Consider the following 72,089-nt stretch of genomic DNA (forward strand, 5'->3'; position numbering starts at 1 on the left):
TCAAGACTTCAGAAAGGCTTGCCAAGATGTATGCTTGGGCCTTTTCATTTGCCCATATCCTACGCCAAGATGTAGTTCATAGTAAGTGGGTGAAAGGTATATGTTAATATATCCTACGGCCTCCTCCATTAGTCTGAACTATGAGATTCCTATGTTGCGCCTACTGGTTAGCTTTAAACGGCCTTTGCTAGTCATTTAGCGACGGCTATCCCTATGGAAGGTTGTAACATAGGATTCGAAACAACCCAGGCTTTAGTAAAATGAATAGGGTCTTATAGTTTCGTCTTGGATATTGTCTTCTATTTTGGAGGCAAGTTCATACCGTTCCATAAGATCTGAAAATGGCGGGTCACACTTATAAGAATTACTAAGTTGTTAGTAAAGATCTTGATCGAAAACGATAACTAAACGACTATAGGAATAAGAGTTATTCCGGAGAAAGTGTTTGGTCAAAATTGTAAATTGAAATTATTGTTTTTACCAAAAATTCTTATAGCTTTTTAGTGTTTGGTCAAAATTGTTTGTTTTAGTGAAGGAGTATCTGACTGCCCCACGGTAGCACATATTCTTACTCACTAAAATATCATTGTAAATAAATAATGGTTATGGGTACATTATTACTTTTTGCTAAAACTTAATTTTTAGATATTAGTTACAATTTACTAATTAGAATTTGTTTGAATTTTATCAGCATGTCGAATTCTTATGTAATACTCGCTTTCGATGTACATAACATTAAAATCAAATCAACAAACAAATTACTAGCAGATGATTATACCAAAAGAGTTTTTACAGAGGATTGTTCTCTATCTCCTAACTCATCTGAAATTATGAATTATGTAGATGAGGTTGTTGAATTCGATCAATAAGATAAATATGATTTACTTGTCATCGAAGCATATTTAGTGGAAAACGATAAAATCTAGATAATTGATTCAGGTACCGCTAAACACGTATGTACTATCTCATAGGAAACAAGTTCCTAGAGACAGTTGACAGAAGGTGAAACAATCTTTAGGGTAAGGATCAGGGAGATTGTTTCAACCAGAGCAGTGAGAGATATGAAGTTATTTATAGAAGATAATACATTTATTTGAAAAATGTATATTATATTCCTTCTATGAAAAGGAATCTAATATCTGTCTCTTGTTTGCTAGAACAAAATCTTAAAGTTTATTTTAAAAATGATGAAGTATTCATCAAAATGGGAAATAAATAGATTTACTCTGCAAAATTAGAAAATAACTTGTACATGTTAAAACCAACTAAGGTCAAAGCTATTTTGAACATAGAGATGTTTAAAACTGTTGGGACTCATAAGAAGAGGAAGATTTCTCCAAATTCCTATGTTTGGCACTTGAGACTGGGTCACATAAATCTCAACAGGATTGAGAGATTGGTTAAGAACGGTCATCTAAATAAGTTGGAAGACAGTTCTTTACCACCTTGTGAGTCATGTCTCAAGGGTAAAATAACAAAAAGATCTTTTTCAGAAAAAGGTCTTCGAGCCAAAGAACCCCTAGAGCTGATTCACTCAGACCTTTGTGTTCCTTTAAATGTTAGAGCAAGAGGAGGGTATGAATATTTCATCAGTTTTATAGATGATTATTCCAGATATGGGTATATTTACCTAATGCACCAAAAGTCTTAAACTTTTGAAAAATTCAAAGAGTATAAGGATGAGGTTAAAACCCAATTAAGTAAAAAGATTAAAACACCTCGATAGGATCGAGGTAGTGAGTATATGGGCATAGAATTCCAGAACTATTTGCTAGAACATGGAATTCAATCTCAACTCACAGCCCCTAACCTTAACAGAACGATGTGACAGAAAGGAGAAATAAAACATTGTTGGACATGGTTCATTCCATGATGAGTTACGCTCAGTTACCAAATTCTTTTTGGGGACACACAGTTAGGACTGCAGTGTATATTTTGAACATAGTTCTCTAAAAAAGCATATCTGAAACACCTTACGAGCTCTGGATGGGACGTAAAGGAAATTTACATCACTTTAGGATTTGGGTTGTCTAGCACATGTGTTGGTGCAAAATCCTAAAAAGTAGGAACACCGTTCAAAAGTATGCCTATTTGTAGGCTATCCAAAAGAAACAAAAAGTGATCTCTTTTATGATCCTCAAGAAGATAAATTATTTGTATCAACAAATGCAACTATCTTAGAGGAAGATTATATAAATAACCATCAACCTCGCAGTAAGCTAGTAATAGAGAAAATGTCCAGAGAAACGACAAATGAATTAACAAGAGTTGTTGATCGAGCAGGTCCTTCAACAAGAGTTATTGATAGAGCAGGTCCATCAACAAGAGTTGTTGATGAAACTGATACTCCACATCCTTCTCAAGAGTTGAGAATGCCTTGTCGTAGTGGGAGGGTTGTGCAACAGCCTGATCGGTACATGGGTTTAACTGAAACTCAAGTCATCATACCAGATGATGGTTTAGAGGATCCATTGTCTTTTAATCAAGCAATGAACGATGTGGACAAAGACCAATGCATTAAAGCCATGGACCTTGAAATGGAATCTATGTATTTCAATTATGTCTAGGATCTTGTAGATCAACTAAAAGGGGTAAAACCCATCGGTTGCAAATGGATCTACAAGAAAAAACGAGACCAAGCTGTTAAGGTACAAACCTTCAAAACTAGACTTGTAGCAAAAGGGTTTACCTAAAGAGAGGGGTTAGATTTTGAAGAAACCTTCTCTCCAGTTGCCATGATAAAGTCTATTAGAATACTCTTGTCCATAGCCACATTTTATGATTATGAAGTATGGCATATGGATGTCAAGACAGCTTTTCTAAATGACTATCTTGAAAAGAGTATCTATATGTCTCAACCAAAAGGATTTATACAGTAGGGTCAAGAGCAAAAGGTTTGCAAGCTTAATCGATCCATTTATGGATTAAAACAAGCTTCTAGATCCTGGAATATGAGATTTGATGCTGCGATCAAATCTTATGACTTTGAACAAAATTTTGACGAAGTATACAAGAAAATCGTCAACAAAATTGTCGCTTTTCTGGTGTTGTATGTTGATGATATTCTACTAATTGGGAATGAGGTAGAATATCTAGCCGACATTAAGAGATGGCTGGCTTCACAATTCCAAATGGAAGATTTGGGAGAAGCACAGTATATTCTTGGAATCCAAATAGTTCGGAATCGCAAGAACAGAACATTGGCATTATCTCAAGCATCTTATATAGACAAGACGTTGTCTAGGTATAAAATGCAAAATTCCAAAAAAGGGTCTTTACCTTTTAGGCATGGAATTTACTTGTCTAAGAAACAAAGTCCTAAGACACATCAAGAGGTTGAGGAAATGAATCGAATTCCATATGCATCTGCAGTTGGGAGTCTGATGTATGCAATGTTGTGTACTCGTCCCGACATATGCTATGCCGTAGGAATTGTCAGTAGATTTCAGTCCAATCCTGGTCATGACCATTGGACTGCTGTTAGAAACATTATCAAGTATCTTCGGAGAGCGAGAAATTATATGCTTGTGTATGGTCCTAAGGATCTGATCCTTATTGGATACACTGATTCTGACTTTCAGACTAATATTGATTCGAGGAATCAACTTCGAGGTCAATATTCATTATAAACGGAGGAGCAATTGTGTGGAGAAGCATCAAGCAGAGTTGTATTGTGAACTCCACAATGGAAGCTGAGTATGTAGCTGCAAGTGAAGCAGCAAAAGAAGCAATATGGCTCAGAAAGTTCCTGATAGATCTGGAAGTAGTTCCTAATGTGCACCTGCCTGTCACTCTCTATTGTGACAACAATGGAGCAGTTGAAAATTCAAAGGAACCACTAAGCCATAAAAGTGGAAAGCATATCGAACAGAAGTACCATCTCATCAGGGAGATTGTACACAGAGGAGACGCTATCGTCACTCAGATTGCTTCCCAAGAAAACTTAGCTTATCCTTTTACGAAGGCCCTCTCGGCTAAAGTGTTTGAGAGACACCTAGTAGGACTAGGTCTACGAGTTTTGTATCACTAGGGCAAGTGGGAGAATTTGTGGGTATTGTAATGCCCTAGTTTATTGTATTTGTACATTTTATTCTCTCCATGTAAACTCAACAATGTATATATTTTTATATATTGGTCTACTGGAGTTTTAGTTCAAGTGGGAGCATTGTTGGGTTTTATGTCCTAAAAACTCGCAGTTTGTAAAATAATAAACATCTTCTATAATCAATATACTTGTTATTAATTTTATTAAATGTACGAAAGTCTAAATCCAATAAACTAAGACCTATGACTATTGTATGAGTACTTGAACTTTATGTGGAGACATAAAAGTGGATGAGGTTCAAGTAAATAGTCAAAATGATCTATGGTACATGAATAAGGTTGGGTACCTTACTCTGGTAATAGCATTAGATGCGGCCTATTCTATAGTTGTTAGAAAGAGTTGTAAAGTGCTACATACGATGTGATCCTAATTCGTACATGTTATGACATGAGAAGGGGGCGTCCTATGCAATGAGTTTGCATAAGATCAGAACCAAGAAATAAGTCAATCTTACTTTATAATGCTGTTTACTATTTAAGACTGACTATTTCACCTAAATGACATAAGTAACTCAATCTTAGTCCTGAACTAACTATGAACTCCTGTTTATTCGGGATTGCCCTTAGATTTGCATAATTGAGGGTTGGCTGAAATGCGCCGACTCAATAAGACTCCTATTTCAGGGGTAAGACCGAATAGATATCTGGGGACATAAGGTGCAAGACGGAGTTCACACCTACCCGATTTAGGGATATGAGAAATGTTGTTCTCTCAAGAACTGAATTCAGGTCTTGAACAAGGGGCCCCACCCTCTCACTGGGTTGAGAGAGTTTGGTTTAGTGATTGGATCACAAACTAGTTGTTCATTAGAGGATCAATAGGGACTTGAGGAATAAAACGTAATCTCGGGGGTAAAATAGATATTGACCCAACCGTTATTACGAACAACCTGTGAAGGGTCGACTTGCTGATTATGGTTAAATCATGTGGACATAATATATCTACAGTGAGGGAAGTGCAACTATGGGCTTTAGTGGAGTGACCCATTAGTTAACGAATGGGGATTAATTTGGTCTAATTAGTTTAGCCAATTAATCTTGGATCGTTGGAGTCCATGATCCTGTAAGTCCACGAAGTCCCCTTATTAGCTTATAATGGACTAGCCTAGAATAGTGTGATAAGTTAATTTGAATCATTCAAATTAGAATAAGGGAATTAGTAATTACATGGATATAATTACATGTTTAATTTGAGAATTAAACGGAATAAGAGAATTTAATATATTAAATATGATTTAAATATATAAAGATGGATAGTGTTAAATTAATAAATATTGAATTAAATTAATTAATGTTTTTATTAATAATTAATTTATAAAATTAAAATTAAAATTTTCATTTTTAAAATCAAAATGATTTTATAAAATTGATTTTGATTTTATCATAAAAATTGGAAAAGTGAAACCAAAAACACAAAAATGGAAAAAGTTGTTTTCCATTTTCCATTTCCATAGTTGCTTACACTATGAAGCATTTTCTTTGCCTTGTCTTCTCCAAGCATGAGCTGCAACTCATGCAAGTCTCTCCTTTGCATGTTGATCTGCAATATAATGAAGAGATTGGAGTGAAAATCGGGCATGCAATCTATAGAGAATTTTAGAGAAAATTCGGTTTGAAGAAAGAGTTCTTCAACTAGATTTCTACAGTGAGCATTTCTCCTTCATCCCTTGATTAAAGCTTGTTTTGAGTCCCACAACTCAATCTAGAGTAGCTAACGAATAGTGGGGAAGATCTTGAGGTGGTCTGCAACAAGATTTGGAGAAGATAGCAGCTAGAGAAGGAGCTTTGAAGAAGTTCTACAAGAGGTATGTCTTGAAACTTACTTGTTTACAGCAAGAGCATGCTTTATATTTTGCCAAAATTAGTGAATTTAAGTGCTTAGATGATTCTTATGCTTCCGCTGTTGTTGATACAATCCTGCAGTTGCAATGCTACTATACAGTAGTCATTGTACAGGTGCAAAATTCATCGATCCTTCTCCAATTTTGGCCTCGTTTTCTCTAGAAATCCATTAGAAAACTCACGACAACTCAAGACATTCAAATTAAAGACTCTATTGCAAATTATGCTAAATAAAAAAGGGCTCTTAAAAACCAATTTTGTAAAATAAAGCTATAAAAACTATGATCCAATCCCTAAAAAATCCAATAATTGCAAACAAAAAAAAAATATTCCATTCATCACATGTATCAATTTACATAATGCAACCAACCATAGATCTGTAAATGCATTCTTGAGAATTAAAAATTAAAAAAAAATTGAGACCAAAACCTGGCTCTAATACCAATTGAAGGAACAGTGAAGTTCCAATACGGAAGTGAGGATCGACCTAATTTTTTATTTTCATAGAATGAAAAAGTTACATAACAAAAATGAATAATCCAAAAAAATTACAGCATGCATGGAAGAAGGAGAAAATGAAATTAGGGTTTAGAAATCAAGAAATTTACCTTTGAAGAACCGTTCTTCACAAATTTCCTCCTCTTCGATCACGAACAATCATGATCCAAGATGGCCACCACCACAAAAGTTTCCTCTGTATTCTCCTTAGAATAGAGTGAGAATATCAGGAGTGTGTGGGTTTTGAAAATTTTAGAAAGAGGGATTGAAAATTTTTTTAGAGAGAAATTTCTCAGGGGAAAACAAAATCACACCTTCTTCCTCCTCTATGAAGAAGAAAACAATAAAGATGATTATGCCCATCAATACATGTTTGTCTAACGAGAAAGAAAAGAGGGTAGAGAGTTATAACTCCCCCAAAATTAAATTCAAAATTAGATTTTTAATTTTTAACAAATATAATAAAAATTAATCATTATATTTATATGATAACTAACTTATCATATAATATATATATTAAACCATATGTTACATCGTATGTAACACATAGCCTATAGTTTTCATATTGTATAAAATACAATAGAACCTATAGTTTTTATTTCTCTCATACGTGCATAGTATTTAATACAAACCACATTTATACTAAATTTAATTATATGAATCTCATCCATATAATTAATTTGAATTATATTCAAATATTTATTTCCTCTCAAATAAACTTTATATTATAATGTATCCAATAAATTAAATATCATCTATAATTAAGTTAAATTAATTATATCACATATAATTAATTCCCTCAATTAATTTGAACAATTCAAATTAATCCAAAATTAATTCTCAATAATTCTTGTTGAGCTACAGAGGGAACCTTATAGACCTATAGATTGAAGCTCCAATGGTTCTTGAATAATTAATTAAACTCCTTTAATTAAATTACTCAACATCTATTTGTTGGATTTTATGTTCTAAAACTCGTAGTTTGTAATATCATATTCTTGTTCAATAAAGTTGTTATTGAAAATCTTTAGTAAATTTAAAATCTATATTCATGAATCCAATAAACTAAGGTTCCGATGCTATTAAGTTTAAGTTTGAACTTTATGTAGTGACATAAATGTGGATCAAGTTCAAAGATATAGCCAAAATGGTCTATAGTATATGAATAAGGTTGGGCACCTTATTTTGGGGACACTATGGATGCGGCCCATTTTGTAGTTAGTACAAAAGATGTGATCCTAAACCGTTCATGTGGAGACATGAAAATGGGGGCATCCTATGTAAAGAGTTTACATAAGACTGAACCATGAAATAGTCACTTTTTACGTTCTAAATGTCGTTTAATGTATAAAACTGACTATTTCGTTAATTGATGACCTAGGTAACTTAATCTTAATCCTGAGCTAACTATGAATTTCTGTTCACTCGAAATTATCCTTAGATCTACATAGGTGAGGGCAGCTCATTATCGCTAGCCCAATAAGCCTCCCATTTCAGGGGTAAGATCAGGTGGATAGCTGAGAACATAGGGTGCAAGATGGAATTCGTTCCTACCCGTTATAGGGATAGTAGATAGGTTGTTCCCTTTAGTACTAAATCCAGGTCTTGAACAAAGGGCCCCACCCTCTCCTTAGCCAGAGAGAGGTTCAGCTAATAGTTTGGACCTTAAACCAATTATTCATTAGAGGATCAATGGAAATTAAGGAATAAGATGTAGTCTCGGGGGTAAAACGATTTTTGTGACCCAGCCGAGATTACGAACAACCTGTGAAGGATTAACTTACTAATTATGGTTATATCATATGGACACAAATATATCTATAGTGAGGGGAGTGCAACTACAGGACTATAGTGGAATGACCCGTGAGTTAACAAATGTTGATTAGTTTCATCTAAAGAGTTTAGCCAAGTAATCTCGGATCGTTGGAGCCCATAAGCTATAGGTCCATTAGGTTCCCCTACTAGCTCATATGGAATAAACTTAGAACAGTATGATAAAATAATTTGAATTGTTCGAATTAGGTGAAGAGAGAGAAACCGACCAGTATATGTGATATAGTGGTCGATTTTTTTTTTCAATTTAGAGATACAACTTTAATATTTAAATATGATTTAAATATCAAGAATATGAATACGTTCATATTCGGAAGCTTGAAAATAATGGAAATGGTAAAAGATGTAAAAAGTCAAAGAGTTGACTTTTGACTTTAAAAAGTCAAACTTTGACCGACCTTATATTCAAATGTGATTTAAATTTCGAGAAAATAAATGCAAATTCATGCTTGGAAGGTCAAAATTAGTCAACATGGAAAAATTATAAAAAGTCAAAATGTTGACTTTGACAAAATGACTATTTTGACCTTTGACTAAAGTTAGTGGGAAAATCCAAACTTTTGTTGGATAATTCCACTAATAAAATAGTGGGCTAAGTGTTGGCTTATAGTGGAGACATTAAGTCCACTATAGGTGTTGGGTTTTTATGAATTGGTTTCATGCAATTTTTGTATGGCTCTTTTCTATAAATATGGGCTTTCAATTTGGATTAAAACTTTTGACATTTTGCAAAAATTAGTTTTAAAAAATTGGGCTGAAAAAAAATCCAAACCCAACCCAAAATTCATTCTTCTATTTTCATCTATTTCTCTTTCTCAGGTTCTTCATCCATCGGGTCCCACAACACGGTTCTGAGTCTAGAGGATAGTAGTTCAGCTCTAGTGGTTATCTGATTCGTGTTCGAGCGGAGATAGAAGAGTTTCGGGAGCTTCAAAGGTAAGATTTCAAAAAAAAATCCTAATTAATTGATTTAGGGTTGTATGTTTAATTTATGCAATTAGAGTAAAATTGTTCCTCATTTCCACTGCACATGCCTATTTTTCCATCACCATTAACTGTTGGTCACTCCACTAAAGACCGATAGTTACACTCTTCGCACTACAAATATATTTCTGTGTCGATTGGATTTAACCAGTCAACAATGCAATGACCCTTCACAAAATGCTCGCAAGTATAGCTGGACCAAAATTACCATTTTGCCCCTATAGTTACATCTAACTTCTTAAGTACCACTAATCCCTCTAATGAATAATAAGTCATAGTCCAACTATGACCAAACCCTTATGGGGCCAAGAAAGGGTGTGGTGCCACATTCTTCAAGCCCCAGAATCAGCCCTTAAGAGAGCAATTTAATTATTTATCCTGGCATTAAGAAAGTAGTAAATTTTGTCTTATGTAACTGTATTCCTAACTTCCCAATCAGATGAATCCCCAAAATGATAGGTATATTGAGTCGATGAACTAGCCACTCTCACCCATGCAAATCAAAGTAATGCTTTCATAGACAAGAGTTCACAACTTATAGGATTAAGGTCATGTCACCTATGGTCATCCTGGTGAAATGTAAGTCTCTATTATTTACGGTGTTATATAATGAGACTATTTATTTCATGGTCCGGTCTTATACAAACCCTTTCGTATAGAACATTCCTGCTCACATGTATCTACATGAATAATTAGGATCATATCATTTGTAGAACTTAACAACAATTATAACATCTACAAAGTAGGTTGTATTCGTAGTGTCACTAGGATAAGGTACCCAACCTTATCCATCTACTATAGACCGTTCAAATTATCAATTGAACACAATTCACCTGTATGTCTCTACATACATATTTAAGCTATAGAAGATAACCTTGGATGTTTATTTATTGGTTTTGTGGGTTATGCTACTAAATGTCGAATAAAATGTCCATCCATAATTATTGAACTGAAAAAAGAAATCTTTATTCTAATTATATTTTCATTTTTAAAAGGTAAATTCGAATTGAATTGTAAGAAAATTCATGGGGATCTGTTAAGATATAATTATATGTTTACATATTCTAAAACCTATTTACAATTGTTTTCTAACAGGAAATAAAACAAGGTTTTAACATAGGTCATGATATACATTTCTTTGTGTAAAATTTTGAGAAGTTGAATGTCTTGCCTGTTGTATGTGGGTATACAACTTTACATTCTAAAAAAAATTAATTAACTATATATATCTGAATCAAAAATACATTTACAGTCATGAACAGCGGAACAAGATTATTCCAAATCACAATCATGAATGAACAATACATTTACAGTCGACTTCAAACAAGCGGTTATACAAATAATTAAAGAAATTACAGCATGTAAAACTCAAATGCACAAAGGAAAAAGTTGTACGAATAATCGCAGATGCGTCTTCACGCTCCCTTGCGCACGACGGCTCGAACAACAACAACCTCGAGCGCTCGATCTACACGACTGCAACACAGCAATGAACACTGCACGAACACTTCGCGCTCGACCTCAACGATCACCTTGGCCACTAACTCCTCCGCAACAGCGCAAACGGCCTCCAGAAAACCTCAACGGTGTCGAGTTGAGTCTAACATCACCAACAAGACTACCTTGGTATTCTTGGTGTGAGAATCCAGAGGGTGGGCTATGTTCGGACTTGGTATGAGGCAGACGAAAGAGGAAACATTGATCACGTACACGACTGGACAAGTGGGAGATGGTGGAGACCTATCATATAGGTTGATGTCCATTCGTTTAGATAAAGCTAAGCGATCGTCTAGCAAAAGCTATGTGATCGTTTAGCTCGGTCTGTCGCCTACAAACACTACATGATCATTTACTTAGGGCAAGCGATCGTCTAGCAAAACTATGCGATCGTTTAGTAAATATTGTACGATCGTTTAGCTCGCCCAGCCGTCATTTAGTAAATCCGTATTTACTTGACGACTACGTGAGTTTCTTTTATGCGAGAGAGAAAACTCAAAAAGAAAAAATTTACGAAAACTTTTCAGTGTTTGTAAATCATCTTTTCAAAATAGGAAAACCACTTTCCTTTTAAACTGGTGGTTACCATGAATCCAATAACCACCCACTAATTTGATTATTTAAAGAAAAAGAATTAATTATCTAATAATTAATATTATTATAAATATAAATGATAACCAACTTATCATACTCTATTTATAACCTATAGTTTTAATATTTCATCTCATGAAACATATAAATCATAGTTCTTTTTCTATTCCATGGTATTTAATGTAAATCTCATTTACATCAATCCTCCACTAGATATATCTCATACATCGTACCGATTATATTATATATAACCAAAAAACCTCTTATCAATTTAAACATTTCAAATCAACACCAAGAACTGATCCTCAACTGAATCCATTGAGCTACCAAGGGGACCTCATGGATCTGTAGCTCGAACCTCCAACGGTACGTGATTAACTTATTAAACTCTTTAGTCACGGGATCCATCATCCGTTAACTGCCAGGCATTCCACTAAAGACCGACAGCTGAACTCTCCTTACCACAGATATATTATGTGTCCATCTTAACCAATCAGCAGTGCGACAACCCTTCACAGATCGCTCGTAAGTACAGCTAGGCCAATAACCGTTATGCCCCTATAATTACATTTGTCTCATTAAGTACCATTGATCCCTCTAATGAACATAAGTCATAGTTCTACTATGACTGAGTCTTCTCTCCAAAGAGAAGTTGTGGCCACTATGTAAACCCTAGAATCAGCCTTTAAGAGAGCAATCTCTCAACTTATCCTTACTTCGAGAAAGGAGTGAATTCCATCTTGTGGATTGAGTTCCCAGCTCCCAGATCAGACAAGTCCCAAAAAGGTAGGTGTATTGAGTTGGCAATCTAGCCAATTTCACCCATACTAATCAAAGAATCGCCCTCAAAGGTAGGAGTTCTCAAAACACTCAGGATTGAGGTCATGTCACCTATGGTCGTTTAGGTGAGATGTAAGCCTCTAATATCAACAGCATTATATACATAGTCTAGTCATCTCGTGGTCCAGGTCTTATACAAACTCTTTGTATAGGACACCCCTGCTTGCACGTCTCCACATGAATGGGCAGGATCTACCATTTGTAATAGTTTACAGCACTTGCAAACCTCTACAAAGCGGACCGTATCCGTAGTGTCACCAGGATCACGTATCCCACCTTAATCCTTATACTAGAGACCTATTTATTTTATCACTTAAGGCATGATCCACTTGTATATCACGTATACATGCTTAAGTTCACACAAGATAACCAAGGAGCTTTGTTTATTGGATATGAGTAAATGCCAGAATTAAATAACAATTATTTTATTCATTAAACAATGTGCATCTTTACAAAACAACGAGACTCCGGAAGAATTTGGACACCAATCCCAACAATCTTTCACTTGTCCTAATGACTCATGAGACTAATGTACAATATACAATAAACTAGGGCGTACCCCAATATCATCTCCCACTTGCCCTAGACAAGATGTTGCATGTCCTGTAGACCTAGACTTTCCAGGTGACTCTCGAACACGTTAGTCGTGAAGGCTTTTGTAAAGGGATCAGTAATGTTGTGCTCAGATGCGATCTTCATGACTATCACATCACCGTGATGCACAATCTCCCTGATCAGGTGATATTTCTGTTCTATGTGCTTACCCCGACGATGACTCTGAGGCTCCTTCGAATTTGCTATAGCCCTGTTATTATCACCATACAGTGTGATAGGCAAATCCATATTTAGAACAACTTCCAAATCTGAAAGGCACTTTCTCAGCTAAACAGCCTCCTTAGCTGCTTCACAAGCCGCTACGTATTCAGCTTCTATAGTGGAGTCCGCGCTGCATCCTTACTTGATGCTTCGCCGACTACAACCCCTTCATTCAGAGTAAACATTGACCCCGATGTCGATTTGCGAGAATCTCTATCAGTCTGAAATTCAGTGTCCGTGTATCCTATAAGGATTAGATCCTTATCTCCATACACAAGCATGTAGTTCCTCGTTCTCCGAAGATACTTGAGGATCGTCTTGACCACCATCCAATGATCAAATCCTGGATTGGACTGATACCGACTGACAATCCCTACTGCATAGCAAATGTCGGGTTGAGTATACACATTGCATACATCAAGCTTCCTACAGCAGAAGCATAGGGAATCTGTCTTGTCTTCTCAACCTCTTGAGGTGTCTAGGACGTTGATCCTTAGACAAAACGATTCCATGCCTGAAAGGTAACAAACCTCTCTTGGAATCCTGCATTCTATACCTGATCAATATTTGATCAATGTATGATGCCTGAGACAGGGCTAACCGTTTGTTCTTGCAATCCCAAATGATCTGAATCCCAAAAACATACTATGTCTCACCTAAATCTTTCATTTGGAACTGGGCAGCTAGTCAACTCTTAATGTCAGTCAGATACCCTACATCATTCCCAATGAGTAGGATATCATCCACATACAGTACCAGGAAAGCTATTGAGCTGTTGATGATCTTCTTGTAAACACAAAGCTCATCAACGTTCTGGTCAAAGTCAAATGACTTGACAACAGTGTCAAATATGATGTTCCAAGATCTAAATGCTTGTTTTAGCCCATAAATGGACCTATTAAGCTTGCAAACTCTTTGCTCTTGATCTGGAACTATGAACCCTTCTAGTTGAGTCATATAAATGGTCTCCTCAAGACTACCATTAAGAAAGGCAGTTTGACGTCCATTTGCCATATTTCATAATCATAAAATGTGGCTATGGACAGGAGAATCCTGATAAACTTGAGCATGAAAACAGGTGAGAATCCTGATAGACTCTTTGCCACGAGTCTAGCTTTAAAGGTTTGCACCTTTCCATCTACACCACTCTTTCGCTTAAAGATCCACTTACACCTAATAGGTCTTACCCCATCAGGTGGATCAACAAGCTCCCAAACGTTATTGAAGTACATAGACTCCATTTCCTAGTTCATGCCCTTAACCCATTCATCTTTGTCAAGATCCTCCATTGCTTTCTTAAAAGATAACGGATCCTCGACCCCATCATTCGTAATGACGTTTTGGGCTTCCGTCAAACCCATGTAGTGATTCAGTGAGTTCATAACTTTCCCACTACGTCGAGGGAGTCTCAACTTTTGAGTTGGTTGACTAAACGTTATGCTACTAAATGTCGAATAAAATATCTCAGATTTTATGAAATAAATAAACTGTTTGTACACTACAATTACAAACTATAGGACCAATGAGATTTAGGGCATCAATCCCAACAATATATACATATATACACACATATATATACGTATATTAGGGTTGATAATGGGGCCGAGGTAGGGCAAGGGAAGGTCCCTCGTCCCCGACCTCGTGGGAAAAATTCACTCCCATCTTCGCCCTTGTCCCACCTTTTAAAGGCGAGGGTGGGGCAGGGATTCCTCATCGGAAAAACGGGGTCCTTAAACACACACACACAGATTCCCCAATGGGGAAATGGGGTCCTTAAACACACACACGAAGTCGTCTAATTTTGATACGTCAAATGCGTTGAATGAAAATAGAATAATATTAAATGCATTTTCTTTCTCCAATTGAAAATTAGGAGAAATCTCAAATAATTAATAGAATATAATAAATACATTTTCTCTCTTTAATATAAAAAATGTTTCGTAAATATGGAAATGTATATAAAAAATGTATTTTTTCTCTCCAACTTTTTCTCTCCAGCTGCCCACCATAAGGGGTATTTTTGTCCAAAAATAACATTAAATCCCTTAAATAAACATATCGAATGTTTAGACATTTATGAAAATAAGTTTTCAAAAGGGATCAAATCTATAATAATGTCTAAAATTAAATATAGTGTCCTTTGTTCCTTTTTTTTTTCTTTTTAATTGAGTAATGTATGGAGTGAAGAAATTTCTAAGCTATGATATTCTCTTTGAACATATGTTGTAACTAGTTGACCAATATTTATGTTAGCATGTTGCATTTTATTGAAAATCCAAATTCAATTTTGAACTAAAAAGGGGTATGATGTTCAAATCTCCTACTCTTATACTCATAGATTCGTGTTGAACTAAATAATAATAATAATAATAAACAAATAAACAAAATTTAAATTTTTCTTAATAATTAATTGTTTGATATATGTTTCGATTCTAAAATTATTTTTCCTTGTTTTATCCAGCAACCTAAGATTAGTTAAATCTTAATAATGAACAAAACTGTTATTTCTTATATAAAAAATGTATTATTAACTAGGTTATTAGTTTTTGTTAGTTTGTAAGAAATGTAGTTATTATTACCAATGGATCAATGCATCATATTTATTCATTCGAAGGATTCAAATCTTTACCTTTTAATGGATGCCTCACGGTATTTTTCTTAAACTTTCGACTTTATATGACATTTATATTTATATATTATTTCGTAGTTATTTTAATATCCATTATTATGGAGCTGATCGAGGCCGACCCTAAGCACATTAGAGGTAGCGATCTCTACCAGCCTCATCCTAATTTATAGAAGGTTGTGAGAACCTTAAATGTTCAAGGCTGAGGTCGAGACTCAACTTTATTATGGAAAGTTGAATTGATTGGGATCTAGAGATAGCCCAAGATTGAGGTTGAGGCCAAGGCTGAGGAGCACCACTAGAAACCAAAAATCAATTAGAACCTCAAAAGATAAGGGATAACCAAAAGACAGAGATATGAAGTTTGATTAAAGAAAAGCTACCACCCAAGGTTGACCAACACAAGATGAGACCAAGGTTAACCTTCCAAGGCCAAGGTCAAGTCGACTAACCAAGCTTCAGGCCAACTTCATCTGAGGAGGAATTGTTTTCTTCAAGATATTAAAATTTCATACATGTCCAAGCATTTTTTTTAAGTAAAATGTTTTTTTAGTAGGGCCTACATAGAGGATATGCTTTCGTATTAAACAAAAAGCAGATTTACAGGGCATATGCTTCCCTATCAAACAAAAAGCAGAAATTACAAGAGCATGCTTCCCTATCAAACAAAAAGTTAGAGTTACAGGGAATATGCTTTTCTATTGAACAAGATCTCCAAGGCAAGCATCAAATTAATTTCATTAGATGACTTCAAATCTGACAAAAAACTGGGGGCTTCCAAGGCAAATAAGCTAAATCCAGCCAAAGAATGATAAAAAGAAGCAATGACAGACCACTGGACAAATATATATGGACGGTTGAGGCAGAGCTCAGTTGATGATGACCACCTGATAGCTGAGGCCAATCACCTAATAGCCGAGGCCGGGCACTTGAAAACCAAGGTCGAACACTTAATGGTCAAGGTCGAGCACTTGACAGCCAAGGTTGAGCACTTGATGCCTAGGACTGATCACTTGATGGTCGAGGACGAGCATTTGATGGCTAAGGCTGAGCACTTGACGGTTGAAGCCAAGCCCAAGATGGATAAATCCAAGGAAAAAGCTGACTCATCTTCTTTTAGAAGTAACACACCATGTACTTGAAAGCTCATCCTTGACAAAGAAAAACAAATCATTAGACAGATGTTGGATTGAAACCTATAATGAATATACCGAGGTTGAGGCCAAGGTCAACCTTGGGCAAGCTCCTTCTATTGCTAGCATACGCCCGAAACATTTTCTAGTGATGCAAAGTGACTGCATTCTCTTAATCAGGATCAATATGCCTCTATCAGCCACAATCCAACACATGTTCAAAGGTAACCAGAAAAGCTACACAAACTAACCAAAAGTTACAACCGGAGAAAATTCAAAGTATCAATATTAGAAGAGGTCTTCATAAATTTCAAACAAAAGGCAAGTTAGCTTAAGAACTTTCAACAAAACTTAACTATTAAAAAAAATAATAATAATGTTTTTGGGTCCCAAACATTCTTTTTAGTGAATAGTTATTTGGTGGAAACTGGGGGCTGGCCATCCACGGTTGAAATCAAGGATAACTAAATGAAAGTCACGTCACCTCTCAGAAATCGATTTCATCTTTCTCGAGACAGTGCACTAATCTTACGAAAATCGATTTTCATCTTTCGGATAAGATTATCACCTCACCTCTAAGAAATCGATTTTCATCTTTCTCGAGAATGTCTCAAGCTCTAAGGATGGTCATTTGCTGGCCATATCTGTCACACCCCATCCCAGACTACTCTCCGAGCCTAGAAAAGGACATGACTGCAGCAGTTATCAACCCTTTTGTTGACACTTACTGCCTAATAACTCTTGCGGAAATAACTCTGATACCAGTGTACAAATTCATATACAACGGATGCCTCTTAGGCCAAATTTTATTAAGTTTAGAAACACAACATATTTAGAGTAATTACATTACTAGTTTAACAAGTCCCGATGCCTAAAACCCTAATCCCTATATGAATAACTGTAACATATGTACAATATTTACAGTAACCACCTAACAGACGGGTTACAATATCTTTGTCCTGTAGTGGCAAAGCAGATGCAGAGCTATCTCCTGAGGATTTGACCACTACCTGGGGAAAGGAAAACATTTGAAAATGGGGTGAGCTTGCTAGCCCAGTGAGTGACTTAAGAAAGAAACTTATTCCCATGTAATAGTCTAAATAAAGAGATTAAACAGAAATATAAACTTCTACAGTATCCTTGTACTGCTGTATAAACATTTTCCAAGCATAAAACATATAAAGTTGTTTTATCAGAAAACATTAAAACTGTTCCTTAGTTGAGAATAACCCTGTTGTGGTTAAATTCCAACATCAACTGCTAGTCAAGAGAGAACCCTTTTGCTCAATCTCTGACTTTCACTACCTCCATGCATGTGACCATACTAAGTACCGTCATATCTTAGGTACTTCTACTCAGATACCTTCTCTAAACTTGTCCTTCAGTATCGAGCTGCTCGGATACCTTTTCAACTGTCCTTCGATATCGCGTTTCAAGTAGAACTAGTCATAAATGACTTTTCTCTTTAAAGCATGTAAGGCATAATGCATAAAAAACATGTCTTTAAAGATATTAGCGCATGCTGGGTGTATTTAAATACACATAAATAGTTTTTCAATAAACTTTCATACATGCATGCATTTGAAACATAATTCATGGTTTGCTTGGAAATTACTTTGTAAAACTAGCTGGCATGAGAATAATCTTTCTTTAAAACATGGTTTCTTTAAAACATTGTAAATATTTAGTCAAATATTTTAATCACTCACCTTGATCATTTAGGAACCTTCTCTGGAAGTTCTTTGTTTACCTCGGGCTCCCTTTTGAACCCCTAAAATTCATATTCAAATTAAAGCTCAGATTACTCATAGTTTTAAGCCTTATCTTAAGATACTTCCTTCTACAAACATGCTTTAAAATATCTCAGAATGTTTACCTTAAAATTTGAGCTTAGAACTTCTCGTGGTTTGGCTGGAATCACAAAATCTTCAAGACTAGCCCAAGCTTACCCGATAGCTTGACCCTTCTGCCTTTTTCTCAGTTTCCAGCCTGATCCCTTAGAGCTTCTTCTCTGGCACCCTACCCTAAAAACTAGACTCATGAGCTTCTTCTTTAGAATCACTCCAAATGCACGAGTATACTGGGAGAACTCTTCATCCCAAGTTGATGTTATATCTAGACTTCACTGTCCAACTGCGTCTCCTCATGAAGTTTTATGACCGACGCATAGATTTTCTATCAACACAAAGTTTAATCAGATTTCACACTCTTCTTAATGTCTTTTGAATTATGATCTGAAGAGAAATCCTTGGCCCTATTTATAGGCATCCAAAATCTCTCTAAGTCCAACACCTCCTACTTGGCCGAATGTCCAAGTATCTTTTCCCCACATTATCAACGCAGCCCTCAAATCACCGCAATCTAAGGTGTCTTCCTCTTCATTAGCCAACACAAAATGCTTAAATTTGCATGTCTTCTTGTGCATCCACCTCATTTGCTTAAGGCTTAAGATTTCTTTCCAACAAGCCACATGTTTGGATGACGTCCTTGCATGCGTCTATCCAATCTCTTATGCGGTCATCTAACCATAAATGCGTCCATCAAAATGCCACAACCTTCCTATGTCCGAACACCCTCAATCAGCACATGCGTCCATTCAATCTTTCCTTGCACATCTAATTGACACAACTTAGTCACATATGCTACATGCTCGCAAAGCTCATCTTTGGCCGCATATCCTTTCCTTTCGCATGGCTTACCTTTGCCCTATGCGCTCAACTAGGATAATGACTAACACTCTTTCAACGCATACTATTAGCTTGTCCTATGCGCCCACATGCCTTTAGATGTCCAATACATAGCACATTTCCAATGCATAGCACATCACCAACGCATAATGTTGCCGCATACCATCGCGTAGCACTGCCGCATCCATCTCATCCATCGCATCCATCATGTAGTATCACCGCATGCCATCGCATAGCATCACCGCATCTATCACGTAGCATCACCGCATGCCATCGCGTAGCACTGTCGCATNTAGCATCACCGCATCTATCACGTAGCATCACCGCATGCCATCGCGTAGCACTGTCGCATCCATCGCCGCATGCCTCCATTGCCGCCACATGCCTTTATCGCCGCATGCCTCCATCATCAACCAGCGCGTGCAACTTCAACGCCCAGTGCCCTTGTCCGTACAACTTGAGGCTACCGCATGCATTGTTCTAACCTCTCAAGACATTGGCTGTCGCATGCGTTTCTCTTGACCACACTTTGGCTTCCTTCAACGCCCCAAATAACCTCTAAATGAGCAAGGCCAACGCATGGACAACACTTAGTCAATTTTCTAGCTTCCAACGCATGGGTTATACTTAGCCAAATTTTCTAAGTTTTCCCCAAGAGTCAAGCTTCCAAATTCACACTTTTCTTCTAATTTTTCACCCTTTTCTCTACAATTACACATTAGTTTCTACATCAACCTACTCACCATACTGGTCTCAGTAGGAAACATACTCAAGTAGAGAAATTAGGGTTCAGGGTTCACAATATCTTCCTTCAGAAATCGATTATCATCTTTCTAGACAAAACCTCAAGCTTCAAGGATAACCATTTGCTGGGTACATCATCTCTTAAAATTCGATATTCATCTTTCTCAAGAAGGTGTTTATAATCTTAAGGAAATCAATTTCATCTTTCTAACAAGATTCATATGGGGTTAATCTTGGGTTGGCTTAGGAATAATTGAAACTAGAGGAACCTCAAACCTCTATCCTTTTGACAGGGTGCCATGGGTCATCCCTGGGATAATCTAGGAACACTCTGGAACACTGCCAAGGTAACTCTAAGGCTTAAAGAATCGTCCAAAGAAGTACCCAACATCCATCTTACAGGTTGGATGGGTCAATCTGTGGGCATCTTAAATGGACACCGATGAGAAGCTCGGCCTTGTTGAGAGTTTCCTGACAGGGTCATTGAAGCAACACAAAATAGAAGAAATTATACACCCAAGTCGAGCATAGAATGTTTAACTCATAATAAGTAGTCAAACCTCGAGACCCAACATAAGAGTGGGGTCTAATGTTACGGGTGATTTTAAACTGAAGGGTATAATTGACATTTAGAAACAATAAGGTCAAGAAGAAGGGTGAAACAAGCCAAAAGCGGAAATTGAGGACCAAAATGGGCCAAGGAAAGAAGGGTTGACTTGGGCCTGGCCTAAGCCAACACTCAATCGAAGTTGAGCCTTGCCCAATGCTTATGTATGCCCTGACCCTAGAAAGCGTTTTGGGCCCAAGATATGGTCCAGACAAGATGTTCGATCGAGGTCAAGACCGAACCTAGCAGAACATAAAATCGGACTCGACTCTTACGCCGGTAGGTCATCAAATTATCCTAAGGAGATTCTGAATTCCTAGGGAACAACCTCAGTTAACTTTCCCTATAAGTACACCTTTTATAGCTCCATATGAGGTAACTTAGAAGTTTTCATTTCTTTTATACATCTAGTTCTCTTACCGACTTAGGTATCGAAGTCCTTTTGCTTTGTTTTGTAGGTCATTTCTTCCCTAAATTACAAATTCACAGTTGATGTCCGTGGATGTCAGGTACGTTTACCGTTGGTCAAAATTTGGCATCAACATACATAAACATACAAATTGTTTTCATGTCCTTTACTGTAGAGCAATACATTATTGCATCAATATAACCATCGAGAAAATATAACAACTATCTATTCTAAAAGTTGAATTAAATATAGTTCAACTAGTTAAAGCACTCATGTTAAATCGATGATTGATTCAAAAACTTGAGTTTAATAAATTTTAATTGAGAGATTTGAACATAAGATCTCTGAAATTATATCAAATCACTGACTAGCAACAAAATAATAAATTTTGATAAAATTTAATTATGTTAACACTTTAATCAAATAAATGATACATACACAATAACCTTTCAAAAGTTATCCAAGTAACTCTACTTGAAAGGAAAAAAAGAAACAAATTATTGCAACATGTGATATTCGAGATTGATATACATAGTGCAACATTTCAAATATTTGCAATATGTGATGTTCAAGGATGTGGACAGTTAGATTTGCTTCAACTCGAAAGTTTTTTAGTATTATATATGGGAGTACCTTGTTTACATATAAATTTATTTTTATAAATGTTTATGAACCCTATATTAATATGAGTAGCTCCCACCTTATTTTTAAAATTTGTATTGATGTGACACACAAAGTAAAGGTAGAATGAAAATTTCTCTATGCTACTAAAGGAAAAATTTTCTAGTACTTTTGTAGCCTATGAAATTTTCCAATCCAACTCACAGTACGCCGCCAAGTTAATCAATGTTGTCGTATTCCAACCTCCACAACTTTGTTTTTTATCCCCGAATAAGATCTAGATTTTTTGTTAGACCTTAAGTTTCAAATTGTTATATTTGTACATTTGAATTTTGTTTCTATTTGGTTATTAAATTTAGATTTTAGATTGTTATGAAATAACTCAATCTCAATCCATTGTCTACTTATTAATTTAAAATAATTAAAATTAATTACTTTCAATAAATTTTCAACACTAAAATTAATTTCAAAATTTTCACTTCATAATTATTTTCAAGATTTAAATCCTATTTTGGTCCCTGAACTTTGAATCTTATTTTATTTTGGTCCCTGACCTTTTAAAAGTGTTTGTTTTAGTCCCTAAACTTTTTAAAAAAATGCTTACTTTGGTCTCTGGTGTTAAGATTCTATTAACTTTTTAATAGAACAGTGAGCTGGATTGTATTTGTAGATGACTAGGCTGCCAAATACGTTATCCTCCCTAAAGAAATCTACTGTTTCAATTTTTAATTAGAGAGTAAATCAAACGTCAGTTAGATTTTTATCGTTCACTATTTTGGCTCATTGGATGTTGACATTCTACTTCAATTTCTCAACACGTTATCTCATCCATATATTGAGATGCTTTGTTTCTTCAAGTTTGGGATATTTTTGTGATTCATTAAGGTATTTTTTCTCTCTACCTTCTAATCTTTTTTTTTTTTTTTTTTTTATGATCCCAGTTATGTGATTCATTGAGGTAACATTTTTTTTTAGAGTTTGTTTTCTACGTAGATTGCATTTAGTTGATTCTACCCTATTCACATCTTATTTACTTGGAGATTTCAATTTAGAAAAAAAAAAAAAAAACCAATAGGATTTTTTTATAAAAGAAATCGAATGAAAGACAGTATTTAAAAAAGGAACAAATATGTGAAACTAGAGGGGGAGGAGACATAGAAGAGTTGAGTTTTGAAGGAAAAGAAAAAGAAAGAAATCCATGCTTTTTTTTAAATTTTTTACTTCAATTTAGTTTAAGTTTGTTGATTTTCCAATAGATTTTGGCAAGCTTTCGACTACAATTCTAATAGAGATTCCAATTTACGTTCTGCATGAGACGATTAAATTTTCATTCTACCTGAGCCGATTGCAATTTCATCACCGTCTTCATCTCAGACTTTAATTCGTGCCTGAGTTATTTGCAAGTTTCATCTCTTTCAGTTGTCGTGGTCGTCATCACTTTGTACACCTCAAAATCAACCTCCGAAGTAGAATAGCTCCAAAAAAAGGAGAAGACCGAGGAGCGAAAAGGAGCAATTGACAAGAAAATAAACTCTAGAATTTCTAGTCTAAAGTTGATCAACTTATTTGACATCTTAGTCAAATCATTTAGTGTCTAATCATTCTAAAAATGCAGCCACCTTCACCATTCTATTAAGGAGTTAACAGAATATTAATGACAAGGACCAAAGTAAGCAAATTTTCAAAGTTTAGGGACATTGATAAACCTTATTTTTAATAAATTAACTGAAAGTTAACACTAAAGACGATACCAAAATGAGTATGAATGAGAACTCAAGGGTAAATGTGTTAAATATAAAAAATTTATAAACAAAAAAGGGGGGAAAAACTAAATTTGAAATTCCAAATAAAAATGTAACATTTTAAAATTTAGCGCCAAACTCAAAATTTATGAGTAAAAGTATAGCATCTTGAAACTTATAAACCAAAATAAAACTAGAAAAAAAAAAATCATATTTTTCAAGAAAAAAGAAACCATTTGCAAATAATAATATTGTGATTTAATATACTTTTCTAAACCCAAAATTAATAAATTGAAAATTTTGTATTTTTCATTTATGTTCTCCAAATTCCTAAACCCCGTTTGGTATCTATTTGGTGCTATGTTTTTGTTTTTGAAAATTATACCTATTTTATTCACATTTCTTACAACAACTTTGCATCTTTCTTAAGTATAATGGTTGAATTTTTAGCCAAATTCCAAAAACAAAACAACTTTTTGAAAGCTACTTTTTTTAGTTCTCAAAATTTAGCTTGGTTTTTTAAACTATTGGTGAAAAATAGATAACAAAGGAAGAAATTTGAAGGTGGAACTAGTATCCATAGACTTAATTTTAAATAACAAATGGTTACCAAATAGGGTCGAAGTAACTACATATCGTAAAATTGTGAAACATTTCAACGTTTCAATAAGGACATTGTCATAATAAACATAATACTACCCCACCAATTATAACGAAGAAATATATATATATATATATATATATAAAATTTGATAACTTACTATTGGATACTTGAACAATGAATTTAACAAGATAGAGGCTAATTAAAGTATTTTTATGCAATTAAAATTTTAACAGTCATAATTAATTGATTAATTAGTAGTGAAAATTTTTTATTATGAAAATGAAATTAGTTTGTAGATTTTATAATTTGAATGATGAGTATTTGAGGATGGTGAGTTTTTTTAGATAAATGACAAGGCAGTCAAATGATGATTGAGTTCCTGCTGACTGTGACGTGGACTCTGATGTGGCAGAAAGGTTCTAGATCTATTTTTGAATCCATTTTGGTTTCCTTTTTGTTATTAGGAAATCAATCAGGATGTTACAGTTGTAATATTTGTTATATTGTTTATTCTTTTATAATTGTAAATATACTCAGAGCCCTAGGGCGTAATATTCATTGAAAGAGGTTTTGATAATCGAAAATTAGAAAAAAGAGGAATTCCTCACTCTGCTCACTTTTCGTTGTTTTTCATTCTTAGCTTTATTTCAATCTAGTATCAGAGCCATGGCTCATGCAAGATCTTCACGAAATCAAGCATCGATATTCTTAGTCTAGTGGTGGTAACCTAACCAGACCACCATTGAATCAATTGTTAAACCAGGTAACATCTAATAGATTGGAAAGAATAAAGTTCCTTCTGTGGAAAAATCTTGCTTGGCCCATTCTTAGGAGTTATCAACTCGAAGGACACCTGACCAGGGAGAAATTCTATCCTCTCGGAATCATAAACACAAGTGTTGAAGCAAGTAAAGGACCAACCCTCGCAAAGGAAGGCTCAAGTGCTGATTCGCAAGCTTCAATGGCTGAAGATGTCTCAAATCCAGAGTATTTAAGGTGGGTTGCTGTTGACCAGCTCCTACTTGGCTAGCTTTATAACTCAATGACGCTAGAAATTACCATGCAAGTAATGGGGTATCATTCCTCTAAGGATCTTTAGGATGCTATGCAGCAATTCTTTGGAGTACAGTCAAAGGCTAAAATCGACTATCTGAAAAGATTGCTTCAATACACTCGAAAAGGGTCTCAAAAGATGGAAGACTACCTATCCACGATGAAGAGATACTCGGATGGCTTAGCCTTGGCAGGGAGTCCGGTTTCAATATCAGACCTAATCTCCTAAGTTCTTGTTGGGCTTGATATGCAGAAAGCAGGCAGAACGCAAGATGGATTTGCAAAGTCTTTTCATGCCGAGAGTGAACGATGGCCCTTTACATGACTATCGGATACCCCTCGATGCTTCACACAAACGCTAGGTCGTGTGCAGGATGTACAAGTCGGGTGACATACAATCTCAGCNTGCATCATTAGACAAATCAGTAGTATTCAAAGCTAAGTAGTCTTCATACCTTGATGGTGGGACAATGTTTCTTCTCTGCCTATCTCTAGCTAGGCTGTAACTTCTGTCTCTTATACACATCTAGATGTGTATAAGAGACAGGGCGAGGAGTCTTCAATCGTCTAGGCGATGGAGGTAAAGTAGGGGTCGACTAGACGATAAGGCAGGAGTCGTCTAGAAGATGAGGCTTTATTGAAGGTCGTCTAAACGATGGTCATCTACACGATGAGGCTTGCAGAAGTAAACGATCGTTGGGTAAAAGCTAAACGATTGTTGGGTAAAAGCTAGACGATCGTTTACTAAAGCTAAACGATCATTGGGTCAGGGGGTATACGAAAAAAGGAAGACGATAAGAAAAAGAAGATAAACACGGTAGTTTACGTGGTTCGGCCAAGGGAGGTCTACATCCACGGAGAAGTTGACGGAGTTTTCTTTATTCAAGATTGCTTCAAGATAGTGTAATCACTCAATTACAATTGCTCTCTCTCACATTACAACATTAGTTATGCAGAGTATTTAAAGGCAACTAGGTTTGTAACAAAATCTGTAACCGAATGAAGTTTATTTCACTTCTGTTTAACAATCTCCACCTTGAAATGAACTTCAGCTTCTCTGATCTGACTGTCTCTCTGCTTTAACCTTTGTCTCTCAGCTCAAACCCTATTATATCAAAGCACTTCTGGAGCTTGAGCTGAGTGACTGTTTTTGTCAATATGTCGGAGGCATTTTCTGATGTATGAACATTCAGAACTTCAATTTGTTTAGCTTCCATCTGTTGTCGTATGAAATGATATTTCACATCAATATGTTTTGTTCTGTTATGGTACTGTAGATTCTTTGACAAATGAATTGTACTCTGATTATCACAAAAGATCTTCATTGTATCTTGTTTAATTCTGAAATCACTTAGGAGACCCTTTAGCCATAGGCCTTCCTTCACTGCTTCTGATAATGCTATGAACTCTGCTTCAATAGTAAAAAGAGCTACTACTGATTGTAAGGTAGCCTTTCAGCTTAGGACACATCTTCCAAATAGGAAGATATACCTCGATAATGACCTCTGCTTGTCGAGATCTCTTGCATAATCTAAGTCTACATAACCAACCAGCTCTGGTTCACTGTCTGATAGTTGTTGGTACTTTAGTTTAGCATTAGTAGTACCCTTTAGGTACCTCATAATCCACTTTATAGCCTCTCAGTGCCTCTTACCTGGATTAGCCACGTATCTACTTACCAGGCTAGTAGCATAGGCTATGTCAGGTCTTGTGGACACCATTAAATACATTAAACTTTCCACAGCTTGGGAATAAGAAACTGTTGACATAATTTGTTGATGCTCAATGTCTGAATCTTTAGGTGAATTCTCTGCTGAAAGTTTGAAATGGTTGGCTATTGAAGTAGTCACTGCTTTAGCTTCTGTCATCTGATACCTTTTCAACAATTTACTGCAGTATTGTGACTGATCAATGCTTAGAATACTTCTTTTCCTGTTTCTAATAATGTCAATACCAAGTATTCTTGTTGCATTTCCCATGTCTTTCATTTCGAACTCTGATTTCAGTAGATCTTTTACTTTGTTCAGCTCTTTCATTGTTGCTCATGCTAGAAGCATATCATCCACATATAAAAGCAAGTAGATAGGATGAGTATAGGACTCTGTATTTATATAAACACAGCTGTCATAGGAGCTTCTGTAGAAACCATTCTTCTGAATAAAGTCACTAAACCGTTTGTTCCAGCATCTTGGGGACTGTTTGAGGCCATAGATAGACTTTTTTAGCAAGCACACACAATCTTCCTTCTCTTTGACTTTATATCTCTTCGGTTGGCTCATGTATATAACTTCCTCTAGGAAGCCATGTAGAAAAGCTGTTTTGACATCTAGTTGCTCCAACTCTAGGTTGTTTTGAGCCACAATTGACAATAGTAATCTGATAAAAGTCTGTTTAACCACTGGAGAAAAAATTTCATTAAAATCAACAACTGGCCTCTGTGTAAAGCCCTTATCAACCAACCTAGCTTTAAATCTAGGTCCTTGATCGTTAGAGAACCCTTCCTTCAGCTTGTACACCCATTTAGATGCAATTGGTTTGCATTCTTTTGGCAAGGATGTTAACTCCCATGTATTATTTCTCACCAGTGAATCAATCTCTTCATTCATAGCTTCTATCCACATCTTAGCCTTAGAACAACTTACTGCTTCCTCAAAGGTTGAGGGTTCTGCATCATTAGACAAATCAGTAGTATTCAAAGCTAAGTAGTCTTCATACCTTGATGGTGGGACAATGTTTCTTCTCTGCCTATCTCTAGCTAGGCAGTAACTTCTCAATTAAGATTCTTCTTGCTAAGTATCAATAATAGCATCTTCTACTTCTTCTTCTTGATGAGGTAGTTGATCAAAGTGTGATTCAGAGTTTGAAGGATCAGAAGTAGGAACTAGAACTTGCTCCACCTCAATTGTATCACTCTTCTCTTGAGGTACTGAAACATTTGGATTAGTTTTTTGCATATACATTTCTTCTTCCCTGAAAATCACATTTCTACTAGTTATGCATCTTTTCTCAATAGGGTGCCACATTCTAAACCCCTTAACAACTTTTGTGAAGCCCAAAAGCATACACTTCTTAGCTCTGGCAGCAAGCTTCCCTTTAATCTGATGAACATAGCCAGTGCAGCCAAATACCCTCAGGTTATTCAGGTTAGGTGACTGCTTGGTCCATCTTTCTTTAGGGGTTAGAAGGTTAAGAGATGCATGAGGGCATCTATTCAGTGTATAGACTGTACATGAAGCTGCCTCTGCTCAAAACTTCTCAGGTAGTATAGCATCAGATAGTAAGCTTCTAACCCTCTCCATTACTATTCTATTTAACCTTTCTGCTACCCCATTTTGCTGGGGTGTATACCTAACTGTCTTGTGTCTTAATATGCCCTGTTGTCTGTAATAAACATTGAACTCTTCTGCACAATATTCAAGCCCATTATCTGTTCTAAGACACTTAATCTGACAGTTAGACATTTTCTCAACCATCACTTTCCATTCTTTAAACTTTTCAAACACTAAATCCTTAGATTTAAGGAAATAGATCCAGCTCTTTCTTGAGTAATCATCAACAAATGTAAGGAAATACCTGGCACCACTCAATGATTGATAAGGTGAAGGACCCTATAGGTCTACATGCACATAGTCGAGGATGACCTTGGTTGTGTGTTGTGCCTACACAAAGCTCTGCCTAGTAGCCTTCCCTATTACATAATGTTCACAAAAGGATAGGCTCTGATGTACTCCCTTATGTAGAATACCTTGGTTGGCTATAGCTTGTAGACCTTTGGCACTGATGTGAGGGAGTCTTTTTTGCCATAGATCTCCTTCAGTAGGCTGATTATGAGTCACAATCAAGGCTGGGTGTACTTGATGAACACCTTGCACTACATACACTCTATTTATCTTCACCCCTCTAAGGACAGGCTTACTGTTCTTCAACACTTCACAGTATCCTTCCTTGCCTTAGTATTCACAGCCAATAGAGTCAAGCATGCCTAGTGAAATTAGATTTCTCTTCAGCTTAGGCACATGTCTGACATTTCTTAAGAGCTTGACTGTTCCATCTTCTAACTTCAATGAGACTGAACCAATCCCAACCACTGGACATGAGTTATTGTTTCCCATGTAGACTGAACCTCCATCCAATTCTCTGTAGGTACTGAACCAGCCCTTTTGAGGTGTCATGTGGAATGAACACCCTGAATCTAGAACCCAATCTAGGATCTTATTTCTTTCTTCTTCTGCCCTGCAATTAGATGTAGCCAAAGCATCAGAATAAAATTAAGAATCTTCACAAATTGAGGCTTCACCTGACTGATTCGGTTGGACTTTGGGTTTTGGCTGAGATTGTTTATTTTTCTGCTCATTTTTCCACTTGAGTGTTCTGCAATCTTTGGCGGCTTGGCTGAAGGGATCAAGGGTGAGTTCTAGATCGGAAATCAGGGATCAAGTTCGATCAAGGATCAAGTTCTGGACGGAGGAACGGGGGTCGAGTTATGGACCGAGAATCAGGGATCGAGTTTGATCAATGATCAAGTTCTGGATCGGGGATTGGGGATCGAGTTCTGGACCGAGAATCGGGGATCGAGTTCAATCAAGGATTGAGTTTTGGATTGAATCAAGATTTGGACTGGATTGAGTTTTGAACTGGGAATCAGGGATCGAGTTCGATTGAGTTTTGGACAAAGGATCAGGGGGTCGAGTTCTGCACAATGAGGATCGAGGATCGAGTTTTTCACAATGGGGACGAGGGTCGAGTTTTTCATAGTGGCTTCAGACAGGGGATCTGGTTGGTTTTTCTTCACACCGAACAAGGGTTCTGGGTGGTCGGTCGATGACTGGACGACAGCGATAACAGAGAATAAGAAGAAGAAGAAACCAACTAGCAAGGCTCTGATACCATGTGAAAGATGTATGTATCAAGTATATCTTTACAAGGAACTATATAGAGGTATAAATACTGTATGAACGCCCCAAGAATAGAGCCTAACCAAATTAACCAAATCCTAAAGACTCTCCACAGGAGACCTAGTATACATTTACTGATCGATTCAACGATACAAAGCACGTTTAGTGACCAAAGGCTTCCATCAAACACTAAGTATTGATTTCTTTGACACTTTAAGTCCTGTGGTAAAGGCATCCACCATTCGTATCGTGTTGTTTCTTGCAGTTTCAAATGGGTGGTTTCTCTGCCAATTTGACTTCAACAATACATTTCTTAATGGCATGCTCAATGAGGTTGTCTATATGACCCAACCACCCAGTTTTGAAGATTCATCTCGTCCAACTCATGTCTGCAAACTCCACAATTCTATATATAGTTTGAAACAAGCCCCCTGTGCTTAGAATGATGAGCTTAAATCGTTTCTCTTCAGCTGTGGTTGGGTCATATAGACCAGTTGACCCAACCACAGCCAGTAGAATAGTCTGATGCTTCTCTATTCTTTTTACGTAACTCCATTACCATTGTTCTACTTCTAATTTATGTGGATGATGTTATAATTACTGGAAACAATTCTACTCTCATCTTGAAATTAATTGCCATACTTGACTCACGTTTTGCTCTAAAAGACCTAAAGAAGTTAAGCTCTTTTATGGGCATTGAAATCACATACTTACCCACTGGTCTTCATCTAAATTAGTCGAAGTATATTAGTGATTTGTTAAAACGGCACAATATGTCTAATGTGAAACTGTGTCCAACACCCACTGCCTCTCTTTATCTCTTTCGCTTAATGATGGTACACCGCTTTCAGATCCATTACAGTATCGTAGTGTTCTTGGAGCCCTCCAGTATCTTGTTAACATAAGATTGGATATTGCTTACATTGTCAATCGGCCCAGTCAATTTCTCAAAGCCCCAACAGATGTTCACTAGAAAGTTGTCAAATGTATTCTTCGATATCTCAAAGGTACGACTTGGTATGGCCTCTTAATTCAACCTAGTTATTCTCTGCCAATAACAACATTTTTTTATGCTGACTGGGCATCCAATGTTGATGACTGGAACTCCATTGCTGCTTATTGTGTGTTCCTTGGCACCTCTCTTGTGTTCTGGTCCTCCAAGAAGCAATCAACAGTTGCTAGGTCTAGCATAGAGTCAAAATACCATGCCATTGCTCATATTTTGGCTGAAATAACATGGCTATGTCAGTTATGGAGTGAGTTGGGGTTTCATTTGTCGGGTAAGCCAGTAATTGGTATGACAATATTGAAGCAAGTGCTCTTGTCTCTAATCCGGTTTTCCATGCTCGGACTAAACGCATTGAACTTGATTTTCACTACATTCGTGATCAAGTTCTCAACAACCATCTTGAGGTTCGATATGTTCCTATTGAAGAACAGATTGCAAACTACCTTACCAAGCCCCTTACCCTTAATCAATCCTCTTATTTGCATTGCAAACTCGACTTATGTGAGTTAATACCTCGTTTGAGGGGGGATATTGAGATAAATGACAAAGCGGTCAAATGATAATTGGGTTCCTACTGACTATGACGTGGACTCTGATGTGGCAGAAAGGTTTCATATCTATTTTGGAATCCATTTAGATTTCCTTTCTGTTACTAGGAAATCAACCATGATGCTACAAGTGTAATATTTGTTATATTATTTATGCGGAATTCCTCACTCTGCTCGCTTTCATTATTTTTCATTCTTAACCTTATTCCAATCTGTTTTGGATTTTATTTAGAGAGAGAAGATGAAGGGAAAAATATAAAAATTTTAATTTTAATTTTAAAAATTATATTTTTTTAAAAAAAAGGTGGGTGGGGGGGAAGAGTAAGGACACGAGTTAGAGTGACTTAAAAAAGAAATGAGCATTTCCAAAATGACTGTTTCTCGTAGTCAAAATTCAGCCACCAGACAGTGTGTTGGGTTTGGGCAGCGTGTGAGTCGGTGCCGCCGCATTCCAGCAGCCGTACCTTGGCCGGGGCGGGGGCGGAGGTGGGTTGTTGGGGAGGTTTGTCAGTCGGCGGCGATGGATGGGTGCGGAGGAGACGGCGGAGGCACCGTCGGGACAATTGAGACTCGAACTTTCCCGGCAGTTCAGACGGCGGCTTTGGCGACGGAGAGTCTGAGAAGAGGAGTGGCGAAGTTGAAATTGGAGGCACCGGCACTAACTTCAGGGATTATTCGACTCCAAGTAAGCAGTCTTTTGAAAATTTGAACCTCTTTGAAATAGGTCCATTTCATTATTTCTTATCTCTTCTCTATCCGTGGAGTGGAATACTGCCACGTCGCCACAATAGTTAAATGACAGTTTTGTTCTTTAATTTCATTGTTATAATTAAGCTTCTCGATACTCATAGTTTCTTTTCTTTTTCTTTTTCAATTAAAAAAATTATTCTTTTTACTACTATAAAGATGAAGATTCGAATCACAAATCTCTTTATCGATAACATATACATTATAACAGTTAAACTATGTTTGTTTTGACTTGATACTCAATAATTAAGATGTAGATAGATATCCACGATCTTTAAAATATATGGACCACTCTTCTCAGTGTCAACTGCTTTTAGATGAAACTTACGTTTATAAAATATAAACTTTTTAGTATAAGAAAATGAGGCAACAGTAGGGATTTAAAAAGAAAAAATTTGGGTGCAACACATTTTGTGTGCAATCTCTACTGCACCCCAATTAAAAGTTATTATGTGTCGATTCATTTTTTTTAAAAGAAATATTAAAAAAATTATTTTTTCTATGTGTGCACAGGAAGGAGGAGCATGACTTAAGTATTGCTCATTTAAAAATCTCTACTTCAAGGGTAGTAATATATGTTAGTTATTACTAAGTCATGATTACTTTGATGATTATGCTTCTGAAACAATGTGATTCTTGGAGATAATAAGATTCAACTGAATAAATTTTCAATGAGGTTATCATAATGTGACGACCTCATAATGACCGTTGGATGTGGATTCTTTTTTATGCATTCAATGACAAAAAAAAAACTATTAAACTACATTGTGGCGATCTCAATCAACTATCACTAATTAGAGATCATTGGTGGATTCGTAGATCACATTCTCTCTTCATCTTCATCTGTTTGTTGTTTTCTTCTTCTCCTCTTCATTTTGTTGTTTTTCCTTCTTCATATTCGTTCTTTCTCCACTTATTGATTAGTGCCCATTCCCATAAGATTATTTTGTCTTCTAGAAAGAATACTTTGAAGAGTAAGGGAGTGAGAAAATGATGACGTGAGGTATGGAGAAATTACTCGAGGAGACCACCATTATATGCTAACAAATTTTCACCGTTGATTGTATGAAAAAGAAACTATAAGTATTTCAAATTTGTATTTAATAGTTACTGGTGACCAATATGCATATTGTAATATTGCGTTAGAAAACAACAATAGTGAATACTTTTTTAAGAAAGACAATTGCAAGAACAGGAAAAGAAAGAAATGATGTGAAGTGATTGCTAGATTAAAGGAGAAGAAGTGAAAATGGGGGAAAAAAAGATAATAATAGTAATCTACAGTTTGATTGGCTTTGGTTGACACAATAAGCTAGTTGCATCTTAACAATGTCACTTCATCTTTCCGTCAATTAATTAATGGTTATAAATTAAATGCTATTTAGGTTAACTATACATTTATTAAAATTATAAGTATCAGCCTAATATTTTTACTAAAAAGTAATTATTTAAATGTCAAGAATAGTTTTAAAAAGAGAAGAAAAAAAAAAGTAGAAAAGGGTAAAGTTTAGAGACCAAACAAATTTGAAGAACAATTGTTTTTTTTTTTTTTCTTTTGCCAAGGTATTGTAATTAAAGAAAGAAGAACAAAAAAAATTGGCCCAAAAGAAATATTAATGAAAAAAAAAAAAAACTTAATAAAATCATATTTTAAATTCTAAAGCTACTTCCTCCTGCCCAAATATAGCCACGGTGTGTTTTTCCCGCGAAAGATAACTTCTTTCTGAGATTGAAAGAGACTATTTTGCAGGTGCCAATCCAACAACGCATTCAAGCAATTGATTGGCTCTCTTCTCAGCCCCACCTTCTTCCTCGGACCTTCTTCTCCGGCAGAAGCAGAAGCAGAGCCATTGATTCTGCCCACAACACTTCCAATGGCAGCCATCCCTTCAACCACCACCACCTGCTCGGCGCCGCCGGTGTGGGCTCTGCCGTCGTCTTCCACCGCCTTCATTGCTTTTCGTATAATGATTGGGCGTCTATAAAGAGGTGAACTAATTTTGCGCCTACTTTCATTCACTCTGCCATCTGTTCGATGAAATTTCTACAATGGGTAATATTCTGTATATTTTAAAATTGAAGGTTCCTGTCAAAAAAATGCCCCCTGATTCGTGCTTATGGAGTTATTCGCTTTGATTCACGGGCCAACATATCGCCTGAGTGGGAGCCCTTTGGATCGTTTTACTTCATGGTCCCTCAGGTAGAGATGTCTGTTTTGTATCTTGTTTATCGCTACTGGATAATGGGTCGGAGGGTTTTGTTTTCTTTAGATAGTAATATAATTATACGAAAATGAATGTCAACCTTACAGGTTGAATTTGATGAGTTTGAAGAAAACTCAATGCTTGCCGCTACTGTTGCTTGGGATCATGCCTGTTCTTGGACTTGGGAAAATGCTGTCGAATCCCTTCAATCGACAATGGAACAGGTCTACTAAGTTATGCAGTTGAAATATATGATTGATAATTAGTTTAGTTGCTAATTTTAGATGAATTAGTTCTTAATTAGTATTTTGGATTTGATGAGTTATTTGTTTTAGGGTTGTATTGGGAGTTTTTCGAACCATTTGAAAATAGAACTTTGTTTTCGAGTCTTTAATCAGCGCTAAGAAATCTGGTTGACCGTGAATTTGGCCTACTCTCAAATCCACTGCAACAATTTGATTATTTTTGTTCATTGTTTTGAAAGTAAGAATATTTTCCCATAGATAATCATTCCCTTGTTAATGTTTTATCATTCAGGTTTCTTCCAATAATGTAAATCTACAAAAAGATCTTCCACTGATACCCATACATAGCTACACTCACGTTCCTAGCAAAACATTCTGGGATCGTGCAGTTGACAGGGCGTTGCAAGAGATCGACAGAAGCAACTCAGAACTCACCAAGGCACTCACCAACTTTGGAATTATATCTTCCCTCTCACACTCCCCCTCCCAACATTCTTCACTCTTACCACTTCCTTGATTTTGATATCCTATTAAATTTAGGTTGTACTTGCACGTAGTACCCGAATAGTGACGAGTGTCGATATCGATCCTGTTACATGGGTAGCATGTTTACAGGTAGCTTTTTATGTTGCTACTTCAGTTTATATATGACACTTTATGCAGTAAATATTTTCTAAATCTAGTTTTGATCGTATCAGAAAGAGGGAAAAAACTCTTATCAGTTTTGTGTTCAGCCATCTAATGCTCCTGCCTTCATAGGAAATACGGTATGTACAATATGTTATCTTGTGATAATAGTGCGTATACTTCATTATATCAGTCTACCCTTTCATGTTGTTGCCTAATTCCAAAAACCTTCTTCGAAAAAATGGAGCTTTGTTTTTTTTCTCTAAAGATGGGGAATGTCTGTGATACGGTGCTGAAGATGGGATACTCATGAAAGATGTTTTCAATTAGTATTCTACCCGTTTGGCTTGTATATTCCCTCCTTTATTTATTTTTATTTTCATTTATTTTCTTACTTTTTTTGGGGACTTTGATATGTTTGTAACAGCCTGAGAGACTGTTCCATAGAGAAGGACTTGGCATTAAAAGTGATGCCTTAGCTGCAACCCGTGCAAGAGGCAGATCACCTATTGAAGATATTAAAATAGAACATGATTTATTTTCAAAGTTAGTTTCAATCTCTAAATTCTTATTTTGTCTACTGGATGATGCTGTTACCCTGTTGCTTTTAACCAATGAGCTATGGCTGGAGACTGGAGTTTCACTAACTCTACTTTTTATGTGCAGCCCAAAGGATGACCTTGAGTTTTCTATTGTGAGGGAAACCATAAAAAAGAAGTTAGAGGCAAGTTTGATCTACAGTCTTACTCTTTCTATTGGTGACATCAAATGATACTTTTACAGTGGCATGTTATTGTTATCCCTGGTAACAACCTGTCCTAATAAGTATGGCACGTAGCTGCACCGTGCTACAAAAATGATATTTGTAGTGCTTCCAAAACGTGAATGTGTTCTATTTTTGGTCATCGTATTCCAAGCACTGAACAACATTTACATTTGATTCTCCATAAGTGGCCAAAATTTAAAGGCAGTAATGAAGAGTGTCACATTTTGAGAATGTTGCAAATTCTTAGCCAGCTTAATCCTGTTTGTAGGCTGTATGTGATGCGGTAGTCGTTGAACCACATAAATCAGTGAGAAAACTTCCCAGAATTCAACATCTGTACGCCCAATTGACTGGCAGATTGAGAAGCGAAGAGGATGAGGTAAAAATCTCCAAATATTACATCTTCCTGTTCACCAAACTTACCTCGCGAGAATATAAAGTTCTAACCCCACTTTTTTGCTTAAAAAGTTCGAAATTTTATCTACGCTTCATCCAACTCCCGCAGTCTGTGGATTGCCAACAAATGAGGCTCGCGATTTAATTGCAGAAACTGGTAAGTGAACTTTGACTGAAAGATCCATGGGGAGTGATCCTAGACTTTTTGAAGAAAATAAAAAAGTTTGTTTCTTGTTCATAACTGAACATACAATTAGGTAAGGTAAAGGTTAGTCTGTTCCCTCTTCTAAATTCCTAGAGATTCTTTATATAATCTCCCCCAGCCCGTCCAAGTTATCGATGGTTTCCTTTAAACGCTGATTATGGGTCCTGTAATTTCATCGTCGGCCAAATCTGGGATTGAAACACAGGTCATCTATTATAGCATCTTCACCTGTCTGTATTCATTTAACAATTTGGGAAAGTTTTTGATGCAGAGGTATTTGATAGAGGGATGTACGCAGGGCCTGTTGGTTGGTTTGGAGGAGGAGAGAGTGAGTTTGCAGTAGGCATCAGATCAGCATTAGTGAAGAGAGTAGGCGTCTACCATATGAGCTAAACAAACTTAAATACTTGCATCAAATCTTTACTCGATTTTAAAATTTCTAGAGCTTAGACATCATTGTTTGCCATAACAATTGTCCGAGTTCTGAGAGTCTTTGTTTTCAGGGTCTTGGTGCCTTGATCTATGCGGGAACAGGGATAGTGAAAGGAAGCAATCCGTCTTCTGAGTGGGATGAATTGGAGCTCAAGATATCTCAGGTACTCTGGAACCTACATCTTTTTTCTTGAAAATGATATTTAGTAGCTTAATTTTCCTTCCTAATAACTTTGAGCTGCATATTTGCAGATCACTAGGTCGCTTAAACTAGAAGTGGCTCAAGCACCCAATTGATTGGTGAAAAGATCGTCTGCGAAAGTAAGGTTTAGGAAGCCATAAGGTGAGTTGCGTTTTACCCCTCCAAATCCAAATTCAATTGACGAACCAATAGGCTTGAATAGGAACTTAAGTTGCAAATACCCATAAATCCAAAGAAGTACATATATATAGTATCACTGAATTCGAACTTCATAAATACGGATCTCAAACACCCAAGGTTTGACCATATAGCTTTGTTTAATAAACTGTCTCTGGAAGTTTCAATCTGACGGCTATTTATTTAAATATGTGCATTTTCCAGTGACAGGGACCACAAATAATAGAGGTGTAAGTTTGGATAGCCTCTACTTATAAGCTCTATTCAGGTCCCTTCTGCAGTGGCTCGAGCCAGCAAATGGTTTGTTCATTCTTCGTTTTGTTTTGGCTATTTTGATCACCAGGCCACATTCGTAATGTATATTGTCCAGTTGCTGCTTCTTTTCTCTCTCTCTCTCTCTCTCTCATTTTTTAAAAAGTGTAACCGAATATTATAGATTCAGTAACTTGCATGAATAATATGAAAATGAATAAACTTTGCAACCTCTCATCATATAAGACAGTGATGGGGTTCCTAAGGAGAAAAAACACGGCCAAGCCAATCAATTAAACTGAAAATAGACCTTGTGAGATAGATTTTAGTTTGAAATCAGTCATTGAACCAGATTCTTCGTATTTCTTTTTCTTGGTTGCAAGATAAGAATAGGATTTCCATCATCTTTGAGTCTCAGGTTGCCAATGTAAATGTCATGGAAGCATTCATTGGTATTAAGTAGTAAGAAAATTTTCCATAGCTGAAATGTAAATCATTGACAATATATGTCACTTGAGAAGCGAAAATCACAACACACTGAATACAATCTTATAGACAAACATCATTGTAACTTAGAGTTGGACTAGTGAGAAGAAGAGGCACCCTGAAGAAGTCCATCGCGAATTTGCGATGCGACATCTCGAACAGCACCAGGTCCATGAGGTATAAACACAGAAGTTGATTTAGAGGCAGCTCCAATTTCTTTCATGGTGTCAAAATACTGGGTCACAAGCACCATATCCATAACGTCCTTTGCCGTTGTCCCAGGAACATTAACAGAGAATCCCAAAACACTGTCTCTTAAACCATCCACAATTGCTTGACGCTGCCGAGCAATACCCAAACCAGACAAATACTTGGCTTCAGCTTCACCCTCAGCTCGCTTAATCTGCAGAATTTTCTCTGCTTCTGCCTTCTCATTTGCTGCCACCCTTAATCTAGCAGCTGAACAGATATCCAATAAGAAAAGAAATCAATAATCATCCAAATGTCTGGTTAACAGCAATGATACAACAGTTTACCATCCATTCTTGTTCTGGTAACTCATAGCAAAGGTATGAAAATTATTTAACTATACGAAGTTAAATAAAATAAACTTATAACATTGTATAGAAGGGTGGCATTTGATCAGTTATTGGGTATTGCTAAACCACCAATTAATCCAAAAACCTAAGCTAATAGATAAAAGTAAACTTAATATTATATTCACACTTTAACATTCTCTTTCACTTGTGGGCTTGAAATATGTAAAAGACCATCAAGTGGAATTGGGGAGGAAATAACATTCCAGGGGTTTGAACACAATTTTTTTTTTTTTTTTTAACAGAAATAACGGCTTTCATTGAGAAAAAATGAAAGAAGAACAACTTCCATTTTGATACCATGGTAAATCACCAATTGACCCAAAAGCTTAAGCTAATAGGTAAAGGTGAATTTAATATTATATCAACACGTTAATAGAATAACAAGTATGCATAATAACAGAATCCGAACTAAGCTAGAGGCAAAAAGAAAAAGAAGTCCAGATTTTGAATATGAAGGATTGGATTATTACCAGCATTAATTTCATTCATTGCTCTCTTAACATGCTCGTCTGGTTCTATATCAACAATGAGAGTTTGAACAATCTCAAAGCCATAAGCCGACATAGCCTGAAATTAATCATTCACAAATTAAAAGAAAGTTGGACTTTGCTTCCTAACACTAAAAATGAATGAGCAAAAAAGATTACCTTCTCAAGTTCATCTTCTACTGCTTTGGCAATATCATTTTTCTGCTCAAAAGCATCATCCAAGTTGAGCTTTGGGACACTTGCTCTGATCACTACAGATATGCAAGAAGTTTCTCAAATTTAAAGGAGCATGCTTTCAGAAATATGACAAAAAAAGAAATCAAACACACTTTACAACATGAACACGTTTAACTAATATGTTTTAACAAGAAGAAAAGAAAAAGAGTATACCATCAAAAACATAAGCCTGGATCTGGGACCTTGTATTGCTAAGTTTGTAGAATGCATCACTTGCTTTATCTGCCAATGCTCGATATTGAATAGAGGCAACCACATTGACGAACACATTATCCTGAAGAATAAAATCACCACTAATTTTAGGAACAAAGCACATTTTAAGTCAGACTGAAGAATTCATTCCAGGGGCTTGGCTATTAACAAAGCAGGTTCTTGTAGTATCCCATCTTATAAGTTATAACTATCTTTGGAAAGTACAACAAAGAAATAAGAGTGTCATGGTGTATTCATTATTGGCTACGCACGAACACAGAGAAGTAGTTATAACTTCTAAGTAACTTAATTACAAGCCAATTCTATATGTTCTTGCCTCAACACATCGCATGGAGAGAACGCAGCTAGGTAGTATAGAACAGTAACTATGATGCTGTATTATAAGACAGAAATGGCACCATCAAGTTATAAAGAAAGAGTATTAAACCTTGGTCTTGGTCTCACATCGCACATCCAATTGTTGCAACCGGAGAGACAGATTGCCAGCAATCTGGGCTCCAAGAAACCAAGGCAAGCAATGGCATCCTGGCTCAAGAACTTCCTCAAATTTGCCAAACCTCTCCCTGATAGCTACAGTGGATTGGTCCACTTGCACACAACAAAAAAGATTACCCATATCTTAAACCTTCACAAAAAGCCAAAGAAGAATCAGATGTTTGGACTCAAAGAAAATCTGTAAAAACAGTAGCTATTGCTATGAAATTCCAGTTATAAGACCCTTGTTAGTTAAGTATTTTGGGTAGGCAGAAGCCAAGAGAAGCAAAACTAGCAGAAGAGGAAGAAAGTAGAGATTTGTCAACTTATGAAGATCACAAATAGAGCAACAACCGATGACTTTCAATCAAAATATTAATATTCATTCCCTTGGGTTTTAGTCAAACCTTCCAAAGAACTAAACCATGTCCCTTCCCCATTATTAATGAATATATTAATATTCAAACGTTTCAGCTGCAACGTGCAACCACAACGTGCAAAGCTGGAAACACAATAGGAAACATCAAGAAACAATACGTAATTCCCAGATACAAAGTTCTATTACTAAGAGGAAAAACCTAAAGAATGCCGCCATAGACACTTCAGATGATCCAGAAAGAAATGAAGGGAGAAAGGAATGGGAAAGTTTACAAGAAATTTAGAGAGATGAAATCATAAGCACACCTCAAACAGAACAAACGCACCAAACAATCAAAGAAAGCGAGAAAAAGAACCAGACCCAGAAAGAAATGCAGCCCAAAGAAAGGAAGAAAGAAGAGTAAAGAGAAGGAAGTTTGTACCTTTCAACCTTCACAAATCCCACTGCGATTGGAATTTAAGGGCGGTTTGAGAATAAGAATCAAGTTTATAGAACTGGGTTTCGATTAGAACTTGGATCAGCCCCCAGAAATTATGAAAGAGACGGGCCTCTTGACCTTGAGGAAAAAGAGTTGTAATTTCCCGATGATAAACAACGGGCTAAAATTCCTCCCTCCGATATCTTCTATGAAATATCTTTATCTTTGTGAGTTTCTATCAAGTTAATGATAAAAGAGAAACAGGAATTTTTGAGAAATAGACCTTTTACATTTTTCTTTTGGTTCCCATTTATGAGTTTCTCCCTATAAAATTATGGATTTAATAGAGTATAAAATTATGGATTTAATAGAGTATACATAAGTTATATTTCATATTTTCATATATGTATTTAGTAGCAGAATTTAGAAATTGAATTCTAATTCAAATAATTGTAAACTAGTTGTAATTACCAACTAAATATTAATTGACAATAAATTGTTAACTTATTTATGTACATGTTTTAGGTTTAAAAAAAAACTTGTATAATTATTGTTTTGTAATATTATATAATTATGTTATTTTCAAAATTTGTATTGTTTGGATCACAGAATCCGAAAATGATTTTCAGACACAAATTTTGGATTATCTAAAAGACATATATTTACTAGTAAATCTAAAAATATAAAACAAATCTGAATTGTGAACCAAAATGGCTCTAAACAATTTAGCTTATCCACATCCCTTTTCAATTCAAGTAATTGAATAATAGACCAAAACAAACTATTTGTTTTCACCTCTTTCAATGGTCAAATTTAAAATAATAATAATAATATCTCACAAATAAATTAATTAATTAATATTTTATGGGTCCATCCATAATTATTGAACTGAAAAAAGAAATCTTTATTTTAATTATATTTTCATTTTTAAAAGGTAATTTCGAATTGAATTGTAGGTTTGAATTTTCATCTCATATTGAATAGTTATACTACATTTCTTTTAAATAAAAGAAAGTTTGAAATTTTCAATTATCTTTATCTCTAATGTGAATTTGTCTCATCATTGTCCACCTCGATTGAACGGTTGATTAGTAGTTCTGAATTTGGAATCAAGGATTAGTTGGAAAATGTCTTAATTATTTTATTTTAAAATAGTTAGCGAATGGTGATAGGATCCGGAGTTACATACTTGATACATAGAATTTAAGATAATTGAAAAAAAAAAATCACAAGATGATGACAAGTCAACTCTAACAAAAGGTAAAGAAATTAGATTTGGATATAGTTTTAAACTTTGGAAAAAAAGAACCAATTTTTCAGAAAGAAAAATAAAACCACAGACAATTCAAAGGGCCAATAAGATTCTGTCTACATGCACATCCCACAAGGGACAAAAGTGACGACAATAATAATAATAATAACAAATTATGACTTTTTTTAGCGACGAAAAAGACAGAAATTAAATATTTCAACCTCACAAGTTACAATCATTCCTAGAAATATGTTAGAAAATTCATAGGGATCTGTTAAGATATAATTATATGTTTACATATTCTAAAACCTATTTACAATTGTTTTCTAACAGGAAATAAAACAAGGTTTTAACATAGGTCATCACGTACATTTCTTTGTGTAAAATTTTGAGAAGTTGAATGTCTTGCCTGTTGTATGTTGGTATACAACTTTACATTTTAAAAAAAATTAATTAACTATATATATTTTAATGAAAAATACATTTACAGTCATGAACAGTGGAACAAGATTATTCCAAATCACAATCATGAATGAACAATACATTTACAGTCGACTTCAAACAAGCGGTTATACAAATAATTAAAGAAATTACAGCATGTAAAACTCAAATGCACAAAGGAAAAAGCTGTACGAATAATCGCAGATGCGTCTCCACGCTCCCTTGCGCACAACCGCTCGAACAACAACAACCTCGAACGCTCGATCTACACGACTGCAACACAGCAATGAACACTGCACGAACACTTCGTGCTCGACCTCAACGATCACCTTGGCCACGAACTCCTCCGGAACAGCGCAAACGACCTCCAGAAAACCTCGACGGTGTCGAGTTGAGTTTAACACCACCAACAAGGCTACCTTGGTATTCTCGGTGTGAGAATCCAAAGGGTGGGCTATGTTCGGAGTTGGTATGAGGCAAACGAAGGAGGAAACACTGATCGCATACACGACTGGACAAGTGGGAGATGGCGGAGACCTATCGTATAGGTTGATGCCTAATCGTTTAGATAAAGCTAAGCGATCGTTTAGCAAAAGCTATGTGATCGTTTAGCTCGGTCTATCGCCTATAGACATTACATGATCGTTTAGTTAGGGCAAGCGATCGTTTAGCAAAATTATACGATCGTTTAGTAAATATTGTACGATCGTTTAGCTCGCCCAGCCGTCGTTTAGTAAATCCGTATTTACTTGACGACTACGTGAGTTTCTTTTACGCGAGAGAGAAAACTCAAAAAAAAAAAAATTACGAAAACTTTTCAGTGTTTGTAAATCATCTTTTCAAAATAGGAAAACCACTTTCCTTTTAAACTCGCAATTACCATGAATCCAATAACCACCCACTCATTTGATTATTTAAAGAAAAAGAATTAATTATCTAATAATTAATATTATTATAAATATAAATGATAACCAACTTATCATACTCTATTTATAACCTATAGTTTTAATATTTCATCTCATGAAACATATAAATCATAGTTCTTTTTTTATTCCATGGTATTTAATGTAAATCTCATTTACATCAATCCTTCACTAGATATATTTCATACATCGTACCGATTATATTATAAATAATCAAAAAACCTCTTATCAATTTAAACATTTCAAATCAACACCAAGAACTAATCCTCAACTGAATCCATTAAGCTACCAAGGGGACCTCATGGACCTGTAGCTCGAACCTCCAACGGTACGTGATTAACTTACTAAACTCTTTAGTCACAGGATCCACCATCCGTTAACTGTCAGGCATTCCACTAAAGACCGACAGCTGAACTCTCCTTACCACAGATATATTATGTGTCCATCTTAACCAATCAGCAGTACGACAACCCTTCACAGATCGCTTGTAAGTACAGCTAGGCCAATAATCGTTATGCCCCTATAATTACATTTGTCTCATTAAGTACCATTGATCCCTCTAATGAACATAAGTCATAGTTCTACTATGACTGAGTCTTCTCTTCCAAAGAGAAGTTGTGGCACTATGTTCAAACCCTAGAATCAGCCTTTAAGAGAGCGATCTCTAGACTTATCCCTGCTTCGAGAAAGAAGTGAATTCCATCTTGTGGATTGAGTTCCCAGCTCCCAGATCAGACAAGTCCCAAAACGATAGGTGTATTGAGTTGGCAATTTGGCCAATTTCACCCATACTAATCAAAGGATCGCCTTCAAAGGTAGGAGTTCTCAAAACACTCAGGATTGAGGTCATGTCACCTATGGTCGTTTAAGTGAGATGTAAGTCTCTAGTATCAACGGCGTTATATACAGAGTCTAGTCATCTCGTGGTCTAGGTCTTATACAAACTCTTTGTATAGGACACCCCCGTTCGCACGTCTCCACATGAATGGTCAGGATTCTACCTTTGTAGTAGTTTAAAACACTTGCAAACCTCTACAAAGCGAACCATATCCGTAATGTCACCGAGAATCACGTATCCCACCTAATCCTTATACTAGAGACCTATTATGTTATCACTTAAGGCATGATCCACTTGTATACACATATACTTGCTTAAGTTCACACACAAGATAACCAAGGAGCTTTGTTTATTGGATATGAGATAACAATTATTTTATTCATTAAACAATGTGCATCTTTACAAAACAACGAGACTCCGGAAAGAATTTGGACACCAATCCTAACAATCTTCCACTTGTCCTAATGACTCGGGAGACTAATGTACAATATACAATAAACTAGGGCATACCCCAGTATCATCTTCCCACTTGCCCTAGACAAGATGTTGTGTCCCATAGACCTAGACTTTCTAGGTGACTCTCGAACACGTAGCCGTGAGGGCTTTTGTAAAGGGATCAGTAATGTGTGCTCGCGATGCAATCTTCATGACTATCACATCACCGTGATGCACAATCTCCCTGATCAAGATGATATTTCTGTTCTTGTGCTTACCCCGACAATGACTCTGAGGCTCCTTCGAATTTTCCACAGCCCTGTTATTATCACAATACAGTATGATAGGCAATCCAACAACTTCCAAATCTGAAAGGCACTTCCTCAGCCAAACAGCCTCTTTAGCTGCTTCACAAGCCGCTACGTATTCAGCTTCTATAGTGGAGTCCGTAAGGCATCCTTGCTTGATGCTTCGCCAGACTACAACCTCTCCATTCAGAGTAAACATTGACCTCGATGTCGATTTGCGAGAATCTCTGTCGGTCTGAAAGTTAGTGTCCATGTATCCTGTAAGGATTAGATCCTTATCTCCATACACAAGTATGTAGTTCCTCGTTCTCCGAAGATACTTGAGGATCATCTTGACCACCATCCAGTGATCAAATCCAGGATTGGACTGATACCGACTGACAATCTCTATTGCATAGCAAATGTCGGGTCGAGTATACAATATTGCATACATCAAGCTTCCTACAGCAGAAGCATAAGGAATCTGTCTCGTCTCCTCAACTTCTTGAGGTGTCTAGGAAGTTAATCCTTAGACAGAACGATTCCATGCCTGAAGGGTAACAAACCCCTCTTGGAATCCTACATTCTATACCTGATCCATATTTGATCAATGTACGATGCCTAAGACAGGGCTAACCATTTGTTCTTGTGATCCCAAATGATCTGAATCCCGAGAACATACTGTGTCTCACCTAAATCTTTCATTTGGAACTGGGCAGCTAGCCAACTCTTAATGTCAGTCAGATACCCTACATCATTCCCAATGAGTAGGATATCATCCACATACAGTACCAGGAAAGCTATTGAGCTATTGATGATCTTCTTGTAAACACAAAGCTCATCAACGTTCTGGTCAAAGTCAAATGACTTGACAACAGTGTCAAATCTGATGTTCCAAGATCTAAATGCTTGTTTTAGCCCATAAATGGACCTATTAAGCTTGCAAACTCTTTGCTCTTGATCTGGAACTATGAACCCTTCTGGTTGAGTCATATAAATGGTCTCCTCAAGATTACCATTAAGAAAGGCAGTTTGACGTCCATTTGTCATATTTCATAATCATAAAATGTGGCTATGGACAGGAGAATCCTGATAGACTTGAGCATGAAAACAGGTGAGAAAGTTTCCTCATAGTCAACTCCCTCAACCTGGGTATAACCCTTTGCCACGAGTCTAGCCTTAAAGGTTTGTACCTTTCCATCTACACCTCTCTTTCGCTTAAAGATCCACTTACACCCAATAGGTCTTACCCCATCAGGTGGATCAACAAGCTCCCAGACGTTATTGAAATACATAGACTCAATTTCCTGGTTCATGCCCTTAACCCATTCATCTTTGTCAAGATCCTCCATTGCTTTCTTAAAAGATAACGGATCCTCGACCCCATCATTCGTAATGACGTTTTGGGCTTCAGTCAAACCAATGTAGCAATTCAGTGAGTTCATAACCTTCCCACTACGTCGAGTGAGTCTCAACTCTTGAGTTGGTTGACTAAACGTTCCAAGAAGATAGCATTAGTGGAAACAAACACTTTGTTCTCACCCGGATCGTAGAAGTATCCTCCTCTCGTTTCCTTAGGGTAGCCTATAAAGAGGCAAGCCTTCGAACGCAGTTCCAACTTCTTTGGGTTAGTCGCTAGCACATGTGTCGAATAGCCCTAAATCCTGAAGTGGCATAAACTACCTTTACGACCTCTCCATAACTCAAAAGGTGTTTCAGAAACACTTTTCGAGGGAACGTTGTTCAGGATATAACATGCAGTCTGCACTGCATAACCCCTAAACGAGTTTGGAAGATGAGCATAACTCATCATAGACTGAACCATGTCCAACAAGGTTCTGTTTCTCCTTTTTGATACACCATTTTGCTGAGGTGTACCAGGGGCCGAGAGTTGGGACGCAATCCCATGTTTTATGATATAGTTCTGGAATTGGAGGTCCATATACTCTCCACCACGATCAGATCGTAGTGTTTTTATCTTCTTACCTAATAAGTTTTCAACTTCAGCCTTATACTTCTTGAACTTGTCAAGGGCTTCAGACTTACATTGCATTAAGAAGAGATACCTAAACCTTAAATAATCATCTATGAAAGAGATGAAATATTTATAACCACCTCGAGCTCTAACATTCATCGGACCACAGAGGTCTGAATGTACAAGCTCCAAGGCTTCCTTGGCTTTGTAACCTTTTCCAGTAAAAGGTCGTTTGGTCATTTTGCCTTCGAGGCATGATTCACATATCGGCAAGGAGTTTTCTTCTAAACTCAACTTCTCAATCCTATTGAGGTTGATGTGACCTAACCTAAGATGCCAAAGATGGGCGTTTTCCTTTGGAGAAACCTTTGGTCTTTTTGCTATTGTTGCCGTACTGAACATTTTAGTGTTAAACAGGGCTTTTATGACTAATGGCCTTGGTACATATAAGTTATTTTCTATTGAACCATAACCAATCTCCATTCCATTCTTGAAAATAAACACTTTATTCCTAGAAAAGGAGACGATATAGCCTTGTTCAATGAGATAAGAAACCGAGATTAAGTTACTCTTAATATGAGGAACTACAAAAATATTATCCAGTAACAGATGACGTTTCTTGTCAACAAATAACTTCAGCCTACCTACAGCAACAGCTAAAAAGACCTCACTAGTACCGACTCGAAGAGTCATATCTCCCTGTGGCAATGTTTTCCAGGAACTGAATCCTTGGTAAGAGGAACTGACATGATTGGTAGCACCTGAATCGAGGATCCAGGTAGAATCATCATTCTCTACCAAACATGTCTCCAAGACCAATAAATCATATTTACTGTCTTATCTCCTCTTTTGGAGAGTAGTAGAATCGAGGTCGTTTGCCACGAAATTCGTTTCACACGATTATTTCCACTGTAAGTAATCAGTCATTTTTAAAAACTTTAAACGGAAATACTAACAAGTTGCTAAAAAGAAAAACATATTGACCTACATTAGGTTTTAAGCAAATACTCGTTGTAAAACAAAACAACATCCAATAAGGTTTTAGCAAAACTAACATGAACCCCGTGTGATATCTAGTTTTGCAATGACGCTTCAAAGGTTTAGGACAAAAGCCGTCGAAGGGAGGTCAGTTACCCCTCCTCTGAATTGAGAAGTTCTCAACCAATCATTAATGCCATAACAACTCTTGCTCTTATAACGACTAGCCATCATTGATTTGGCCAAGAGATCATTAACTTATTTAACAATCTCTCGTAAATGTGACCCGCCATTTTAAACCCTAGAGGTTCGTCCCAAAAGGCCAATCCGGAGAGAAAAAAATCCGATTGGGGCAAAACCTAAAGCGACCCTATCCATTTCTGGAGTTCACCTTAATATTGACCAACTGCACAAAATCAATCCGAAGGGGGACGCTCCGAAGGCGACACGAGGACATACAGAATGATCTCATGTTGTGAACCAATGATAGAGACCATACGACGTGTTGACACACACCTTTCACCCACTTACCATAAATACTCTCTCTATCCACCTTGATATTGACTCATGCAAACACCATCCAAAAGGGGATGCATCTTGGGAACCACGAGGCCGAGCATGAATCTCACGGTGTGAACATACCGGGAGAAACGTGAGTGGAATCATAGACATATCTGATATGCCTCTTCCTCCCACTGAGTATTTTATAACCTAGGGTTTAGCTTACTTAGAAAAAACACGGCTAAGAATTTTAACTAAGTGACTTTTAGGTTTTCCCAAGAGTAACATTTACCGATAGTGGAATAATTTTTTATCATCATCCATTAAACTCTTTAACGGAATCTTTGACCAAATCGTCGCATGCTTGTTAAAAATCTATCTAATTCACCTTTCCAGGTAGGTTCCTAGGTAAGGGTGTTACGTTTCCATCAACTTAAGAACCCCAGCCTAACCAGAACCCATCTTAGACAAAAGGTCCCTTATAGATAGGTTTACAACAAATTTAATCTTTTATTCAACCAATTTTAAAAGATTAACCTAGATTACTAAACTCTTTAGAGCCACTTGAACTTAGGTCTATCTCAATCCAATTTTAAAACCCTTTTAAAAAACTTGAGTTCACCCTAAGTCCGCATGCAACTCTGAATTATTGATTTTAGATCTAATTTCCTTTATAACACTTATAAACGGAAACAACCACAATGCTAGGCTAACACATGCAAGGCATTCATAACGATTATAAACAGCGTAAGTGTCATGCTCAATGCATTGACCATTCATTGCTACTTCTTTTATATAACACTTATACAAAACCACAATGAAACAAGCAAAACATGCTTCCATTCATCCTTAGACTATAACATTTATAATAAAAGGATGATGCATAATAATGCTCAATGCATGCAAAATATAACTCTTATATTTCATGATGCATGTGTATGCTTTCAAGTAATTTCTTCATGCAATATTATAACATTTATAATATATGATTCATGAATAATTGCACAACCCAAGGTGGGTTTTAACTATATGACAAACACTTTGACATATAAGTACCATACATCACATGAATAAACAACCAATGTTGATGAGCCGGGTAAAATTGCCTTATAATCACAAAAGGAAAGCTAACTATTACAAAGACAAGGAATCTCCGGTTCAAACAGGTGAACCGGGTCTTGAACCGCTCGGACAAAGCATCGCTTCTCCAACCATCGTGTACCAAGCATCCTGCGGTCATTTACACGATAAAACAAACGCTTTGCTCTATTGCTTATCCGCGCTCCCAGAGTTAAACGATCGTTTAACATTTCCTAAACGATCGTTTAGAAAAATCCAAACGATCGTTTAAATATTACTATACGATCGCGTACCTTTACAAAGCGATAAAGCTTGAAGTACACGATCGATTAACGTGCTCCACATGACGCCCGCCTTCCACAATCGTCTAAGCGACTACGATGCCGCGAAGCACCATCGCCTAAGCGATGCTTAGCTAGCGCCTCCATATCGCATACGCGTGATCACATAGGTAGTGACTAAGAGATGAAGCTTGCTAACTACACGATCGTCAAGCGCGCGCCTTCTACTAAACGACGAGCATCGCATGCTCCCACTACGATCGTCTACCTCCAGTGCCTATGCGATCGGGCAACCAACGCTATGCGATATGGTAAACAATTTATCCCATCGCTTAGCATTAGCTAAACGATCGTATAGAAAAATCTAAATGATCGTTTAGTTAAATCCCAACGATCGTTTACCTGAGGCTACACGATCCGACCAACATTTGGTCTTCTTCTTCATTGAGATCTGCATCGCCATGCATCGAAGCTTCATCCTGAACAACTCGACGAACTCAAAACTTTTGAATTACAGACTCGATTGCGATGTTAATTTTGCCTAAAAACACAGGGGCCTTTACAATTAACACTTTGTAATACCGAACGCTTTAACAAAAAGGCAATTTAAACCCAAAACATTCATCAACGCAACCACAAATGCAGAAACTGGTTAACCACAAATGTAGAAACCCACCGCGACTGTAAAATGCGTTCAATTCAGATTTGTAATTTGAAATATCAAAGAACCTGGCTCTGATACCAATTGAAGGAAATCTGATTCGACATTTCCATGAGCAGCAGAACAAGATTATTCCAAATCACAATCATGAATGAACAATACATTTACAGTCAACTTCAAAGAAACCGTTATACAAATAATTACAGAAATTATAGCATGTAAAACTCAAATGCACAAAGGGAAAAACTGTACTAACAATCGCAGATGCGTCTCCACGCTCCCTTGCGCACGACCGCTTGAACAACAACAACCTCAAACGCTCAATTTACACGACTGCAACACAACAATGAACATCGTACGAACACTTCGCGCTTGACCTCAACGATCACCTCAGCCACGAACTCCTCCACAACAGCGCGGACGACCTCTAAAAAACCTCGACGGTGTCGAGAGAGTCTGACACCACCAACAAGGCTACCTCGGTATTCTTGGTGTGAGAACCAGAGGGTGGGCTCTGTTCGGACTTGGTTTGAGGAAAACGAAGGAGGAAATACCGCTCGCGTACACGACTGGGCACGTGGGAGATGGCGGAGACCTATCGTATAGGTTGATGCCCAATCGTTTAGATAAAACTAAGCGATCGTCTAGCAAAAGTTATGTGATCATTTAGCTCATCGTTTAGCTCGGTTTGTCGCCTACAGACACTATACGATTGTTTACTTAGGGCAAGTGATCGTTTAACAAAACTATGCGATCGTTTAGTAAATACTGTACGATCGTTTAGCTCGCCTAGCCGTTGTTTAGTAAATCATCTTTTCAAAATAGGAAAACCACTTTCCTTTTAAACTCACGGTTACTATGAATCTAATAACCACCCACTCATTTGGTTATTTAAGGAAAAAGAATTAATTATCCAATAATTAATATTATTATAAATATAAATGATAATCAACTTATCATACTACTTATAACATATAGTTTTAATATTTCATCTCATGAAACATATAAACCATAGTTATTTTTCTCTTCCATGGTACTTAATGTAAATCTCATTTACATCAATCCTCCACTAGATGTATCTCATACATCATACCGATTATATTATATATAATAAAAAAACCTCTTGTCAATTTGAACATTTCAAATCAACACCAAGAATTGATCCTCAACTGAATCCATTGAGCTACTAAGGGGACCTCATGGACCTGTAGCTCGAAGCTCAAACGGTACATAAATAACTGAATAAATTCTTTAGTCAAAGGATCCACTATTCATTAATTATTAGGCACTCCACTAAAGACCGACAATTGAACTCTCCTTACCACAGATATATTATGTGTCCATCTTAACCAATCAGCAGTGCGACAAATCTCAGATCGCTCGTAAGTATAGTTGGGCCAATAACCATTATGCCTCTATAGTTACATTTGTCTCCTTAAGTACCACAGATCCCTCTAATGAACATAAGTCATAGTTCTACTATGACTGAGTCTTCTCTTCCAAAGAAAAGTTGTGGCTACTATGTTCAAGCCCTAGAATCATCCTTTAAGGGAGCAATCTCTCTACTTATCCTTGTTTCGGGTAATGAGTGAATTCTATCTTGTGGATTGAGTTCCCAACTCTCAGATCAGACAAGTCCCCAAAAAGGTAGGCATGTTGAGTTGGCAATCTGGCCACTCTCACCCATACTAATCAAAGGACCGCCCTCAGGCAAATTTCCCAAAACACTCAGGATTGAGGTCGTGTCACCTATGGTCGTTTAGGTTTGATGTAAGTCTCTAGTATCAACGGCGTTATATACAGAGTCTAGTCATCTCGTGGTCTAGGTCTTATACAAACTCTTTGTATAGGACACCTCCGCTCGNGGTCTAGGTCTTATACAAACTCTTTGTATAGGACACCTCCGCTCGCACGTCCCCACATGAATTGTCAGGATCTACCATTTGTAGTAGTTTACAACACTTGCAAACCTCTACAAAGCGGGTCGTATCCGTAGTGTCACCAGGATCAGGTATTCCACCTTAATACTTATACTACAGACCTATTTAGGTTATCACTTAAGGCATGATCCACTTGTATATCACATATACATGCTTAAGTTCACATAAGATAACCAAGAAGTTTTGTTTATTGCATATGAGTAAATGCCAGAATTAAATAACAATTATTTTATTCATTAAACAATGTGTATCTTTACAAAACAACGAGACTCCAGGAGAATTTGGACACCAATCCCAAAAGATACATGATCCTAGTGATACTACGGATACGGCCCGCATTGTAGAGGTTTGCAAGTGTTATGAACTACTACAGATGGTAAATCCTGACCATTCATGTAGAGACATGGTGTCCTATACAAAGAGTTTGTATAAGAATGAACCACGAGATGATTTGTCTCTGTATATAACGTTGTTGATACTTGAGACTTACATCTCACCTAAACGACCATATGTGACATGACCTCAATCCTGAATGTTTTGGAAACTCTTGCCTTTGAGGGCGGTCCTTTGATTAATATGGGTGAGAGTGGCCAGATTTCCAACTCAACATGCCTACATTTTTGGGGATTTGTATAATTTGGGAGCTGGGAACTCAGTTACACAAGATGAAATTCACTCTTTCCCCGAAGTCGAGGGAAGTAGATAGATTGCTCCCTTAAGGGCTGATTCCAGGGCTTGAACATAGTGACCACAACTTCTATTTGGAAGAGATGACTCAGTCATAGTAGGACTATGACTTATGTTCATTAGAGAAATCAGTGGTACATAAGGAGTTAGATGTAACTACAGGGGCATAACGGTTATTGGCCCAGCAGTACTTACGGGTGATCTGTGAAGGGTTACCGCACTATTGATTGGTTAAGATGGACAAATAATATATCTATAGTAAGGAGAGTTTAGCTGTCAGTCTTTAGTAGAGTGTCTGACAGTTTAACGAATTGTGAATCCCGTGACTAAAGAGTTTATTCAGTTATTCACGTACTGTTAGAGCTTCGAGCTACATGTCAATAAGGTCCCCTTAGTAGCTCAAAGGATTCAAGTTAAGAATCAGTTCTTGGTGTTGATTTGAAATGTTCAAATTGACAAGAGGTAATTTGATTATATATGGTATGATCGGTATGATGTATGAGATACATCAAGTGGAGGATTAATGTAAATGAGATTTACATTAAGGACCATGAAATAGAAAAAGAGTTATAGTTTATATGTTTCATGAGATGGAATATTAAAACTATAGGTTATAAATATACTATGGTAAGTTGGTTATCATATGTATTTATAATAATATTAATTATTGGATAATTATCTATTTTTCTCTAATAACCAATTGAGTGGGAGGTTATTGGTGATTTTCATGGTAACCGTGAAATAAAAGGAAAAATGTTTTCCTAAATCTAGTAATGTTGCATTGAGAGTTTCTATTCTCAGAAATTATTCACAGTGGTTGTCAAGTAAATAAGATTTAATAAACGACAGCTGAAGAGAGGCTAGACGATCGTGGAGTATTTATATACGATAGATCACTCAGCTGGCCAATTAACTAAACAATCGTGCAGCTTTTGCTAAACGATCGCATTGTATTTGTTAAACGATTGGGTATCATCTATACAATAACCTTTGACATCTCCCACTTGCTCAATCGTTTACATGATTGCTCTTCCTCCGGTCTCGTCCTCTAACCAAGTCACACAGAGCCCACACTTTTAGATTCTCACACTGAGAATACCAAGGTAGCTGTTATGATGATGTCATACTCAACTCGACATTGTCGAGGTTTTTGGAGGTCATACGTGGCGTTCGTGATCTTGGAGATCGTTGTGTTCGAGTTTGCTGTGATCGTGCAGTTGCGGTCGTGGTGTACGAGCATTCGTGTGTTGTTGTCTTGCTGTGAACGATCGTTCGTGATCTAGGGAGATTGAAGATGAGTCTTCAAAGATATGTGTGCTCTTTCACTTGATCGTATAATAAAGCATGTTGTAATTTTGTTTTATGCATGATTGTACGTTTCCGTTTCTTGTACTGTAATTGTTGTTGTTCAAATACGAAAGAAATTTGGAACGATCCTTCCGCTGCTCATGAAAATCCTCTTGTCCGATTTCCTTCACTTTTAACACTCCATTTAGGGGTGTACATAGTCCGGGTTGGGCCGGGTTGGAAGATTTTTGTGGACCAACCCAAAAATTCGGGTTGGCTAATAATGAACCCTATTAGTTCTTTTTTGGAGGGTCAATCCAACCCAACCCAAAATTTTCGGGTTGGGCCACCAGTTCTATTTTTTTTTTTAAATTTGACTGTTATTTTTTTTAACTTATATATATATATTCAGGTCGGGTCGGGTTGACCCAACCTTGAAATGGGGTAACCCCAAACCCAACCCGAATTTAATATTTTTTAACATTTTTAACCCAACCCAACCCAAAATAAAATCTAACCCAACCCAAAATAAAATCTAACCCAACCCAAACCAGCGGTTTGGGTAGTCCGGGTTGGTCGAGTTACCGGGTTTTTTGAACACCCTAACTCCATTGAGGAATTCTACTATATTTGTCGTCATCTTGTCATACCTATAATGGACTTCATAAATCCTTTCCCACCATTGTAATCTAACCTCCTCAAGATAAGCCGTCAAACTAGGATATTGATGGAGCTTAGCCCAATACATCTGAAACTCAGACATTCTATAAGCTTTTGCCACTAGGTAGAAGTGTAGGATTATGTTCTTATTCTTGAATTTGTCAACCAATTTGTTCCAAATATGGTATATACATAGGGCATGAAATGCATCAAGGAATATACTTGCAACAGCCTTTGCAATTGAGATGTGACGATCTGATATAATCACTAAATTGAGAACGTCTCCTATTGAAGCCTTCAAATGAGTCATGAACCAAGTCCATGATGCATTATTCTCACCATCTACAATATTGAAGGTGATAGGATATATGTTGTTATTGCCATCGATACACGTTGTTATTAAATACACACCTTTGTATTTCTCGTGCAAATGGGTCCCATCAATAACGATAACTAGGCGAACTCAGTTTAGAAAACCCCTGATACACAGACCAAGTGCCATGAAGATGTACTTAAAGTATTGTCCATCCTCTACTTCAACCTGAAATATCGTACCTGGATTTGCAAGCTTAAGTGTCTCATCATATGCCCTAACAATAGCATATGATCCTTCTGGTGACCCTTGTGCGAATACCAATTTGTACTCTCTAGCGCGATAAGCCCGCCCGTAACTTATGTTCACTCCATAATCTCATTGGACGTCCTTACTTATATCCCTTGGGCGGTAGGTTCGACCAACTTGTTCGTATTTGGACTTGATTAAGTGTACAGTAACCCAACTTTTTTCTTGTCGATGATTACCAATTCTCATTTCAAGAGAACATGTATGTTCACTGGGATATTTCGTCACTTTGAAAGAATCACTTTCTTTCACTTTTTTTTTGCATGGACCCTCCACTTGCATTCCTCCACCGAACACCGGATAGTTAGCAAGCTCTTTGTTGACTTTTTTACATGGTAGTCAAAGTTCTTTCTTATTGCAAGCATCGATAATTTAACTGACAAATCATATTTCGAAAAGAAAATTTGACCGACCTTTATATCCTCGTCATTCAGATAGTCATGAGGTATTGTGATGAGGTCGTCATATGATGGGCCCTCTAATGGTCAAGGTATATCAACAAATGGTTCGGTTGGAACGTTGGAATGTATTAGAATCGAAGGCATCACAACTGGTGGGACGGGAACAGGTGGGGTTGGAACATGGATGTTAGGTGTTGGAGAAGTTTGTAGTCCTAAAGATTGTCCATATCCATGTTCAGCGAATTGTAAAGTACATCTGGGTTTACTGTTCTAACCAAACCAAGCTTCACTATGGACATCCTCCAAGTTATATGGCTCAATATGATCATCAAGTGAAGACATGGTATGAATATTTGTGTGTCGAAATGGTTGCAAACCCACAATTTTGACTGGTTGAAATGAGTTGATCGGTTGGATTGCAATGTTGATACATATTGTCTGTGTCTACTCCATGACTTTCGCAAGGTGTAACTGATACAAATAATGGCATCCGGGATGCATCACTGCCTTCTAAAAAGAAGTTAAGATCTTCACCGTCGACTATGTCAATTGGGAGAGCCGGGACCAATATGCCAATAGATTGTAGCAACATTTGATGTGTATATCAAACATATCTGGATCGATATTCAATCATTGGTGCATCATACTCACTAATTCACTGACTGTTATATCATTTCTGACTTTCTGACATTTCCTATGACCACCAATATAATTTCTTCCAGGCCCATCCCAATCCTCACCAAATCGTACAAAGATGTGAAGTAACGTCATTGATCTACAATGGGATAAGCAAATCATTTATAAGTGAACGATCGTTTATACATTACTATGCGATCGTTTACAAATGTTTACACCATCGTTTATAATTTACTATACAATTGTTGATAAATTACTATACGATCATTTATAATTTACCAAACGATTAAACGATCATGTATAAATTACTACGTAATCGTTTATAATTTACTATACGATCGTATTGTAATTTATGAACGATCGTTTATATTGTAATGAACGATTGTATATATATTACTATATGATCATTCATTTAATGCTAAACAACACTTATTATGAAAGCGATCTGGGATAAGAAATCGTAGAATGTCACTAACATTCTCTTTGTTCCTGAATCTGACGATGAAAACGATCAACGAAGATGTTGAACTGAAACTCTAAGAGAAAGCTACAATAGAACAATGAGAGAATTTCGTGGGGAGTTCGACAGAAAGTGAATACTGAGAGTGACCTTCCATTCTCTTCATATCAATGTTATTCAATGTTCTTGTTAAATATTAGTTGGGAATAAATGTTTTGGTAGAATGTTGGTGTTGTATTGAATACACATTGAATGAAGGGCTGAAGAAATCGTTGAAGGAAGAAGAAATGTGGTGCGGTTTGAGGAGTTTTAAAAACTGGGGGTAATTATGGAATTTCACATGGGCAAAAGGTCAATGGTAGAAAAGTTTTTAGGAAGAGATCATTGGTAGAAAATTTTTTGGGTTTTGGGTCATTTTGTGAAATTTTCCTCGAAGGTGCGTTGGTTGATGAAAGGATTGGTTAGATCAACGACGAGTCCCATGCATGAACAACAGTGCAGACGAAAAGCTCCCTAAACAACAGATAGCAGCTGGATGACACGGGCTAGGCGTCAGAGCTTGAGCGGCTAAAGAAGGAGAGCGACACGACTGTTGAACGAAAACAGGCAGCGACGGACTCGGCTTCAATTGCAACGGGCTTCAACATCGATGCATCGAGCGACAAAGTGACATGAGGCTTGGAGGAAGGTGGCTCGTCGGATCTGTGGCGTGGCTAGCTAGGGCTCACAAAACGTAAAAACAGAAGGGAGGGGGGTTGCTTCACGCGCATGAAAAGGAAAATAATTTTTTTTTTTTCTTTTAACTTAACTCTCATATATAAATATATAAATAATATTTTAAATCCTTTACTTTTTCCTTTTTCAAATTCCCAATTCCAAATTCCAAATATTTTTTAAATTAAACTTTCAAATCCTTTGCAATTAAATTTAAATCAATTATACTAAAAATTGATTTAAATTAATTATCACCTCCAAATTATAAACAATTATTAAATCTCCCAAATTTAGTTCAATTTTCCAAATTGAATTGTAATTTGAAATAAATCCAAATTCTCTTTAAAATAAATTTTAAATTTCCAAAAATCTTGCATTAAAGTAAATTTTAAAATTGAATTATTCTTACCAAATAATTCAATTTAACATCAAAATTCAAAATAACCCACAAATATTTCAAGATAATTAAATTTAAATTGCCTAAAAATTAGGGATATTACACATTCACTTCAAAACGACACTTTTTGTGAATGGAAAAAAATCAAATAAATGTTATAGAATAAATAACTTTTATTAAAAGTAAATAACTTAAAATCATTAACCAAGAGTACCCTTAAATAATAATAATAATAATAATAATAATAAAAAGTAAAACATCACTAGAAAATTTTACCTAAAATAACCAACTGTGCAAAAAGGAAAGTTCTATGCGTTCAATGAAACTAAATTTCAAAACATGACATTCGCCGGTGCGTCCTTACCCTTACCTGAAAACAAAACATAATAAGAATAGGTACAAATGCTCCGTTAATAACCCACTATCAAGATCTGGCTATGCATTTATGTCCAACAAATGCATCAATCTAATGGGACATGCAAAGACCTCTACTATTCATGGATGGTCATCTATTGATTGTTTGAACTCGTCCTATCGTAGGTGAGATGTACTCACAACCCTCTAGTGAAATCCCGAAACACCTCTAGTGAATCCCAGAGAAAACACAAACCTTTGATGAATCCCAAACCTCTAATGGGTACATGACTATGGGTAGGAGACTGTCACACCCCCTCCCAAACTACTCTCTGAGTCTAGAAAGGGACATGACTGTAGTAGTTATCAACCCTTTTGCTGATACTTACTGCCTAATAACTCTAGCGAAAATAACTCTGATACCAACATGCAAACTCATACACAGCGGATGCTTCTATGGCTAAAACATTAAGTTTACACACAAAATATTTAGGGAGATTACATTACTAGTTTCATAAGTCCCGATACCCAAAACCTTAGTCCCTATATGAACAACTGTAACATGTGTACAATATTTACAATAACAACCTAAAAAATGGGTTACAATAACTTTGTCCTTTAGTGGCAGAGTAGATGCAGAGCTACCTCCTGAGGATTTGACCGCTATCTAGGGGAAAGGAAAACATTTGAAAACGAGGTGAGTTTGCTAGCCCAGTGAGTGACTTAAGAAAAAAAACTGATTTACATGCAAAAGTCTCAATAAAGAGATTAAACTGAAATATAAATTTCTACAGTAGCCTTGTACTGCAATATATACATTTTCTAAGCATAAAGTATATAAAGTTGTTTTCATCATAAAACATTAAACTGTTCCTTAGTTAAGAATAACCCTGTTGTGCTGAAATCCCAACGTCAACTGCTAGTCAAGAGAGAACCCTTTTGCTCAATATATGACTTTAACTGCCTACGTGCACGTGGCCATAACTAAGTATCGTCATACCTTAGGTACTTTTGCTCAGATACCTTCTCAAAACTTGTCCATTAGTATCGAGCTACTCGGATACCTTCTCAAATGTCCCTCGGTATCGAGTTTCAAGTAAAACTAGTCATACAGTGACTCTCTCTTTAAAGCATGTAAAGCATAACGCAAAGAAAACATGTCTTTAAAGATGCTAACACATGCTTTGTGTAATTAAACACACATAAATAGTTTTTCAATAAACTTTCATACATGACATGCATTTAAAACATAACTCATGGTTTGCTTGGAAATTACTTTGTAAAACTAACTAGCATGAGAATAATCTTTCTTTAAAACATTATAAATATTTAGTCACTCACAACTTTTAGAACTATTCCTCAAGGGTCGATATGCTTCTATTACTGGTGTCAATCCTGTGGACACAAAAGCATATATTAGCTACTAGCATAAGTCTCCCTTTTGAGACTCTACTAGCATAAGTCTCCCTTTTGAGACTAATCCTTAAGTAAGGTTTGTGCTTAGCCTTCCTCTTGAAGACTTTCACAACGCACCTTGCTGTAGGTTTAGACACTTAGGAATTTCTTTGCGATTTGGCTCATACAAAGCTTCCAACCACTCTTCACAAATGCAACACCACTTATGCAACTAACACTTTCCTCTCTAAGTGTTCTTACAGCTACATATGGTCGTCCTCAAGGTTACTTATGCATCTAAGACTCCACTGCAAGCTATCCTCGACCTACACAGCAGGTCCAACGCATGGAAAAGCTCAGCCCTTGGTCTGTCCAAGCGTTTCTCCTCGAGTTGTCAGCTTATTCAACTCAAGCAGCTGCCTGCTTGTTCATGAAATTCCATATTCATTTTTCCAAATTAATAACTCAAATTCTAGAGCTCATCTCAAGAAATTTCATTCTACAAACTTGTTGAGAATTGTCTCAAAAATCTTACCTTAAAATTTCAGCTACAGACTCTTCGTGGTCTGTCCTAGAAACACAATTCTTTAATGATGGCTCGGATTCACCCGATAACAGAATCTCTGGTCCTTTTTCTCTTTCTCCGACCTTAATCCAATGAGAACTTCTTCCGGCAGTGTCTCCTCTGAAAGTAGACTCTCAAAGCTTTCCCAAGAACTCTAAATTTGTACAGAAGAATTGATCAAACTGATCGTTTGAAGTTCGACCTCCCTTTTTCTACTGCTTTCCACCGCTTCTCATTAAATCTTATCCCAACACCTTCAACTTTCATAGAGTCAAATCTGGTGCTAAGGACATCTGGTATTTCAATTGGTGATTAATGCCGATTAATACAAGTCCAATCATTTAGCTCACCACCTCATCGTTTAGCTCATCGTTTAGTGACCTCACGTTAATGCTTGTCACCCGACGATCTCGTCCAACACATAGCACACTAATGCCCATCGTGTAGCATCATCGCTTAGTGTCATCGTCTAGCGTTGATGCCGATCGTGCAGTGCCAACGCCCCACACTTAACGCTATCGTCCAACGCATAGCGCTATCATTTAGCGCGACCCTTCGGCATCGTCTAACATCGTACTTTGTCGCACGATCGCCTATTGCATCGCTTAGCTCCGCGCATTTGCTACACAATTGCCTATTGCATCGCTTAGCTCTATGCATTGCTACCCGATCACCTACCTCATCGCCTAGCGCCGCTCATTTGCTAGACGATCGCCAACCTCATCGTGTAGCACCATTCATTTGCTACACGATCACCTACCTCATCGTGTAGCACCGTTCATTTGCTATACGATCGTCCAGCACGTGCAACTCCATCGCGCAACACCCATGCCCACGCACACTTGACATTGCCGCATGCTTTGCTAACTTCTTAAGACTTTGGTTGTCGCATGCCTTCCCACGCATAGCTTTTCCTCTCGGCCATACTTTGGCTTCCTTCAACGCCCAAATAACCTCTCAAATGAGCAAGGCCAACACATGGCACAACACTTAGTCAATTTTCTAGCCTCCAATACACTTAGCCAATTTTTCAAGCTTTACCCAAGAGTAAAGTTTCCAAATTCAAACTTTTCTTCTAACTGTTTTTCTCTACAATTACACATTAATTCTCACATCAACCTACTCACCACACTAATCTTAGTAGAAAACATACTCAAGTAGAGAAATTACGGCTCAGGGTTCACACTTACCTCCCCCTAAGAAAATTTCGTCCTCGAAATTTTGCTACAAGTCCGTCAATTAAACAACTGCAGATACTTGTTTCTCATTTGCTCTTCAGCTTCCCATGTAGCTTTTTCAGTGCTATGGTTTCTCCATAGTACCTTTACCAATGGTATTGTCTTATTCCTTAGGACTTACTCTTTTCTGTCAAGAATCTCCACTGGTTCTTCTTCGTAAGACAAATTCTCTTTCAACTTCACTAGTTGATCAGGCAAAACATGGGTAGGATCTGGCACATACGTTCTTAGCATTGCCACATAAAACACATCATGGATACGAGATAACTTTAGAGGTAATTCTAACTTGTAAGCCATTGGGTCAATTCTTTCTATTATCTCGTAGGGTCCAATATATCTCGGGCTTAACTTCCCTTTCCTACTAAACCTGAGTATTCCTTTCCATGAAGACAACTTAAGAAATACTTTATCACCAACTTCAAATTCCAATTCTCTTCTGCACTTGTCGGCATAACTTTTTTACCTATCTTAAGCTGTTTTAAAATTTTCTCTTATAATCTTAACACTGTCTAACATTTGCTGAACAAGTTCTAGGTCTAGTAATTTCCTTTCACCGACTTCATTCCAACATATTGGAGTTCTACATGGTCTTCCATTTTAAGCCTCATACGGTGCCATTCCGATACTCGAATGGTAACTGTTGTTATACGCAAATTCGATCAACGATAGATGCATATCCCAACTGCCCTTGAACTGCAATGCACATGCCCTCAACATGTCCTTTAGTGTGAATCGTCCGCTCAGACTAACCATCCGTCTGTGGATGAAAAGTAGTACTAAAATATAGCTTGGTACCCATAGCTTTCTGCAAGCTAGGCAAAACTTCGATATAAACCTGGAATCTCGGTCTGATACAATCGGAACTGGAGCCCCAAACTGACTCATAATTCTGTGAACATACAACTTAGCTAACTAGTCTAGGGTAAGAGTAACTTTAACAAGTAAAAACTTAGCTGACTTTGTCAATCTATCCACAATTACCCATATACCATCATAGCTCGTTGGTGTCCTAAGTAAACCAAAATAAGAAATCCATCGTAACATGCTCCCACTTCCACTCTGGTACTGGAGTGGATTAAGCAATCTTGCTGGCCTCTGTCGCTCAGGCTTAACTTGCTGACACACTAAACATCTATCAACATACTCTGCAATTTCTCTTTTCATACCAGGCCACCAATACAATTTCTTTAATGTTCTATACATCTTCGTACTACCTGGATGCATAGTATAAGCCGAACTATGTGCCTCTTCCAGAATAGCCTATTTAAGTGCTAAGGTATTAGGTACACATACCCTACCTTCTTTCATTAGCACTCGATCTGCTCTTAACTGGTAGTCTGTCCTCAGACCTTTACCTACTTCTTCAGCTAACTTCTAAAGATCATAATCTCCTAGCTGTTCATGTAGAATATCATCTACGAGAGTAGAACGTACTTGAAATGAAGCTATCAAGCCTCCTATCTGATCAACTGGTAATACTACTTTAGCATTATACAACTTATGTATCAATACACCTCTTACTGAACAAATAACAGCTCTGGTTGATCTGGTCTTTCGACTTACTTGGGTGGTAATCAATTATACAATCATAATCTTTGATCAACTCGATCCATCTTCTCTATCTCAAGTTTAGCTATTTCTGATCAAAAATATACTTCAAACTCTTATGATTAGTGAATATATGACAACGTTCACCAAACAGGTAATGTCTCCATAACTTTAGAGCCAACACAACTGTTGCTAACTCTAAATCATGCATAGGGTAGTTACATTCATGCTTTTTTAACTGACGAGAAGCATAAGTAAAGTTACCTGGTAGAATATCATCTACGACGAGAAGCATAGGTAAAGTTACCTACTAACTGACGAGAAGCATACATAAAGTTACCTTCCTACATCAGCACACATCCTAATCCTTGTCGGGATGCATCACAATAGACCTCAAACTCTTTACCTGGTGTAGGTAAAGTTAACACTGGTGCTGACACTAATCTCTGTTTCAACTCTTGGAAAGTGTGCTCGCATTCTTGCGACCACTCAAACTTCGCATCTTTTCTGGTCAAGTTTGTCAATGGTAGAGCTATCTTAGAAAATCTCTCCATGAATCTCTTATAATAACCTGCTAAACCCAGAAAACTGCGTACTTCTGTTACAGTTATGGGTCGTTCCCAGTTAACTATCGCTTCTGTCTTTTGGGAATCTACACTGACTCCGTCAGCCGAAACTATATGCCCAAGAAATACAACTTGATTTAACCAAAAATCACACTTACTAAACTTAGCATATAACTTCTTTTCTCTTAGCATTTACAATACTAACCTTAGATGTTCCTTGTGCTTTTCTACACTACTAGAATATACTAGTATATTGTCTATGAAAACTATCACAAATTGATCCAGGTAAGGATGAAATATCTTATTCATTAAGTTCATAAATACCGGAACATTCGTCAAACCAAATGGCATTACTAGGAACTCATAATGTTCATACCTAGTCCTGAAAGCAGTCTTTGGAACATCTATTTCCTTCACCTTCAATTGGTGGTAACCTAATCTCAAATCTATCTTAAAGAACACCGTGGATCCCTTTAACTGATCGAATAGATCATCTATACAAGGCAACAGGTACTTATTCTTAATGGTCACCTTATTAAACTGTATATAGTCTACACATAATTTGAGAGTATCGTCTTTCTTCTTAACATGCAAGACCAGCGCTCCCCAAGGCAACACACTGGATCTAATGTACCCCTTATCCAAAAGTTCCTGTAACTGAATTTTTAGTTCCTTCAGTTCTGTTGGCGCCATTCTATATGGTACATGGAACTAACTCAATAGTAAACTCTACTTCCCTGTCAGGTGGTAAGCCTAGTAACTCTTCAGGGAACACATCTAAGAATTCTTGTACCATAGGTACATCCTCAGGTATCAGCTTCCTATCCTATGAAATCGCCATATGGGCTAAATAAGCTTCACATCCCTTACTTGGTAGCTTCTAGCCTTCACTATTGATATTAGACTTCCTGAAAATATTCTTTTACTTCCTACCAGGTTTATCTCTTTTTCACCTGGTTTCCTAAACACTATCTCTTTCTTAATGTCCACAGTGGCATAATGTTTACTTAGGAAATCCATGTCTAAGATAACATCAAACTCTAGTAACTCTAACGGAATCAAGTCAACCCATAAACTATGATTCCCAAGAATTACTTCACAATTTCTGTAATACTTATGTACAACTAGAGTATCTCCTACAGGCTTAAAGATAAACAAATCCTCATTCATACGTTCAAGCACTCTATCTACATGCAATGCAAACATACTAGATATGAATGAGTGCGTAGCATCAGGATCAAATAACACATAAGCAGACTGATTACATAAAGTTATCATACCAGTTACGACATCTGGAGCCTCTTCCGCTTCCTAGTGTGTCACAGCATACACTCTACTCTGCTACTGCTACTATTGTTGTTGGGGTCGTCCAGCTACCCCTTTCTGCTTAGCTACGCCGGATCCCTCACCTCTGGCTCCGATCGCTCTAGGTTAGTCTACAACCTAGGTAACTCCTCTCTGTTCACCCTGTGCTCCATGACCTAGCTGAGGACAGTCTCTCTTGAAGTGCCCCGCTTGTCCGCACTGGAAACAAACATTCCTGTCACTATAACATACTCTTGTATGAAGCTTACCATAGTTTGCGCACAGTGGTTTCCTTCCTGTAGTAGCTACTAACTCGCTAGCACGACCTATTACCAATCTACCACTCGATCCAGCTACAGGTCTTGACCTCTTTCGACTCGAACCCTGTTGACTCGCGCCTCCATAACTCCTCATACCTGACTGTCTAGAGAACGGGGGTCCAAAACTCTTACCTCCCATTTCTCCTGGAATCCTGAACTGCTCCGCACCTGGCTAGAGTATTGATGCGTTGATTTATCATGCGATGTAAGGATGTGTGGATGCGATGATCATACAAGTTTTTCTAACAAAGCCCAAGTATAAGCCTTCTTAGGGTCCTAGTAAGTCCATGGTCGAACCCAGGGATTACTAAATAGATATGTAACAGACTCTTTGATCCTATTGCAATGATGATAAAGAAGTAGATGGTGATTTAACTTAGATTTTCTAATGCGATGGAATTAAATGCGGAGCGATGAAAGGGTGGTGTTGTAACAAGTATGCGATGAATGGGTTGAGAAGAGAATTTAGCCAGCATTTCTTAATATTTTGTACAAGTCATGCGATCATGCTATACACAAATATTAAGCACTACATTTCTCAATGCATAATGCCACATTTCCTATTTCTAGGATGCATGCAATGTGTATGGAATGTAGCAGATAGAACTTATTTCTAAGTCTCTACTCTTGTTTATGCGATCTAATCCAACTCTCTCAAGCCTAGATTCTGTCTTTAAACTACTCTCTCAAGTACTCCAAATGATGAATGAAGCATACATAAGACAAGATGATCGCATAAAGTGCATAGCTTAAGTCATGCCAGTAAGTACTTCTCAACCCATTCACAAATTTAGTTAATCATGCATGGTGTGGAGAGACTGAACATAAATTGAAATGAAGTTTCCATTTTTGCAAATAAAGTGTTTGAGTACAAAACAATAAATGGTGCAAGAAGTATCAAGCCAGGTACACAACGTCTTGCTTCCTCTGGCTTTTTACACTGCTCTTATCACTTCACTCTTTCCCAAATTGTAGAATCTTACTCTCGCAAGGGTTGGGTGTCTCTCCTTCATGCTATTTCTGGCAGCCTCTCGACCTCTCCGAAAATTAATTTCTTCTCAAGAATCCCTTTCCCTTGGATTCGCCTTGCTTCCTCATGCGCGCTCTTTTTTGGTTTGGTAGTGTTGGGTATTTATAGACTTAGGCAAAGCAGTTCTTCGCACTAATGATTGCGTGGATGGGCAACATTAATTTCCATACCCTCGTCTAATAATCATCGAAAGTTCAATGTATTTGCAACGGTATGGTCTTTCAACGACCGTCAACTGTATTTCCGAATTGACCGTTATTAGTTTTATGTCCCATCATATTATGTTGTTGCCTTTATGTAAAGTCTTTATGCAATCATGATCGCAAACTCAAACATGCCATCGCATTGTGCCCTTGGATCGCAAACTCAAACCGCGCCATCGCATTGTACCTACACAGAATAACGCAATTTAACTTTTTTTTATGTGATGAGTGTCAGCGATCGTAATTTTCTTTTAGTTTGTCACATTCAATCGTAATATTGCCTATTTTACCATCGCTTTCTCCCATTGTTTTAATAATTTTAGCTTTAATAACTTGTATTTCTACCAGTTATCACACCCCCAAATTTAAAACAATGTTTGCCCTCAAGCATAAACTAAAGATTTCTCAAAATTTCAATCGTCTTCACCCTGCCTAGGCTTCTCATGGTGCCTTATTCAAATTGCTGAACCAATGCCTTATTAACTTCTATCCTAATCTCTTCCTAAAATATTTCTAACCTTCAGGGACCGTGAGCTTAATCTTCAAAAAAAAAGTCTTTACACATTTCCCAGGATATTGCATGATTTATTTCAAATTTTATTAAACTGGGGTGTTCATGCAGTTTTGGCCTTTGCATGATTCAAATATTCGTTTTGTGATCTTGCGTTGATCTGAGTGCCTAGCCTTCATTTTGGCTTGCCTCCACGGGTGCCATTCGGACATCCAACTACGAGTAAGGCACTCTTTTCAGTCAAAACTCATGCCCATCTCTTTATTTGGCAGCGGAGTTGCGATCACTTAGCTTCTGCGTTGATCACAATTCCCACCTTCGTTCTGGCTTGCCCCCACGGGTGTCATGCGGACATCCAACTACGAGCCGGATCTGATCTAAACGATTTTTTTTTTAATGAAGTTTTGAAAATAAACAATCCCTCCCCCCCCCCCCCCCAAATTTAAGGAGGACACAATCCCCAAAGTTAATTTTTCACCCGCATCATTGTGATCGCATCCTTTCCTGTGATGGGCTGATATTGTGATTGTAATGGGCTGATAATTTTTTTTTTTTTTAAATTGAAAGCTCCACCGATCGCATTTTTTTTAAGCCCATCACATTACTCCGTCACATTCGCTTATTGCGATCAAATTGATGAAATAAAAAAGATTAAAAGTACAGAAAAAATAGTTGTCAATCATAAAGAGTAGTAAATATGCAGAAAGTAAAATAGATTCTTGAAAGAAAAACAAAAAGGATACTCAAAAGGATATACTTCATCCCAGATGAATGTATAGCGCTTATCATTGCAGGGACTAAGTATTTCTTCTTTATTCTGGATTACCCAAGTCAATGGAGGTTTTCTCGCGTTGGAAATCTCCTCCATGATACATCTTTCCTGACCCGACCCGAATATATATATATATAAGCAAAGCAGAAAAGAAGAAAGAGTTACGGACCTGACGGTTGAGGCACGGTGAGAGTCTGAGAGAGAGTTATATATATATATATATATATATATATATATATATATATATATATATCTAAAGAAACAAAACAGAAAAGAGAAATCGAAGTACGAAGAAACGAAACCCTCGCCAGTCGCCTTGCCAAAGCTCGTCGTCGCCCTCTTTGCTCGCTCTCACCTGGAGATGTCCAATTTCACCATGGGGACGGGGCCCTAGGGATTCCACGATTAGATGGGGAATTGGGGAAGGAGTGGGGGGGAAAATCCTCCGTGAGTTAAACAGGGACGGGGAATATTAGCTTTTACATATTTATTTAGTATAGTTATATAATGCTATGTTGTTATTATTATTATATAAATATTACATTTTAATTTAAAATTTGATTATTTATTGGGAAACATAATGAATATGTTTAAATTGAATGTTTAAATTTAGATTACATATGTGAACAATTTGATTTATATTTGTTTCTTTTCTACTAAAAAAATTAATTAGTTTTTTTATGCCAAAATTTGAGTAATTTATCTTTAAATTTAAATTGTCATATAAACTAATCATAATAAACAATTTACTGATAAAGTTAATTATTTAATTAAAATTTGCTCACATTAGTGATTTAAATTAATTAGTTTTTAACAAAAAGAAAAAGAAAAAGTAACAGGGAAAAATTCCCTGCGGGGAACCCGATTCCCGCGAATTCCCCACGAAGAATCCCCGCCCCGATTCCCGTGGGGAATTTCACGGGGATAGGGAATTAAATGGGGAACACGAACGGGAACAGGGATGGGGAATGGCATCCCCGGCCCTGCCCCACCCCGTGGACATCTCTACTCTTACCGCTCCCGATCAAAACCCTCGCCTCTTCGCTCACCCTCGCTACTTCCGTCAAAATGAAACCCCTCCGCCTTATTTTTATAAATAAAAAAAAAAGGAATCGGTGACCCAACCCAAAAATTGAACCGTAAAAATGAACCGATAAGGTTCATTATTAGCCAACTCGATTTTTTGGGTTGGTCCACAAAATTCTTCCAACCCGGACCATGTACATCCTTACTTACGGTCTTCAGGGCATCACATAACATTAAAACATTTCTCAATCAAGTCCAACCAGACCTTAGCATCTACTAGATCTGTGGCTCCATCGAATGTCGTGGCACTTAAACCTTTCAGCCTCTCGACACCGAATTTCTTCTATGGATCGGTCTAAATCGATCCTACACTCGTCACCAATCTCTGGGCTATTCTATCAAATACTTGATCCTCCATCTCGGGATCTGCATCTACCTGCGGGGTACTCGACCCATTTTCAGAAGTCGTTTCTTGCCCTACTGGGTCTCTAACTCTTTTACCCTTCGGATCTGGGTCTTGTCTAACTTTAGGGCCTCCGCTGGTAAGGTCAACATTTCTCTCCTCAGTCTGCCACTTTTCCTCGACATCTTTACCTAGTTATTAAGTACACATGTTAGGGACTTACTTATGGGACTTAATCTAATGCATGAACTCTCTTTCACCTAAAATCTTATACTTTGATACCAACGGGTATCAACTAACTCTTTAACCTTCCCAGAACTTATGCTATGATACCAAGTTGGTATCAACTAATTCTTTAACTTTCCCAGAAACTTATGCTCTGATACCAAGCTGTCACACCCCCTCCCAGACTACTCTCTAAGCCTAGGAAAGAACATGACTACAACAGTTATCAACCCTTTTGCTAACACTTACTGCCTAATAACTCTAGTGAAAATAACTCTGATACCAACATGCAAACTCATACACAGTGGATGCTTCTATGGCTAAAACATTAAGTTTACACACAAAATATTTAGAGAGATTACATTACTAGTTTCATAAGTCCCCGATACCCAAAACCTTCGTCCCTATATGAACAACTGTAACATGTGTAGGTCCTTTAGTGGCAAAGCAGATGCAGAGCTACCTCCTGAGGATTTGACTGCTACCTAGGGAAAAAAGAAAACATTTGAAAACGGGATGAGCTTGCTAGCTTAGTAAGTGACTTAAAAAAGAAAACTGATTCTCATGCAAAAGTCTCAATAAAGAGATTAAACTGAAATATAAATTTCTACAGTAGCCTTGTACTACAATATAAATATTTTCCAAGCAAAAAGCATATAAAGTTGTTTTCATCATAAAACATTAAACTGTTCCTTAGTTGAGAATAACCCTGTTGTGGTTAAATCCCAACGTCAACTGCTAGTCAAGAGAAAACCTTTTTGCTTAATCTCTGACTTTAACTACCTACGTGCACGTGGCCATAACTAAGTACCGTCATACCTTAGGTACTTTTGCTCAGATACCTTCTCAAAACTTATCCCTCAGTATCGAGCTGCTCGGATACCTTCTCAAATGTCCCTCGATATCGAGTTTCAAGTAAAACTAGTCGTACAATGACTTTCTCTTTAAAGCATGTAAAGCATAACGAAAAGAAAACATGTCTCTAAAGATGCCAACGCATGCTTTGTGTAATTAAACACACATAAATAGTTTTTCAATAAACTTTCATACATGGCATGCATTGAAAACATAACTCATGGTTTGCTTGGAAATTACTTTGTAAAACTAGCTAGCATGAGAATAATCTTTCTTTAAAATATGGTTTCTTTAAAACATTATAAATATTTAGTCACTCACAACTTTTAGAACTATTCCTCAAGGGTCAATAAGCTTCTATTACTATTGTCAATCCTGTGGACACAAAAGCATATATTAGCTACTAGTATAAGTCTCCCTTTTGAGACTAACCCTTAAGTAAGCTTTGCGTTTAGCCTTTCTCTTGAAGACTTTCACAACAACGGACCTTGCTATAGGTTTAGACACTTAGGAATTTCTTTGAGATTTGGCTCATGCAAAGCTTCCAACCGCTCATCCCAAACGCAACACCACTTATGCAACCAACACTTTCTCTTCAAGTTTTCTTACAGTTACATATGGTCGTCCTCAAGGTTGCTTATGTATCCAAGACTCCACTGCAAGCTCTCCTCGGCCTACACAGTAGGTCCAACGCATGGAAAAACTCAGCCCTTGGTCTGTCCAAGCGTTTCTCCTTGAATTGTTAGCTTATTCAACTCAAGCAACTGTCTTCTTGTTCATGAAATTCTAGATTCATCTTATGAAATTAATAACTCGAATTCCAGAGCTCATATCAAGAAATTTACTTCTAGAAACTTGTTAAGAATTGTCTCAAGAATCTTACCTCAAAATTTTAGCTTCAGACTCCTCGTGGTTTGTCCTAGAGACTCAATTCTTTAACGATGGCCCAGATTCACCCGAGAATAGAACCTTTGGTCCTTTTTCTCCTTCTCCGACCTTAATCCGATGAGAACTTCTGCCGACAGTGTCATTTCTGAAAGTAGACTCTCAGAGCTTTTCAATGACACCAAGAACTCTAAATTTGCAC

General features: G+C 36.9%; 2 protein-coding genes across 7 annotated transcripts; one reads left to right on the forward strand and one right to left on the reverse strand.

Annotated features, from left to right (window-relative positions):
- Positions 1-32,008: 32,008 nt before the first annotated feature.
- LOC120071431 (isochorismate synthase 2, chloroplastic) lies at positions 32,009-38,241 on the forward strand. Of its 5 annotated transcripts, none has more exons than XM_039023713.1 (15): positions 32,009-32,368; positions 34,181-34,419; positions 34,513-34,630; positions 34,742-34,858; positions 35,172-35,318; positions 35,420-35,494; positions 35,578-35,646; positions 35,934-36,052; positions 36,173-36,230; positions 36,541-36,651; positions 36,741-36,825; positions 37,172-37,242; positions 37,377-37,469; positions 37,558-37,648; positions 37,889-38,241. In XM_039023713.1, the coding sequence occupies exons 1-14, from the start codon at positions 32,039-32,041 to the stop codon at positions 37,600-37,602; spliced, it is 1,677 nt and encodes a 558-aa protein (XP_038879641.1). In that variant the 5' UTR covers positions 32,009-32,038; the 3' UTR covers positions 37,603-37,648; positions 37,889-38,241. The 5 variants fall into 5 exon arrangements, 2 of the variants coding, with proteins under 2 accessions (XP_038879641.1, XP_038879640.1); XM_039023712.1 differs by having other exon boundaries at positions 32,010-32,368; positions 37,145-37,242; XR_005480260.1 differs by lacking the exons at positions 37,558-37,648; positions 37,889-38,241 and having other exon boundaries at positions 36,778-36,825; positions 37,377-37,427.
- A 129-nt stretch (positions 38,242-38,370) lies between these two features.
- On the reverse strand, positions 38,371-41,442 carry LOC120071433 (hypersensitive-induced response protein-like protein 1). 2 transcript variants are annotated; one of them, XM_039023714.1, is made up of 6 exons: positions 41,234-41,442; positions 40,387-40,584; positions 39,900-40,020; positions 39,669-39,760; positions 39,492-39,588; positions 38,371-38,881 (listed from the first exon to the last, which is right to left on the reverse strand). In XM_039023714.1, exons 2-6 carry the CDS (start codon positions 40,573-40,575, stop codon positions 38,520-38,522), a joined length of 861 nt encoding a protein of 286 aa, XP_038879642.1. In that variant the 5' UTR covers positions 40,576-40,584; positions 41,234-41,442; the 3' UTR covers positions 38,371-38,519. The 2 variants fall into 2 exon arrangements, with proteins under 2 accessions (XP_038879642.1, XP_038879643.1); XM_039023715.1 differs by lacking the exon at positions 41,234-41,442 and adding an exon at positions 41,118-41,224.
- Positions 41,443-72,089: the final 30,647 nt, after the last annotated feature.

The sequence above is a fragment of the Benincasa hispida genome, chromosome 2 (assembly GCF_009727055.1).
Source record: "Benincasa hispida cultivar B227 chromosome 2, ASM972705v1, whole genome shotgun sequence".
NCBI lineage: Eukaryota > Viridiplantae > Streptophyta > Magnoliopsida > Cucurbitales > Cucurbitaceae > Benincasa > Benincasa hispida.

Excerpts from the sequence above, each read along its gene's own strand:
- LOC120071433 (XM_039023714.1), bottom strand. The coding sequence starts at position 40,575 with ATGGGTAATCTTTTTTGTTGTGTGCAAGTGGACCAATCCACTGTAGCT. Across the intron at positions 39,761-39,899 it reads CCAGGCTTATGTTTTTGATG|TGATCAGAGCAAGTGTCCCA; the intron begins GTATACTCTTTT and ends GCATATCTGTAG. Across the intron at positions 38,882-39,491 it reads AATGAATGAAATTAATGCTG|CTGCTAGATTAAGGGTGGCA; the intron begins GTAATAATCCAA and ends ATATCTGTTCAG.
- LOC120071431 (XM_039023712.1), top strand. The coding sequence starts at position 32,039 with ATGAGCATTTCCAAAATGACTGTTTCTCGTAGTCAAAATTCAGCCACC. Across the intron at positions 32,369-34,180 it reads CAGGGATTATTCGACTCCAA|GTGCCAATCCAACAACGCAT; the intron begins GTAAGCAGTCTT and ends ACTATTTTGCAG. Across the intron at positions 37,470-37,557 it reads TGGAGCTCAAGATATCTCAG|ATCACTAGGTCGCTTAAACT; the intron begins GTACTCTGGAAC and ends GCATATTTGCAG.